Genomic DNA, 71,630 nt, shown 5'->3' with positions numbered 1-71,630 from the left:
TACATTTTTGTTGATTGAGTCCAATCAAAGCATTCGTGACGAAGAAGGGACATTGCGTGATTACCTGTTCCATGATTGCTGGCCTGACCCGACGTTATGGATTCGGTGCACGATATTGTTCTGGCATACTGATGTTCTTGAGAATAGCTTGGACACCGACTGCCCAAGAGACGATCGCAACCGTTCAGTGTGCATTAAATTGTTAAGGTACATGAATCTGCTTACGTGTAATTTTTTACGTGGCGAGTCAATATGTCTGTGTAGCGCAGTGGTTACATTTCATAGTACCAGGATTGCAGCAGAGGTGCGGGTTCGATCTCAGCTCTGTGCGTCAGTTTCTGGTCGGAATCGGCAGGGAGGCCGGGCGGTTAGGCAATGCAAATTTGGAGCAGTGAATTGCGAGTTCGAGACCGTAACAAGCTGTGAATGTTCTGCGATGTTAAGAATCGGCGACAGGCCTACGGCCTAATAAACGCTGAAACCGACATTGCATTGTATTATCATCTTCAACTTCAATTGTATTATCAATTTTAACTTTATTAATATTCGACTACGTTTGGTTTAATATTTACATATTATTCTAGATGGAGACCGATACGAGTCGAAACGGTCTGCAGCTTATTCCACTCGTCCGCCAGACGTTCGTGAAGGTTTTGAGGTTCCCGACTCGCTCGTAAAAGAAAAAAAGAGGTTAGAAACGATAACTGTTCCTCATTATAAGTATCTGTAAATGTGGTCTTAACTACTTTTATTACACAGTTACACGGAGATAATAAATTTCATACACCCAATGGTTTGAATTAGCTGTCATATATGTTTAGGAATGATATTTTATTCTCTTTTTCACCACGTTGAAATAATTTGTAAGAGTAAGCATTTTGTTTCCTTATAGCCAGTATAATAATTACGCAGGTTTCAGGAGCTCTGGTTGCACGCTGAGAGTGACGGTGCAGCGCTAGATCTGATCGGCGCGGTACTACAAGACGTTCCTCAAATAATCCTGCAGCTTTACTTGCTTGCGCTTTCGGTGCCTCTTCTGTCAGCGTCCGTCATGCAGTACAACAGATTCTTACAAGGATTCCGAATTGACTCTTGGCTCTTCGAGAAAATTTTCTCCGAAGTTATATCCACTAACTCGAGCAATCTCACTTCACTTATGGGCTATGATGTGGAATTTCACGTTGAAAATATTGTTGATGGTAATTTAGCTCTACCCGGTACTCAGTCCCAGCGTAATATCTATGAAGAAGCAGCCGGTAATTTTAATTACTCAGATTTAATGAGTTTGAATTACTCGTCCAGCGAATTTGCGAAAGCAGTTTTATTGAACAACTCAGAGGCATCTGTAGCGACGTTTGTTTTGAGGTTAACAGCACCCAAAGAACTCCTGCCAGATACTGAACAACATCTAGGTGAGTCTTCCGTTTATTTCATTAAAAATTTTCACCAGTGAGGATTTTCTTGCTTTTTAGTAACGAAACATTGCCTGCAATATAACGCAGAAAATACGTATTGTTATATCGTAATATGTCATTGCAATGTTTCGCATAAAATGTTAGTTTTCGAGGTCGTTTAAATTTTATTAATATAGTTCAATGGTCGACTACATTTTTGAGTTGTATTAAATGTTTGAACATTGTTATAAATTTTTATTTTCAGTTGCGCTGCAGTTACTTTGTCTGTGCGGCTCGCTGTGTGCCGTGTCGTGGTCAGCGACGTCGTGGGTGAGAGCCGTGAGGCTTGCCTCCCTCCGCCTCACCAGCCTCTCCCCCGCCTCACTTCTTATCCTCACGCTCGCTCACCTTACTGCCATCGTGCCACAGGTTTAATTTATCATGATTTCTTCATTCTTGATTTTCAAATTTGTCATCGTTGTAAAACGTTACCTGCTTATAACTGGAGGCAAGTCCTTTATTGTTGATTTATAAATCGCTAAGCCATTTATTGCACTGTGGTGTGATCGCTTTCAGGAACATTGTTTTAATTTATGCCTTGAATATGACCCATGAAATTCGATACAATTTGATAAAAGTTAATTTACTTTATAATATCAGAGTTTAGTTGACAAATCTTACTCAGGTGATGTGTTATGCGGCCCTGGCGACCACGTCACCGGAGCTGCTGCTGTTGGTATTGCTGCTGCTGTGGGCGCTTCACACGACCTGGATCCTGAGTCAGTTGGTTAAGTGGTCGCAGTCACGCAGACAACTGCTCGAGTGGTTCCCTCACGACATACGGACAGGTGATCAATTTATTCGCTCTTCATGTTAGGTTTCATGTACTTGTTCGCTCATTTAGGTTAACGAGCGAATGCTATTCCATTAATGTGGCCTTCCATTTTTTGTAAATATATTTTTCGAATTCTCTTCGTTTAATTTAGTTAGACTTCTTTTGTGACACACGGACAGCTGATATTTATCCGCGCAGTTGGGTTAACAATAGAATGAAGTCATATTGACTTGAGCATCCATTCTTTGTTTATGCTTCTTCAAATTCTGTTGATTTAGTTGAGTTACAGAGCTCCCCTTGTGTTAGTAATCAATTAATTGCGCAGGCTTGTGTCGACGTGCCGACGACGTGTGTCTGAGTGCTGCTCTGGCCCTAGTCTTCTTGCTGACATTCCTGGACGTCGCAGGCGACGAGTCTGGTGCGATGGCTGCAGCGCACGCGGCGCTGCGGCTTGCAGTTCAGCTCGCAGTAGCGTCTGCTTGGTGAGCTCAGATATAAGTAAAGAAGTTTTAAGCTTTGTGCAAATCGCTTATAAAATGAGGTTAAATATGGTAACACCCTGTAAGCATAAATAGTATCGTGCATATTATGCATGCATTAGAACTCAAGACGACAAGTTTATTCATTCTTTGTAATGTGCCAAATCGGCACCAATTCCCGGAATATTTTCATCAAGAATTTTTTTCTGTAACTACTAATTTTATCGATGAAGAACGCAACTTACACATATTTATTCAACTAAGTCTTGATGCCAAAATGTAATAAAGCAATGAATGCAATGTATGCAGGTACGTCTCGACAGGAGGTGTGCAGTGGGTGCAGCAGGGGCCGCTGTGGTTCGTGCTCACTGCAGGCGCTCTGCACGCCGCCCTCACAGCGGCCCACTACCACCTCACACGGTGGGCGCATGCGACCCACTTCCCTCCCAAGAAACGTAAAAGCTCATCTTTATAGCAATGAAAATCATGATAAAATGACCTTGACAACGTTAAATATACAATGTACAAACCAAAAGAAAGTTATGTGAAAAGCGAGTGTCATCTGACCCCGAGAGTCTTGTCCAGCTTTTAAAGAGAATAGTTAAAGTTTAAACAATTTGCTTGGAAATGCAAAAACATGCTTGAAGACATTATAATGTAAAAAAAATCATTGACCGCACTGAAAAAAAAATTCTGATACTTCTGATAAAGCGGCAGCAATGCAGCTCGCACTGAGCAATTGAAACTAGTCATTTAAGCGAACTTTGCACATTGAAGGCTTGTCCGCGCAATTGTTACAAATCAAATGATCTTGAAGTTGGAACAACTTGTTAAATAACTTTTGGCCACACTTCATATAGTATCGATAAATCTTATGTTGCAGAAACCTTGGACGACACGCGCTACGAGGACGAACTGAGAGGAGCAGGTGAAGAACAACCGCCCGAAACGAGTCGCACCGAAGTTGTTTGAAACTAGCACATTACGAGAGACAATTAGGAAACGCTTAGTAGCTCTTCTCCCAATACGGTAATATCATGAAAACATATTTTTTTGCGTTTCAAGCAGATCAAATCTGGAAGTATCATCCATGATTAAGCAAATTGAATTACATAATTATCTCGCATTATCTTGTCCATTGAAAATTTTAGAAATTGCAATATTGTGGATAAGGAACTAAATCATGTCTTGTAACGATATCAAAGTTGCAGAACCGTTGCCACGTCAATAAAGGGGGAATGAAACTAAAATTGGATTATTATTCCTATACTGGAAGAGAAATATAATCAATAACACAGTACATTACATCTCTTCAACGTCAACTTATAGAAGTACAAGAATACTGATAAACAGGAATGAAAACGTCAACTTATTGAATCGTCTGTCAGGAGTAAAAAACATGAAATGACGATCCGTTGCATTCGCATCCCGTTAACAAATGCCAGGTAACAGAAGTGAGCAATAACGGACTTGTACAATTTCTGTTGCTTTTGGTAATGGTTATAGTTACAGCGGAAGAAAGCGGTTCAATCATGGCTAATGCTGGACATTTTTCTTTGGGCAAATGTAATATTTTGCTCAGAAACTGAAGTTCAGCAATCGAAACTTAGACAATAGACAAAATCACAGGTTTCACGAAGCAAATCCAATAGCATACAAATGCTCCGCATCTACATGCCTGACTACTATGTTAGCACACTGCACAATGTACGGTGATTGTTTTCAGGATTTTATCACCTTGCAGTAGTAATAAATAGTTGTTTATCAACACAGTACGTTGATATACTTTGAAATTGCACGAAAAAAAGATTGCCTGTGTAACACAATGAACAGTTCCCGCATAATAATGCCCAAGCCAATTCGTTACCTTAGGGGATAAAATTCATCTCTTAAAAGTTAAAGAAGCCTTACGCTACAATGAAAGACTCTGGGTAATTCATCATAATTATAAAAACATTTAGTCCTTTTAAGTGATCACAAGAAACTCGTCGCAAGACATAACTCTGCACAACCCTACAAAAAACTGGAATCAATGAGCACAAAGGTTGATGTATCAAACGGCAGCAAGAAGTAGGACTTGCAGCTACGCGATTCATGAGAAGCGGAATCAACAGTTTTCTAGAAGTTATGAAATTGACGACGGTTTAATCACAGCAAGTGAAACACGAGAACAAATCAACGGCAAATTAATCGTGTTTGGTTCACAAACAAATTTTACATTCCAAAATGATCTTTCCACAATAAAGGCTTTCCAGGTGCATATCAACGTGGAATAACTGGAAACTTGGGGCGACATGATTTTAATACTGACAGATGATACCACTGGAGTTATTCAGTAACTGCGATGATTCTTACGACTCATCACCACTTGACAGTTGCTCATAGTCGTACATTTTTGAAGGAGAGTCACTCTCGGTATCAGCACTTGATTGCTTTACTAACTGAGCAAAAGTTCCTTGAGCTACGTTCATGCTAAAATCTCCTTCAGATGCGTGGATAGCTTTCGTTACTTTCCGTTTGCGAACATTTCGTTTCTTTTTTGTTGGCTCTGACGCATCTTCCATCGCACTATTTTCGGAAGAGGAAGGATCTGAGCTTGATATCGGGATATCAGATGAATTCGAGTCTGAAAATGAAGACGTTACATCAGAAGTGTCATCATTCCAGACATTGCTTTCAGTTTCGCCCGGGGAGTCACTACAAGATGCTACTGGTCATAAACGATATCTCCCAGTGATGGAAGAGATGCTGAAACGGCTTGTACTTTCATCAGCGCTGGAGTTGGATGCGAGGAAGCTGGAAATATTTATTTCAGAAGACGTGTCTGAGTCAACGTCCTCTCCCTCATCATTTCTTCTCAACGAGGGCGTGGATAATCCACGACCATGATTTACTGCTCTAAAATCATAAGGATTGTATGAGCCTTGCTTAGTTCGCAAAAGAGAGCAAGAAATGCGCGCGACGACTTCATATCTCACACATTCCATTGCCATTAGTTTAGAAAACTTACGAGGGATGCAGAGAATATCACATACACTCCTAGTCATTGCCATGTTGAGATGCCATTCTAGATTTCTGCAGGTGGCGCATAGTCTGCGCAATTCAAAACAACTTTGGCACGATATCACAGGTTCTGTTGCAGTGATAGCTTCTCCATTGACGATCATTCCGCTTCTGATGCCAACAGGGAAAACAATAGGCCCAACGAAGCGTAGAGCATAGCCATGCGTACGACGATACACAAGAGTCTTCGCGCTGACAAGACTTTTAAAAATGCGACGCATGCATAAAGACTGAAGGCTACCTCGATTGCCGAAAACGTGATACACGAGGTCACCACTCATTTCCCTTAGGTCTTCTTCCAGATAGCCAAACTGAGAAAGAGTGGCTATGTTCATGATTACTGGGAAGGCCGATCTAGTGCATCGTACAGGCAATTCTGCGAGAGGTCGAACCACAGCATCTAAGACATGTTCAATACTCGAGACGGCATCCAGTAAGTTAGGAGGATAAGTCACACTGTCATTTTTATTTTCTACGACAGTCCACTTCTTAACGTGGTCTTTCCAGTAAGAACTTTGAAGAAGAGGCATGATGAAAACGGGCTTCGGGCCTCGGAATGTCTGCTTGAAAGGCTTGTCCGCAGAAACTGCGCATTCAAATTCATCGTTCAGTCCTTTGATCAACAAAATTTTGGCTAACTGAACATGTCCCATAAAGATGCAACGCCAGACATACTCCGAGTGTCTCGCTTGCAAGTTTGAACGTCTCAGAATATTTTCCATTCGGGTTTTTTTGTTTTGGTCTACGCGCTGGTAAAGATCGAGGAACTTGTTCATTTGTTCGGTCAGGTTGACTGACAACTTGCCGGCCCGAGATAAAGCTTCGGCCAATTCAATATCACCACACCCCAACACGATGTCCAATACCATCAGGTCTTGGGCGATGGGCACATTTGACATAGTCATCATGTAGCAAACCACTTGGAATGCTTCAGATCTAAAACGCGAGTAGTCTTCTAGCGAGCATTTCATAACATGTCCGTTCAAATCATATGCACTGCGAACCAAATTTTCTCTAATATGTTCATCAATCCAGATTGAGGAGGAAAATGTAGTCTTGGTTAAATAGAATTCATTCAGAACAGTCGAGTTCTTTATTTCTTCAGCAGTGAGGGATAAGTCGAGATTTTCGCTAATCCACTTATAGCATTCATAACGCATCAACAGTTGCACAAAAGGAGCTTCAATGGATCGCAATTTCCGTTTATTGGAGGCTTCATTGACACGGTGATGACCGAATGAACCGAGTTCATCATTTTGATCAAACAGCTTTTTGAATTTCATCGGAGTAGGCTCTACTCCACATCTAAGTAGGGCCATAACAAGTTGAAGATGCAGTGTGTCAGTAGCAGTACAAGTCAGAAACAAGGGCCCTCCTCTAGTCATCTCTTTTTTAACTATGAGACTGAGCTGGGTTAGCGCGTTGATGTTAGATGCCTCATGCTCTGGCACATCTTTAAGCGCTGCAACTTTTATTTGAAGAAATTCGTTTAGACTACTCTCGTTGAAGTTTTCTCCATCGGTATCAGAACTTTCTTCTGTCGTTTTAGAACCAGAATTCAAGAAAACACACGGTTCTACAGCAGCTTCAGAATCCACAAGCGAGTCGATTGAGTTCACGCGCAAGTTGGGGTTTGTGAACTTAAGAAGAAACTGGATTTCTTTATCAAATTCGGCGCGAGTTAGAACCGCAGGAGTTTCTGAACTGACATGTCTTGAAGTACTTCCAGTATTCCACATTTCCTCTAAAGAAGCTCCATTTTGAGTCTCTAGATTAGTCCGATAATTTTCTGCAGCGTTAACAGGCGTTGCTAATCTTTCAGGAACCGCTCTTGCTTTTCCAGATTCTGTAGGATTCAATTTTGTTTCAGAAACCGAGTCAAAACACTCCAGTCTAACTACATTACTGGTTATTCTGTTTTTGTCTGGTTTCAAGGAACCAATAGATTTTTCACACTTTTGTAAGCGCACAGCAATTGGGGCTTGAGTTTCGACCTCATGAACTATGCTACAGTTTGCAACAGGGTAGCCTACAGGGCACTTGCATTCTAAGCATTCCGACTTCGTATCAAAGTTAAATTGGGGAATCAAATTTGGGTATCTTTCACGCGTTTCACGGCACTTTTCGAAAAACCTCATGCAAGTCTCTACAAGAGACAGAGGACGTGTTGTATTTTCTTCTGCAAAAACGGTTACATTTTCAGAATTCTCTTCAGTCCAAGCCCAAAAGCATTCAGGGTACACAAATTTCAAGATCCTCAAGACATCGGGGAACTTTTTCTTGCAAATGAGAAATTTCAACGGGTTTCTGTACATATCAACTTGTTCGTCATCCCCGTCGTCTCTAGGAGTTACGGGTACGTTGGTATTTGCCGTAGAACGATCCATTTCGAATCACGAGATCAAATTGCTTTAAAGAAAATCCAATACAAATGAAACTAATCCACTGCATATAAAGTATTGTCATAGAGAACAATTGAAATCTGACAAATCCTGAACCACGAAACCTGTGGAAGAAGCCAGTCACAATTTAAAGCAAAGAATATCAGGGTATTACGCTTGTTTCATGGTTACATGATTAACCGATCACACTTAAATTGTTTTGATTTAGAGGGGAAAGAAAAGCTCTTGAAAAGCTACAAATGCTGCGGTGAGTTTGTATGCTAATGCTTTGTAGTTGTATTCATCCAACTTGAGCAAAATACTAGCAAGTGCAACTTTTTTTTTGTTATACTCGGTTATTAATAACACATGCATAATGCGTATACCTATCCTATATTAAATTTCGATGAGAAGATTTAGAAATAATATAACAAATGGACGGAGTATGTCAATAATAATTTCTACAGCACATACAACAAAGGACTCGGGAACCCGAGGAGCGTCCAACTCCCCTGCTGTGAAGTAACTTCCAGCCCCTGAGGTATTCAAAACTCATTCATACTTTCTATGATCACAATTGTCTACATGAATTATGCATGCAATATATATGCATAATACTGATAATACATAGAATTATACATAGCGTCGCTATGCCCTGTATTGAACGATTCCCCCCAAAAGTTGATTCAGGGATAAAAATATAGCAGGACTCTACTAACTGCCGGTAGTGCCCGGTACTACCAAAAGAAGGAATGAATCATCAACAGGCATATATTTTAGTGTTTATTTAACTTTCATAGATAGTGAGTAGTGTAGATGTCAATATAATAACATTCTGAGAGTGAATCGTGGCACAAAAAGGTAATTATTAAACATATTTGCAGCGAATGGCAACAAAAAGGCGGCGACGTGGTAAACATTTTGGTGAGTTGCGTTCTGGTAATGTAAAACGTAGATATTTTATTGCTTTGTTATTAACAATAGTCGGCAAGAACGGATACGATATTATACATTCAGTTGGAACAATATTAAAAACAAGAAAAACTCCCAGCCACAAGTTTCAGGGTTGATTTGCGTAGGGAAAACCTGATGACGTCATAATTTTAGATGACGAAAATATCTATAACGTAAAAAAACAACAACAACAACAACAAAAATATAAAAAAATAATACCTGACCCGTTTGAACTTACGGAAGATAATTGTATTGAAATGGAGGATTTTACTTCAAAATCTAAATAATTATCAATCACAGCACATAAACATTGAACATAGAACAGAATAGAAGTGCAATATAAAATGGAAAATACGTCTCGCTGATGGAAGCCGCATTGGCATAATAATGATGATACAGCTTTGTTGACGCACTGACGCCATCATAAGATACAAGTTGTCGGTATGCAACAGGAACAATTGCCGACTTCATTAACTCGTAATAATAATAATGATCAGATAATTCGTGTACTTATATATCGAGTAACACGAACACGCACAAGAACCGTAGCAACAGGGCTACACGAACACTACGACTCACGCACACGAATGCTACTCGTAAAGAGAACAGTGACTTGACCCTCATATCGTATTTCTTCAATAAGAAATACCAAGGTGAAAAATAAAGATAATAAATATACGAATGTTGGAAAGAGGCTTGAATAGAATCAACAAATTCTAAAAATTAACTTATTATAATTGAAATAAATATTATATAATATAAAGTTTAATAGAGCAGGTCTGAAAATAAAATATATAACAAGAAAAGCTTTGATAGCAAATCAGCACAACTGTTCTCATCAATAACAAAATTAGACGAGACACTCATTAATATGTCATTTCTATTAGCAGACTAATAAGAGAAACATAATTATAATTTCTTCAATACTGTAAAGTAGAGAATTATCACAGAAATTGTACAATTCAGTTCAAACAAATAAGATAACCACCACCTGGTGACACACAGTACGGCTATAGGCACTATGATAACATAAACATATTTATTGCCTTCTTTGCAGAGCTTAGCTAAGAAATTCATGAAATATATACGAGATTTTACACGAAAATGGAACCAAATTCATATAAAATGAATTACCCAGCCGAATATTGGATTGTACAATTGCTTGCATAATAAATAATAGGATCATGAAATTATTATCCTAAAAAAAAATTTCCCGAACAAAATGTAGATAAGTCAGAGTGAAGAAACCGAAAGCTATACTCAGCGAAATGAGTATGACTGTCCAAATATCGATGCACTTAGGCTATTGTGTGGGTTACCCTGACCTTATTTAACCCAGCAGAAGGCGCATCGGTGCTACGTCCGCTATGAGAAAGTCTCATTATTGGGACAAAATGATGCAGTCGTTTTCCTGAGCGTATGCCTCACGTGAGGGACTGCTTGCATAGCACGGACACGGTGATACAGCCAACAAAATGTGTGATCAGAGTTAGTTTAGTCGCCGCAATTACTGGCGCTATAGATAACCTAGAAAAAAGGCAAGTTCCTGCAAAACATGAATTACAAACTCCCAAAATGAGCAAAAAAAAAAAAAATAATAATAAATAAAATACTAAAAATGAGCTGCTTTGCGCGACTATCCATCCTTGATATCGGTATCTCATAGGGAGACCAGCTACTTTGTTATTGTATCAGTAAATAGAGGTAAAATGCGACTAGAACTATTTCAACTAGATGATGAACACTAAAGTTTGAACGGCGAGCCAAAATAACAAGGCTCGTGGGAACATTCACAACACGTAATGAAACAACAAGATCATGCAATTAAGACAATTTCCCCTTCCTAAATGAAGGCAGCAAGCTATCACTATGGTTGAGACCATGTCGTTACTCAGACTAGATTACAGACAGAAACACTGCCACTTGGACTAGATTACAGACAAAAAGTGACTACTTAAATAAAGTCTTAACGACTAGTATACCTCAACACTCCTATGTCGAAAGATCGCTGTTACATCGTCTAAAAGGTATCTTTAATTCAAGCTTTACTACAGTTTAGTCAATTAATAAATCATTTCGAAATTCTCCGCCTAAAATGGAATCCAATTTTATTTAGTCATTATTGCAGAATGGAAAATAGCTGCAATGTCAACGTTTAAATTTTTTATTTATGCTTACACGGTATCGGGCAATTTTAAAACGTCAAGCTGTCAACTGAAGTGTTAAGGAATATATGTAATAAAGACGAATTAGGGACCAAAATAAATGTCACGTTTTTCTGTTCCCTATATAGTAATAAAAACAGAGTATAGATATTTTATGCATCTTGCAATTGGTAACATAAAACTAACATTGACATGGCAATGCGGCAAAATTTCATTTTTTTTGTGCGGCTTTATCGATAACTTCTAAATAAGGATGATTTCTCGAGAACAATTAACAGGATTGCATTCATGAACACGCCTAAAACAATGGAATGATAAGACCATCACAACAAATACACTATTAAACTAAAAACTTAAAAGCAAAGAAAACTCCACAAAAATTCATAATATCTTTAAAGAAAACGTTTGTGAGTTCAGCTCCATCGTCAGTTCGAAAATTCTAGAAGACAGATGAAACAGTAATTAGTACAAGTCAAGATTACATCAAAAAACCTAAGCTGCAAAACCAACCTATCTACAATTTCAAGCGGGTAAGAGCTATAAGCTAAATTCAAACTAGGCCTCTATTTAAAAATATACAAAGATTCTAAAACGCGCAAATCAGAAACACCGGAACTGGAAGCTAAAACTTTGAAGTCACTGTCAGAAACTGGAACATCACACTGCTCGGCGTGAGCCCGCACAGCCGAATGAGGTGGGCGCGACAATAAGTTACCAGTTCTGTAACTCCTGCCCCTATGTTCTGCGACCCTAGAATAAAGATTGCGAGACGTCATCCCGACGTACGCAGATGCAAATCGTGCACAACTATATTTATAAACTAGGGACTCTCGCATATGCATAGGGAGAGTATCTTTGTACCTAAAAAAAGAACCGATTTAAAATGGTTGACCAATATAAGACGAAGATTAACATTTGTGAAAAACAGAAAACAAAAGTTTTAGCTCCCTTGACATAGTTTCGGATGCAGGGCCGAAATATGGAAAATTCTTTAAAGATATTATGAATTTTTGTGGAGTTTTCTTTGCTTTTATATTTTTAGTGAATTTGCGATTCTAGCAAACGAGTGACATTATTACTTATTATTAAACTAATAGTAATACACAGAGTGTGGAGTGTAACAAGTGCACACATAATCAACTTCTAAACGTGACACACTGAACAACTAAAATAGTCGAATCCTCACTTAACATAAATAAAGTTAATTGAGACTGTTTGTAACAAACAATGATTAATCATCAACAATTACCAGACTTAGGTGGTACAAAATCTACAGGCATCTCCTATGATAAGCGATTTAAAAATATCAGGAAAGAAAGGAAGGGAGGAAAATTCTATGATAAAAAAAGGCAAACTCGCCACTTAATAACGTATATAAAATGTTCGTACATTAAAGCAGTTACATTTTTAGAATTCGTATAGGTCTGAATTGATCATAATTGGCAATAAAAACATTGAAGAATTATAATATATTTCTTTCAACTGTGCAAAGAAACCATTAACATTATTTTTCGTGAAAAATTGCTGTGTTTATCAAGAAGCACAATCTTTTTGCTCCTTGAAGCACAAAAATAATAATTATTTTATTTAAATAATAATTATTATTTTTAATAATTATCAATTATTACCCTTGAAGGCAATAATTGAAGCACAATTATTACCTAAATTGCGTACCTACAGCTGCTGTCATTTGAACAAACATGCATCATAAAGTGACAACACATTATTGCAGCTCTGTCGCTTAACGACAATAAAAAGTGACCCGAAATGAACATTGAACTTGTATAATAGACAAAAATTCGTTTATGTTCAAAAGGCTTATTAAAATTGCATAGGAATGTTAAAGTAATTCATAAAACTAATGCAAAACTTTTAGGCTGAACATGGAATTTTGTTGTTGCCGATACAAAGTCGCTATATTGTTCAATATTCTTGATAAACCTTCGAAGGAAAACGTACTTAAGAACCGTATCATTTCAGGGCATAAATTAATATTCATTCTGTCATTAATGGGTTAAGAACCGTATCATTTCAGGGCATAAATTAATATTCATTCAGGTAAATGAGCTTGTTTTAGTCGATACTCCCACATGGAAAAAATCACGACACTGAACGTGATACGCAGGTTTCTCAACAAGCAACACTTCAACACAAGTGCACTTCATGACTGACTCAGACAAACGTTTGTGGAATCATTTTTGCAAGAGTAAGGCCAAAGCAGCGTTCCAGGTAAAAATGCCTTCATTTCGCAGTAAAAATTACCATAGAAAACATGGCCCGCCGAAATAAGAAGAAATATGGAAGACTTTAGAGCTTTAGGTAGATTAAAGGCTTCACTTCCTCGTGTTATTAAAAGACATTGGGTATGTACCGTAATTAAAACATATGACGCTTTGATAATGATGTCTGCAAGTTGTTTTTAATGGTTGCATCTGAAATTGGTATCTTCTAATTAAAATTTGTATTTATTCATTCAAAAGTATTTATTTGCAGCCCTCACAATTATATTTTCAAAATACTAATAAATTATTGAGTTAATGGAAGCAATTACAATAAAAATGTCTTTTATTATACTATTGCCAACAAATGACTAGTATTTCATCAGAGTAATCACCACCAATTTAATTTGCTATAAAATTTGCACGTTAATTTCAACAGAAGAATAAAACTCATTTTTTTCAGTGTCAAGCATATAGCAACAATGTAAAGAACGCCAATGTTTCTTCGCAAGGCAGAATTTTTAAGGAAAGGAAGCATGGCTTCGAATTTACATAATGATGAGGAATTTTTTAAGCTCACAAAATGCAATCGATTCACCTGCCACCGTAGCTTCCAGAAGGCGGCATGGAATAATATGAGCTGCCATCACTGGTATTAGGCATCCGTAATCCACTCTCATTCATGAACTGCTGGATGAGATCACCACTGCTGCTCATAAAGTGACCCTGGGAAATGCTATCACCCTCGCGTAAATTCGCCATTGGCCCCAAGTACCCAGCAATGGGCACAGAAAAGTTGCCCTGTTGCAAGCCAGGCGCAAAAAAATTGTTAGATAGCATGGAGGAACCATCAGAAGAAATGCCACTAAAGCCGTTCATTGACACGTCAGGATTCCCCGTTCCAATGCTGGCACTAGCCATGGACAGAGAACTGCTCATATTTAATCCAGGATTATTCACAGACATAGAGACAGAACTCGTGCTCAGCCGAGAGTTATTGATACCGAAACCAGGGTTCACAGCTAGATCATTATTTTTCATAACATTAACAAAATGGTTTGTGCGAGAATCAGTGCCCCCCGCAGAAAAAGTTGTTTGGGTACAAGATGCGCCAGTGCTAGTAAACGGTACATTAAAGCCTGACATTGTGAGTACAGATGGCGAGGATTCATCCACTTGCTTGGAACTGGGATATTCTGCACCATTATTTGCTGAATATACGGATTTAATATCCATTGCTTCTTCACGGTCGCGATTAGCAACCATTGATGAGTAAGTAATACCTGTGCCAGGAATATAAGAATTGTTATTGCCATTTGCTCCTGAGGAATCTGTCGACGTTAGACTCAAAAACCTGATACTAGGTGCAGAGCTGAGACTTGTCGAGACAAGTGTAGGTTTATCAATGGTACTCCAGCCAAGCACTGAAGTTGCCTCAGTGCTCGCTGTAGACCTAGAATCAAATCTGGAACCTGTAGAAACTCCAATTGTCTTGTTGCCTGACGCATAACGCAACGAGGTTTCAGGATGAGACACAGCCAGGGTATTGCTCATTGAAATACTGGTGCCATCAGTTGTATTGAAACGATACGGCGACAGCGAGGCAGCAATGGTGGCCGAAATGCTAGTTGAAGACCCAGTTCCAGACAAACTTGAAGCAGAGATTACATTTCGATGGCCTGGAGTCTGCCCGCATTCCGTAATATTAGAAGTTCCAGATAGATTGGAGTCAACATCAGAATGTTGATTGAAGTTTGAGTGACCAGGAGAGAGACCAGTCAGGTTCGAATAATTCTTAGAGGGATGAGACCTGGTAGGTGAACCTTCAGTAGTTGTAGTAGTTCGAGAGCCTGTAGTAGTTTGAGAGCCTGCAGTTTCTGGAGCTTTAACTGGCATAGTATTTGTGCCACTAACAACAGAAAATGCACTGTCGCCATGCATTTTTGGGGCTATGTTAATTCCAGGACCTGATGAAGCAATGCCAGCCAGATGGGATAGTGATGTGGCATTACAGCTCATTGGGAGGGAAGAAACTGACGGACCACTTTCAATAAGATTTGTCGCACTCAAACCATCAGTCATGAGGACGGGAGAGACTGTAAGACCACTGAAAGATGGCACACCAACACCAAGCCCAGAGATGGTAGTACTCACGGTAGTAGTGGTGGACGTCACTGTACTTACAACTGCTGAAGTAGAGCACGTCTGAAGGTGTGGATACAGCACAGTCAGCAGAAAATGGGCAACGTCATAGTTGCTCCAATAGGAGGTGTGTGAAGTGAGGGCGCTTAGGTAGCTGCTCTCCATGCTGCCTTCGCGTAGGACATGGTCGATTCGTTGTCCTTGTGACAACTGACAGCTCTCAGATGATGCCATTGCAGACGCGTTGAAATGTACAGTCTCTGAAACACTGCCACTCGGTGGTGCCGTAGAAGAGCTTCCTTGCTCGTTAGATTTCTTGTTGCCTTTCATCAGACCCCACAAATTCCAGCTGCTTGAGCCCCCTGGAAAATTCAAATGAATTAGTTACACACCAAATAGGGAACAAGCAACGTAATTTGATTCACGATTGACTTTTAAAGGTTCATACTTGAAAAAAATCCTTACATAGGCTTTTTTTTTCAGGCGTGTTTTACCATAAAACTTATCATAAATTGAGGTAATGGGAACGTTTCCGAACGTAAAAAAATTCCATGAAAGCACTTCAGTGTAGCTGAAAAGACATTGTTCTATATGAACTTGAATAATGTAATCAAGAGTTTAATTGGGATATTATATGTAAGGATCAATTGATTAAGATTTTTCCGATTACAAATAATTGCATCAGACGCCAGCAGTCCCAGCACTAATATTTTTACGGACAACACTAATAATAAGTAGTGTAAATGTTACTGCAGCTAATATCAAGAAAACTTGTATGGAACACCTTTGACGGGCGTAGTGGGCTGCGACGAGCTAGGGGTGCTCGACACGTCTTTAGTGTCAGAGCTTCCGTCCTTGGATGAGGCGGCAGAGGCTGCAGGCTCCAGAGGCATTTGACTGTAAGGCAGCTTGTCTGCTGCGCTGTGGCAGTGCAGTGTCACTGGAGCCACGCTTGCAAACGCTGGCACAATCAACGGCTCAAGTCTGCAAAACGTTAATGAATTACACGTAACTATAAAAGTTCACGCTCATAAAAAATACACCAAGGTGGAAAATAATGATTACAACATTACAAAATGATTTTGATATAATGTAAAAAAGCAAGTCCTTGTGTTTACCAGCGGGACTTGCTCACAGGTCTAGATGTGGCTAAGGTATTCATATCCGAATGTATAAATTGAATTATTTTATCGGTAGGAAAAGCATCCACTTGACACACAAATGTAATGCTCAAGTAGTATGCAACATAAAGAAAGAAAATGAATATCAATGTGACAACGGGAACGATTCAAGCAATTGCTCCCAAATATTCCAAAAAAGAAAATAAACCTGTAAGCAACAGGATCGGAAGGATGGAATATGTTGAGGATCCTCTTGAAGCAATCTCTGCCGAGCAGGGGCGGAGCACCGGTGTCCTTGCGCCAGCGCAGGGCAAGAAACACTGCCAGTGGTGAACCCAGGCAGAAAAAGTTCTCTATCTGTATGGTGATAACAATTAACATTTAAACCTTCTACGTAACTACAAAATTCAAGCGAGAATACGTGAACACTAGATTTGTTCCAATTAAATCATGACAAGTCATCCAGATAAGCAAGTTGTTAGATTATAGCTGGTTATTGCCAAAGACGGTACAGAAGAATGTAAAGGTTTTTAAATATTTTAAATAGACCAATATTTAGAGAGAAACATGAAGAAAAAGGGATTGAAACCTAAGAATTTTATTCAATACATTTTCACAGCAAAACTTCTTCAAAATTATTAATTGTTAGCAATATAAGTAGTATTGACAGAAAAGAGTCAAGTATGGAATGCATAGATGAGCAGAACATGAATGATCCAAAGATGAAAAAAAGAGTAAATAGGTACGTAGTACGGTACTTAAACTTGAGTAATAGAACCTTGAAGTTGAGGTTTGGTTGTTGTGAGTGTCGGAGCTGTTGATGTAGGAGCTGCTGGACTGCAGACTGCATTTGCACGCCGTTGCTGCTGTCTGTGCTGCGCTGTTGCTGCGAGAGTAGCACTCCGTTCTGCACAGGTTAGTGTCAAGACATTTTCAACACAGATGAAGACAACTAACATTAAGAAGTAAAGAACGTCAACAAATAAGAGCTTAAGATTGTTCTGATGCAGTAAATATGGATTACAGGCATTTCTGCACACACATAAAAGAAAACTAAAGTTAAAAAAAACATCAATATCTGAAAATTACACAATCCTTTAACTAGTTTTAATACACATAACTAATAATTGATAGTCAATTGAGCTAACCATTGCCTGGAGGAAGTTTGTGGAGAGCTGGGGTGTAGGCGACCAGCCCGTAACTATGTCATACGTGATGACGCAGCCAAGAGAGTGAGAGACAACCGACACCTTGCCACCGTTTGCTTCAAAGTAAGGGTTGCGCTCAGTGAAGAGCGAGTACAATCGGTTCAGCTCAGATGACAACACGGTAACAATCTGAACAATGGGGAACATAAGGTTAATATCTGCTGGGACAATATGGCAACAATCTGAGCCATGGGGAACACAAAGTTAATATCTTAGTCAGGTTTAGTAGGTGCCGGAGCAATAGGTTCTCACTGTCGCTCAAGAATAAAACATGACAAGGGAATCAAACTACCTTTGCTGGAAGAGAATAATTATTAGCTTTTAGCTTATATTTGGTCAAAATTGAGGATTACCTCAAGTAATAGTACAAAATTCCGATGAACCTCATATGAATCAATTCCTTACCATGTATTTAAAACCATAAAGTAAACATATAGCATTCTTACACTTTCTAAAACCTAACCCTGAACTGATTTAGTTGCCATTGAAGACCAAATAACCCAGTTACTGAAATGTAAGAAGCAATAGTAGCATAAACTTACCTCTTCTCTGTACTGAGGGCTATTGTAGTACATTATGTCCATGAATGAAGCATTGAGCATCTGCCTGATATTTATGATCTTGTGGGGAGTGATGGAGTCAATAAGGCCATTGTCCAAAGTCAGTTGAGAGCGCCACTCGACAGGGAAGAACTCCACTGTAGTCTGCTGGTCAAGAATCTCACTGCCAGCCTGGGCATTTGTCTGTTCCTTCAGGTAGCGCAACTTGAGGGTGTTCACGTTGTCTCGAAGGCTGAGTGGAAGACAAGCTCATTGGTAAACAACAATCACTCAATTTAAAACTAAATTTAACTTAAGGAAAATAAATTAGAAATTGGACTTTCTACTGATTTTCTAAACCTAATTCAAAGTTTTGATGTATCTATATATACCTATATTGGTATAGTTCGGCAGAAGATGTTTTTTTATGCAAATTTGCTTGAAGACAGAGCATGCTTTTTATTAATAATCTTCTTATTTGTTTTCTCAATAAGTCGAACAAAAATTCTAGCTAGCGCCGGGAGATCAAAGAGCAGGTTACAATTGTTATCAAGATTGTTTCAGAATTATTTTCACAGTTCCATATTTTTGTGTTGTATCATGTTTATGTGCATCATGCAGGTACTTATTCCAACAGGAATTTTAGTATTCAATGCTTTCTATAACTCGAAAATTAATGTTGTTACATTTGTTCAATAGATTAAAATAACTTCCTAAAACCTGCATTTTGCTCACCCAACGTCTTCTGAAGTACTGTTTATTTGTGTTTATTCTTGTTTATTGGTATTGTTTGACTCTGAAAATTTAAATAAATGAATTCTATGGCCATTAACAGCCCTAGTTTTGACAAGCTAATTCTGCCATCTAATACTAATATGCCTACACACAAAAAATATGAAAAAAAGTTTAGAACAGGAATGAACTTTTCTTGCATTGTCATCTAATGTCAGCACAACTAATTTCATCATCACACAATTTCCTCTGTACAATGACTATTTTCTCTTGAGTAACAATGCATGAAAGATATTCAAAAACAGCTATATACCTTGTACTGTTTCTGATAATCCTGCCAGTATCCATCTTCTGGCCAATGCCATGTATGACGAACACAAGATGAGTGATGTCAGGCAGCTTGTCGCTGGCACACGCATCAAGGCTGTAGCCACGATGCACCTTGTATCCAGCTGACAATGATGCAAACAATTAGGCATATTAATAAGTAATGATGCCAGAATTTTGTTCAACTGTCAAAGAAAATGAATATACTCATGAAATTTTATTTTAATGGAATGCAGAAGATTTAATTATTCTATGATAAAATGATGTTAAACCATTGAAGTTAGTTGCAAATATGGGTGAATTAATTTTTTCTGATACAAACTTTTCTGGAAGCCAAGCTTCTTGCCCACAGAACGCATGAGTCGGGCGGGAGTGGCATCAAGGGACAAATAAACTTCAGAAGCACTGAACCACTCCACAGAGCCCCCAGGTACAGACAACCGGTGAACCGCTGTAGAAAAAGTCATAAGAGAATTAGAATTAGGTCAATTTGAGAAAGCATTATCCTGTCAGTGTTAAAAATGTAAGGCAAGGAAAAATAATGAAAAAATTAGTCAATGGCTCAAGTGAGCCGATTGATTTTAGGAGCTCACTTTTTATATTAGTGTTACATGTAGGGCATGGATATTTACTCATCGAGTCCCAAGAACATGAATGTAGGGGTCCTGTGCAAACCCTTCAATATTGTAGGTACAGAAATAGATTAGAATGAATGAATATGATGAAAATTTATTTCGCATAGAAACAGGAATATTTAGGAATCAGACACAGAGCACATGCGGCCATTTATATACCACTCATTACGCAGCAGAGCTGCTCACAGAGATTGCAATCAAACTTTTGATTGTTTGTTAGGTTTTCAGTGTTTCAGAAGATATTCCTACAACAACCATTGCTTATTCTGTTCAAAAATTACATGAACAGTCAGGTTAAGCTAAAATGTTTTCTTATAAGGAAAACCTTAGCTGTGGTCAGCAAACCAGCTAATAGTAATTTGAAAAAAAATTCAGTCACAACCATTCACAAAAGACAAAAAATTTCAAGGCAAAAGAGATGCACCATAATAATCACTCAGTAGGAAATACCAGTACTCGAAAATTTTGGGGTAATTTTGCACCTATGTCTGCAGCCATGTTGCTTACCTTGTTTTTGTGAGTCTGCTACACCAGGAACATTGAGAGGCTGTCCTCTGAAGTGAGTTAAATGTTCTTCTTCAAGTTTCTCAGCCAACTCTTCATCCAATGGAGCCCAAGCTCCTTCATAGAACCAGATGCCTCTACAAACTGCAAACACTTCACCTGTTAAAATATTTAATTGAGATTTAAAATTCACACTATTTGATGGATTCACACAAGGATAAAAACATAAAATGTTGAACATTTAAATTTCTGGCAAGTTAACATTGCAATTTCTGGCAAGTCAACATTGAAATTTCTGGCAAGTTCAGAAATTAAAAAAACAAACAGCTATATAGATATTAGCTTAGGCTCAAGTTCTTCTAACTACAGGAATCTTCTTATAGATAATATGGAAAAATTATGACTATAGCAACTATAGATTGCAGCAACTAAGGTTCCAAATTAAAATGTATTAAAGAAAGCAAGATTCCACACAGTAACATCTGCTTCTATATACGTTTATTTCGTTAGAACGATTACCGGTAATTCATCTGTATAATGTTTATTAAATTCAATGATCATTAAAAAATTGCAAAAGAAGTTAGTCAGGTTGTAGCACTGGACATTTTACAGTAGTACACTTCAACAATCCAGATTAATAACAGTTAAGGTGAAGGGGGAATGGCAACTTGGCAAGCAACATATCTACCATTCAAATTGCAACTAGATCTTCCCTGCAATTTTTGAAGCTGCAAGATTCTCCCTAGATGAATTATATCCAATCTAATTGTTAGTAAAACTGAATGATCAGGCAGCACAATTCCAGATGTATCAAAAATTGGTAACTCTGGAGTTTGGAGCTGTGAGATTTCATTCATAAATAGAAAAGTTTTAATCTAGAAGGGGGGGGATAAAGTTGGGACTTACATATTAGTAGTTAATAATTTAGCATGCACATGAGGCTTAAAAACTTAGGTAAATAATGTCTTAGCATAATTGCCACAGTGCCACTTGCCATATATTGACCAACTCAAAATTTAATAATGTATGTTTACTTAAAAGTCTCATCTTCTTTGGTCTCACCAGGTTTGGTTAACCTTGAATTGAACAAACAGAATATATGAAATCATGCTACAATAATGAGGATAAGGCAATGAAATAAAGTGAGCAACCCAAAAAAAAAAAAAGTTAAATACCTTTCCAGTAGATGCTTTGACCTTTTTTAATCTTCACATTTACTTCATACAAGCCTCCACGTACAGTAACTGTTCCATCTTCTCCAAGATCAAATGGTCGTTCATCAGCTTCATTAGTTCCTGTCGAGCCATTTTCAACAGAAATATCTGAAGATGCTATCTTTTGAGTACTGGCTAGTCCATTCTGCAGCAAATCTCTGAACTTCCATTCAATACGCAAGGAGTCGTATCCAATAAAAGGGATCCACTTTTTGTCCGTCTCTGCTTTGTAGAACCATCGATATTCTTCAGGGCCTAGATCCTCAACAAATTCTTTGAAATAAGGCAAAATATGGCTACCAAATGATCCCAAACTGTTTGGGCCAGGATCCAACAAGTTATCCAATGAAGAACTTGCTGAATTAATTTTGGTATCATAGGAATCAATTTGGCATGAAGAAAAATCATGATTAGGCCTACTTTCAACAGTAGACATAAAATTCTTAGAGCCCAAAATTTGAGAATTTGCAGCTTTAGAATCATATTCCAATTTAAAAGGCTTGGAAGATTGATATTCTTTCTTCTTGAATAGAAATAGTGAAGGATTGTGAAGGTTGGTATCACTAGATGTGTTCTCAGAAGAAACTTGAGGATGTAGATGAATTTGAGATTCTTCCAGGGCCAGGCTCTTCAAAGATTTTTCCTTCACATTAATAGAAGACTCATGGCTTCCTACAACAGTCGTTTGCAGTGAACTGAGTGAGGTATGAGAACTTATATCTCTGTGAGAAACAAAAGCAATGTTGCCAGATGTAGGAAGATGGTTCTGATTTCCAGCCATTCTAATAGTTGAAGCACAAGATGGAGCTGGAGATGGCACCATTTCTGATCTATTATCATGTGAATGCAAAGATAGCTCATCATGGAAGTCAAAATCTCCTAGATCATGAAAATAATCAAGTGATTTATCAAATGAATGCGATGTCCTGTGTAGTGGCAAAGACAAAGGATTCCTAGCAGCAGATAGCACGTGTAGCTGATGTGGGTCATTATCATACGTAGAAAAACGCGAGCTGGGAGACAAAGAAGTGGACATACCTAAATGATCTCTGTAGTAAGCAGAATATGAATCCATTTCAGGATACGGAGACGAGGCAAGAATTCCACGACATTGCAACTTAAGATTCGAGATACGGTTTGACAATGATTCCAAACGAACATCATCGGACTCAGCAAGCGGAGAATCTAAATAATGAAAATCAGCATTATTGGAATGGTTCAAGCTTGACTTAGATTTATAATGTCTCGACTCTGATGAAACTCTCGGTCTCGAGTGTGAGGATGATTTGCGACTGCGAGGCGATCGATTCTCCTTCGTAGGAGAAAAACTTCTTGAATGAACTCGATATTCACGCACCTCAATAGCATGTTGAGGAGTGTTGTTCAAACTCCCACTTTCATCGGCTAAACCATACGAGTACGGCGTTTTAGACGAATGACTGTTCGAGTCGGCCATGATAACAACATCGAGTTCGTCTCACGCTCGATCAACCTTGTAAAATAGATAAGAGATCAAGGTACCAGAACTCTTTGCCACGGCAGAAACGCTCTACTTGATCACGGAGACTTTCAGCACGAAATTTTTGAGTGTATTTTTAAAAATTTTGTGAATGTTCATACTCAATGCAATTTATATCTATGAATAACTTTTATTATTTTTAAACAGCGATTGCAAATGGGAAAATTCTCTTCTGCTCCCTCAATAAATCATAGGATGAATTAATGATGTGGGCAGGGTGGCCCAGTGGTTAAAGTTCAGAGTACCATGATTGACGCAGAGAGGCGCGGGTTCGATCCCAGCTCTGGGCGCAAGTTTCTGGTCAGAATCGGCGAGGAGGCCGGGCGGTTAATTAAGCACAGCAGAATTGTAGCATTGAGTTGCGAGTTCGAGATCGCAAAATGCTTTGAATGTTCTGCGATGTAAAGAATCGGCGACAGGCCTACGGCCTAATAAACGCTGAAACCGCTATTATTATTATTATTATTATTATTATTATATGTGTGCATCTGCACAGATTGCTTAATTTTGCTAAGTTGAGAAAAACTAGCAAAGTTCGTCAAAAATGTGATCCGGGTTGAGTAATAAAAATGCCTGCTTACTGCTCTTTGAAATGTATCAAATTTAACTATACTACATACACATACTACATATGATATTACATCGATACTGCCAATTTAAATAATAATGGGGCCATATAATTCAAGGCGTATTAACCTAAATAATTCAATGTCTCTTTGCGAAATGGATTAAGTATGTATATTTTTATACCTTGAATACATGATCATTATCAATGAATAAAATATTTAAATATGCATCCAATTATCTAGCATGAGTGAAGTTTTGCCACAAGCTGAGTTGAGGATGACAGTTACATGGGTGTAAGTAAAATGAGGAAAACATTTGACATGTACTTATTATTAATTTTTGATACATTAATAAGCAAATTTATTCTGCAGTTATTTATGATTTATGACCGACGAGCGAAAGATTACGTTGTTTTTCTGGTGGTTTTAAGTAGTATTATACAAACCACAAATGCCCATTTGCAAATATATCATCGATATCATACTTTTAACTTTTCAGATATATTCGAAAGTATCTCATACTTTATTTCCAGTATTCCTTCGGGTATTACGTTTCATAACTTGGCTGCGAACGATGAAATCTGCGATGAGAAATTGTTGGACTGATGAAAATAATTTCAGGGTTTATATTATAAATCATGGCTTTAAGTATTTATAAACTCATCCTACATCTAACTGCCGATCGACATCATCGGAAACTCTCGAACTACGCGAAGATCTGCGAATGATTCTGATCATTCATTAATAATATTTATTGAAAACCCGCGATGAAGTAAAGCCACGGTAGGTGATGCTCGATATAACAAAGAATTTCTGGACAAGCATCGCTTTCAGCCGTGCAATATCGATCCTTCAATAATAACCTACATTTTTGCCACCTCGTTCATATGAGGGAATAAATGGGTTGTGTACAATGGTTAACTCATACACAAGCAATAGCTTTTACTACAGTTCGTATACGAAAATATAAGAAATAACTTCAACAAATACATCATTACCGCCTTACAATATGATTTAAGTAGTTCAGCATCATTCTTCTCCCGTACCTTCAAGTCAAAACCAAAAATTCGCATTTAGGGGGCGCAACCGTGGTCCACAAATTTTACTCTTAAAAAGCCAAAGAGCGAACTCTCAGCCTACAATATCTTTACTCAGCCTCAGAGACAGAAGCGGCAGTCTACGCTGGAACACCGTAATTCGCACCAGTGAGACACTGCTTGAAGATGAAAGCGCCGTAAGTCTTCAGCCAAAACTTCAGCATGCTCGCTCATAAGCACGCAGTTTTGCATCCGGCCTCACCCACTATGGCTCTACATCTTCTGGCCTAACCTATTCACGCTGCTCTGACTCACAACCTTCTTGCAGAGCAGCGTCACAACCTTCTCACTTGCCTCTCCTCTCTAACGTCCAGTAGCCAACAAGGTTAGGTTAGGTCCGTTTTGAGTGGTGAAATATGGCAACGTGTGGAGATTCGGCCAGATGCATTATGGCCATGCATAGCCTGCTATTCCCTCAACCGTTCTTACCCACGGACAGGAATGAAGTTGGGCGCAGCTGGACTCCGGGGGTACGCAGATGTGCACCACCAAATTTGTGCACCAATCAGCCTTGAAAGGAACGCCTTGCATATTTCCGGATGGCCACCACTCAGGCGTGGATTAAACCATCCGTCGGTAACTAGCCGGTGACATCATCTTACTTTAAATATTAGGAGCTTTACGCCACCACATTCTGAAGCGAATAGCCCAGAGAGTAATGGTTGTCCACTACTGAACGTTGCATCGAATCGTCACTTCATACCCTGACTTTAGCTCGAACTGTAACTTGCGGACAACGGACTACGACCAACCAGCCCAGGTCGCCAGTGGAACTGCATGCATCCTGCCGTGCACCACCAGACCGTCACTTTTAGCTCACGACATTGGGGTTAGGTTTCAGAAAGCATAGTTCTGTTACAAAATCTATCGTCCTTCGACGAGCGACTTCCACAGCTTCGCTAAATTACGTAACTTTTAGCTCACAGCATCTGAGGTTAGGTTTCAGATAGCATAGTTCTGTTCCAAAATTTATCGTCGTTGACGACGCTGGGCCATACGACGTCAGGCTTATTTTCCTGTGGGCTGATTGGTCTAATTCAATGGATGTGATCTGTCTGGTGGCGTGTGGCTGATAATGTTACAGTCATGAAGTGTTGTAGGCTATGTTCTTCAGGGAAGGGATCATGATAGTCCATTCGAAGCAAGGCAGTGGTGGTCTCCGACAGGCGTCCCGACTCCGGCATGCGCCTCCGCATTTACATCCTAGCCGCTAGGATAACTCGCGAGCACGCTTCTCTACCAGCGGAAATGCCATAATACGAAAAATATTGGTTCCGTCCCTGCAAGCCAGTAGATGAACGTTCATATTGTAAATTTTCAGTATGGCTTATATTTTCACTTTTTCTTGAAGGTGCACTTGAGCATCAACGTTCTTTTTCATTTCACACAATTAATTGACCAGAGATCTTGTGGGGAAAAATGATTGCTTTGCTTTAGAACTTTATTGGCCACAATTTTTTTTCCTAATTTAATCTCAATTGATCGTGTTGCATGAAATCCACGCCAAGCACTAATTTGTAAATATAACTAATTGTACCTTTCAGAAAAAAATTAAAACCTATAAATCGAAATGCGGCTCACGAAGGTAGATGGGATATATACAAGTAATGCCAGAAATCAATTTGGAGGCGAGAAAGAAGCATCACTCATGCTTTACGTCAGCCCGACGGACGTTGATGAGTCAAAGACTCATTTATTAATACTGCCTCTGGCTTGGCATCGAATATGGCACGATGCTTTCATAAACGCAGTGACGGTTTGTTTGGAGAGGTTACAAGATCAAGGGTGTTTCCTGACTGAAGTGAGAACTGGTTTTGTCAACGAGGTAACACATTGGTCACGCACGGAATTCGAGGCTAAATCTCATGCGGCGGAAATTCTACAAGTAAAAAGAATTCTAGGGAATCACGTCACCAATAAAGTGAAAATAAAATATAATGTGTACACAGATGTTAACGATTTGCCGGCGAATTAATAACAATGAAGCAAACTCAGAGAGTATCATGAAGAAAACAGTACGAATTTGAGAATAATGTATAAAAGAAACACACTAGTTACCATGGAGATTTTCCTGAAATCAATAAAACGATACTCACAATTTTGTTGGGCATACAAAAACTAAAAATTTACGCAACATAAATGTACGAACAACTAAAAATTAGGCGACATACTTTGATCATATGGTTAATTTGAATTAAAAGACCTGTCAACAGTTTAGTTTTTTATAATTAATCCACATTTGATTAGCTTAATATTTATTGTACAAAATAAGTTAAAACTGATCAACTCTTTAGGGGAAAAGCTAACAAGTTTGAATTATCTTAATCCCAAATTTATGGTGATGTAGTAAATATTAAACAATCTTCCAAGTTAAACAAATATGACAGTTGATATCGAATAAATTGAGCTATAAAGGGAAAATTGCTAACATTGATTCAATAGGATTTGATACTAAATTTTACAACCCAAGCCCTTCCGCTATTTGAAACTATTGTTTAAGATTCAATTATCTTGACAGTTTAAATACATTCATTGCTGTCATCAAGGGCAGTAGCACCTTTTCTTGCAGGAATAATACCTAAAAATGCATTTTTCCAACTTTTTCCTTCAGTTACAGCTAATAAAATTTGAAATACATGATCAATTGTCAAAACTTGCCTAGTTTTCATTTTCATGAATTCATTGATAGGGAGTCTTGCATGATTAACTTCATTCTCACAGGCTAATCGGTGACATAGACCTTTGTGGTTGTTATGATCAACAAGGCCTCCTATAACATAGATTTTGTTTTCATCTAGTTCATTTACAACGTTCTCTGAATCACTACTTAAATAAACAACATCTTTTTTAAAAAATAAATCAAGGTAACTTTCTTCCTTAAAATGTATATCCCAGTTTTTAAATCCATTATTCCTTTCCATTATTTGAGCACTTGGACCGTGAAATGAAGTTACATAAAGCTGTGCTGGGTTTTTAGCTCTTCTGTTGCTGCTGTAGCATCTGTGCAGCTGCTTGACTGATTTGCACAGATCTTTTTCATTCATATAACCATCATATGACATGTCAATAACAATGCGTTGCTTGCAGTTGCTATTGGCCATAGTACAAAGCTTCAGTAACTTTCTAGAAGGCCCCAGCTCTATACCTGCCTCACGCTTGGCTTTCCTTTTCAATTTTAATCTTTCTCTCTCTTTTTGCTTTCTTTCTTCCTTAGTAGCAAGCCATTTTTGCTTTTTTTCTAATTTTTTCTTTTGCCGCTTTGAAATACCAAGAGCTATTTTCACAGGTGGCTCTTCTGTTCCTTGATGAATATCTTCCCCACAACTATTACTGGTGCAGATTGAAGGTACTGTAGAATCAAAAGGAGCTTCAAGGTTGCTCATTTTTCTTGGTTTAGGCCTAGCCTCATCAGAAACACAACCTGTAAATAAAAAAAATAATTATCAGGAGATGCGAATAAGTAGAAAAAAATTAAGATTCAGGAGCCACACCAAAACTCACTAAGTGAATGTAAGTACTTACACACTTTTTCTTGTCTATGATTGGTGGAATTTGTTTGAAAGTATGGCCCCTGATTTGTTACATAAAGGTGGCACAAGATATTGACAATTATATTTTAATTAGAAGCTCATGATAAACTAATATATGGGCAAAAATGAACTGAAAGAATGCATGAAACTTAAACATTAGTTTAGAGTACTTGTGAAGCTATAGAGTCTAGTCTAACCCCTTTGTGGGCAAGCATAGAAAAATAGACATTCACATTTCTGCAAGCAGCAAGCTGTGTAAAAAAAGTACAAAGAATTTTTAATTTTTTATTCATCTCTAATTTTCACAATTTTTGAAACGAAGAGTAAATAGCAGGAAGAATTAAATAAATGTAGTTGCTACAATAAAATTTAGAATGTAATTCAAATGTGAGCATGCAAATCCAGTTGCAAGGTTGTTATCCAAATTGCCATTGGCACTCACTCATTGCAACTATATGAAAATATTTTCTCAAATGGTCCCAGCCAATTTTGAATAAATGGTTGGCGCATACCTTTTTCAACTTCCTCAGCTGCAATTTATCCCTTCAATATAAAAAATTTGAATGAATAAATTGAAAATATGTTTAAGAATTCGTAATATTTTTTTGTACTAGCCTCAAACTTAGGATTTTCTGCATATTTTTATATTGAGGCATACTGAAGACAACAAATTGTTAGTAGGAATAATAAGTGAAGGTAAATTGATCAAGTTAACATGCAAATGACAGTGGAAGAAGTATTAAAATAACTTGCAATGTTGCAATAATAATAATAAGAAATACACATTCAACTAACAGCTAACTAATAACATAGGGAGTTGACATTAATAGATGCTATGAACAATAACTTGCTTACTCTCGGGCAAGGAATTTCCTTGCCTGAGCAAATATCCTTGCCTGCACCTATCTACTTGAGTCTTGACAAGCCGCGTCTAAATTTTTCAAGCCTTGGCTTCATGGATTTGCCAGCCATGATTCCATTTCTTTGAGACGTGATTCCATCTCTTTAAGCAGTGAATTACATAGCTTGGCCATAAAAAGTCATTTACAAAATTACAAGCTGCAAACTGATTTACAAAGTTCACCCTAAAAATAGTCAAACATCAAAACTATCACTTGTCTTCAATCAAGTGGCAACTGAACACGTGATATTTATTTATGATAATGCAGTCTGACCACTCTGATGTGATCACGTGAGTCACATGATCACATCAGAGTGGTGGTTGAAGATGGATGTGACCGCAGCTATGTGATGTTCAAGGAAATGTTTTGGATTTACTTCTTGTCATTAAGTTCTGCCCAGGGTGCAGAGGGTGGATGCCGCATTGCCAATATATGGGTTTTTAAGCCCTTAGCATCACCAGGTAATTTTAAAATGTGTTGCTGGGTAATTTTTAATGAAAAGCCATTTATGCTGAGTAATGAAAAACTATTTACAAGCCACAAACTTATTTACAAGGTTGCATGCACATGTTACCCCAAATAACTAATTTTACCCTAAAAACAGTCCAATTGTACAGCAAGTGTCAACTGAACATGTGATAATGCAGTCTGACTGCTCTAATGTGACCGTAACTACGTAATCATAAACTTGACGTTTACATTTTTTGGCGGTAACTCATCGCAACTGATTTCCAGACAAGCTTCACTGCATATTGATCCATCCAACATACCAGAAACCTTACTTTTTTTAAATAGTTGGCTGAAGACTGACAAATATATTAAATGCACAAATTTCAATCTAAATGTGTCAGCAAGATCTTCTGATGGCGTAAATTTTGCTACTGAAGCGTTGCCAAAGATCTTGCAATATTCATCCACTCTCTGCACAGTGGAGTTCTGCAGGACATTTTAGAAGGAGCCTTGAATTACTGCAGATTGTGCCATCATTGCGGAAGTTGAAGATTTTATAAATGATCTGTTTGTGAAGTGCAAACTGCAATGTTTTCAATCACACAAAAATACCTGGCATTTGAGCCACACGATTCTACACCTACATTTAAATTTTTGATATTAGAGCCATGATACCATCAACCGGGGCTACTTAGGGCAGTTTTGAGCATTTTTTTGTTAATAACTGTTAATAACTTCTTACGTTGAAACATTTCATAAACAAGTTTAAGCTCATTTTATAGCTCTTTGCGAGGGCTATGGAATGGCATTGTCAAAAAAGTTTCATATGCTATTCCTAAGGTGCCAGAAGCAAAAAAAGAATGTCCCGAGTAGCCCCGTCGAACGGGGCTACTCGGACACTTGCAATAAAACTTCATTGTAAAATATTTGAAGCATGCAGAGTGTACTCATCCATTACTAACAGTACTCTTAAGTCCTCCTCTTTCATTGTAGATGATGTAGAGATAGAACAAATGACATTTTCAGTGATTTTTACTTGTTTTTCCTTTATTGATGATATTACCATAAACATTAATTACCATCAACTGGGGTGGACTTCCCTGGCGTTTTTGATTTTGTTTTGCAAACAAAAATGGGGTCGTAAACACCAGGGTCGTAAACAAGGTCATAAACGCCAGAGTGACTTTGGCCATCGTTTATGACCCGGCTTTTGTTTGCAAAACAAAATCAAAAACGGGGCCGAAGTCACCCAAGTTGACAGTACCCTATTGATGTGATATTACCATATCCATGAACATGCCATTGAGCATTTACAACAACCTTGTCCACTGCAAGCTTCATATCAGCAGCCTTATAGCATTTTTTCTGTATCTGTAAGCTCACAGGACGGCTTGTAATTTCACACCATTTTAATTGGGTTGAGTGAATTTACTATAAAAAAATATAACTCAGTACTCACTGCAGTGAGTGACAGCGCGCATTTTCTTGTCGACGAAAACTTGAGGTCACAGAGGAACGGACAGACGGACATGGCAAGCACAATAGTGCTCGTTTATGCGCCATGCGCTTGTTAATGCGCCATTTTAATTGGGTTAAGTGAATTTACTATAAAAAAAAGATTGTGAAAAACATACCTGAAACAGAAAGGAATGTTTTAGTGACAACCATCATATATTTTGGAGAAATAAATCATAGTTTAGGTCTTTTCATTCCATGATGCCCGGTGCACAATTATATATATAGCATTCTATGTAGTACAATTTTGTGACAACCAATGATGCACTAATTTTATGACAAGTGAATTTTTTTTTGCCGAGTGAGGTAAGAGTAAGCAATATTCTTTGTTTTTAATCCATTTTTTCTTAACTGGAGCTTTTACTCTACTGAGGTTCTACTGTAAATGCGTTTTTGGGGGTGTCCTGAATAGCCCCAGGGGGGTGTCCTGAGTACTAGCCCCACCGTGCGGAAATATCCCCCATTTATTTTTGGAATGAGATAGGACATTTGCGTCAATTACTTTTTCAAGCCAACACCTGGGTGCGTCTTTTATGTAAGTAAAATTTTTTCATACGGCGAATATTTTTTTGGCTACAGACCTTAGCAGAAGTAACTTTTCAAAATAGCGTTTTCCCCATTTTTTTCAGGAATTTTTCAAAGCTAGTAAATGTAGTATTTTTCGACTTCCTTTATACTACATAGATAGGAAAAATGTTGACGTTAACGCCACTATATTTAGTTTTGCAATATTCCAATTAGTTTTGCTACTATAACAGTTTTACGCCATATCGGAGGACTGTCCCGAGTAGCCCCGCCCGTCCCGGGTAGCCCCGCCCATCCCAAGTAGCCCCACCCGTCCCAAGTAGCCCTGGTTGACGGTATGTCAGAAACTGCAGGGCTGGATTTGGAAAATTTCCAGCCCTGCAGGCTGCAGTTTCTCCCATGTTATGATCCAATCATCCAAACAACAATGCCAGACTTGCAAAATTATATGCAAATAATGCAGAACAGATTAAAACTTGGCATTCTTAGGTACCTAGTGATAGTTTGTTGAAATTTACATTTACTTTACAAATTATAATTTCCATTTCAGGAATCAGGAGTTTTCAGGACTACAGAGTAAAAGAAATTTCATAAAAATTTACATTAGCTATAGCCTAGGTAATTAGGAAGGCTTATTCAAGGCTATTAGGCTAGGAGTTAGGACCTCTTAGAATATGATAAAGGGTTTCAAAATTTCTCAAGTATGAAGAAATAATTAGCTAAAATCTGTGACACCGTGACACATTCCACTCAATCTGCTAGGCTTTTCTACGTTGAAGTAAGTTCTATAGTCATGTTCTACCAAGTACCAAGCAGCGAGCATCGATCATAATCAGTGAGTGAGCACAGAGCAATGACGCCAAACGCAAATGAGCATCATCACTCATCAGTCATCAGGCAGTCACTGCCAGACGTGCCAGTCACAGTCAGGGGATGCATGCCAGAGGCCAGCATTGCACAAGACCAGCATATTTTTCATCCTCCTTTCCGTGCATAAGCCTGCTAAAGGGCAGAGTAGACTAAAGGATTATATGTTGAAAGCCAAAGGTACAAATCCCCTTCATGGAAATGAACCAGCAAGCTAATGAGAAGTAAGCCACCAATACAATCACTCTACGCTGTATTTAAAACCGCCCAACAGCTCTATCCCATGCCGTCTAACCTCCTCACGATTTTCGGTAAGATACTTCCTACGCCATAGCGCTGTTGATACACAAGCAGCACTCCAGCCCGTCTGTTTGTTGCAGCTGTTTTTCCACAGCATAACTCTACCTTCACGCTTACCCCATCTCCCCGCTTTTTTTTCACCGACTGCCCGACAGCTTTTCTTAGTTTCTGCTCACTTGACTGCATTACGCTATAAAAAGAGGATCTATACGAGTTGTAACCTAACCTAACCTAATTCGGGTGAGCATCAAAGGTATGCGAGAAAGGCCTCCAGTTAGCCATGCGATAATGGTGGAGAGTTGGGGAGCCTACAACACTTACCCCAAGTCCCCAATGGGGACTTGGGGTAAGTGTGGGGGGAAGAAGATGCTGGGGGATAGTAAGGCAGGGAAACAGTGAACCGGGGTTAACATCTTGTGGAGTAAGTAAGGTGATGACCGATTACTGTTTGGTACAGTTCACATTTGCGGCAATGCAGTGTGGTCAGCGGACTCTTAGGATAACAGCATGTGTAAGAAGTGATGGTATGGGTTATAAAGCATTGGAGAACAACGTATTGACTGTTAACTATGTGGAGTAGCAGCTTGTTCAAGCCAGTCAATATTACCCCATCAGGGCTGCCATTAGGTAGTCACATTTCCCTCATTATGGGGCGGCGCCCCCCATTTGCAAACTATGACACTTTCCTCAAGTTTGTCATTTGCATAGTTTGTCTAGAAGACCATGGTCAGGAAGATGTGCCAGGTGCCCGGGAATTTATTTTGTCATTTTAATGACCTGCGCACTGCGCGGTGCGCCGTACTACGTTGGTAAAAAAATGCGCCGTACTTTAGAAAGCTAAAATAGTTCTACTATTTTAGTCGACAATACACGCAAGTATATTGACTACGCGAGTCGAACTGAGTACTGACAATAATAAAATGTAAGACATGTCCGGGTTACTTCTGACTCTTCCGGTTGTCCGCCTTGTCGGATACGGAACGTACGGTAATCGTCAACTGCGGCTGTTATACATACGAAATGTAAACAGACGGTGTTCAGTGTTGCCATATGACTTTGGAGAAAATTTCTTCTACAATAAAGATGGCCGGGATTGCGCGAACACGTGCACGAAGATAATCAATTTTCATTACATTGCGCCAACTGTGCACAGCAATAACTTAAAAAAAGTGAAAATGCGTGGGAAAATTCACCGAAAACATACATCATCCTGAGTGTGGCAGTAGAAGAGTTCTACAACAATGCACCAAAACCTGGAGTTATTTGGACTTATTTTACCAAAAAATATAATTGATTTTACCACCCGGTCTAAGTTACCCCAGGAGCTGGGGTAACAAAGACCATCACTTTTTTTGAGATTACATAAAGTCTTAGAAAGACTATGAGAGGCAGGAGCCAGCAATTTATGGTGAGTGAAGCTAGAGTATACTATAGACCTGTATTTTGCATGTTTCAATTCAAATTCAAGTTTAATTCAGCTAGTAAAAAAATTGCATCATTTATAAAAAAGAAAGTGGTCTAAGTTACCCCATTTTACGGTAGGTCAATTGACTACAGCTGCTTAGGTGCCAGGATGACAATATCTATAGCATTTAGATGGTTGATCAACTTGATGTTGGCTCCAGGGCTGATTTGAGCGTTAATTTGCTGGTCTACGGCTGCGCACCCACAGTCAGGAGTCAGCCTGTCAGGCAGGAGGCAGGCTATTTCACGGTCTCACACATGTAAAATGCAGCCGACACAAGGAGATGCTTTAGGTCTAGGAGTCGCATTCGCACATCACATACCTATTGGCTATTGTGTGTTCACACTTTGTGATCTTCGGCTGTGCTTCCGAACAAAACATGTGGCGGATAAAAATTCCATCAAATATCACGGAAAATTGAGATATTCCGTAATTTTGAAAGCTGAAGGAGTATATATATGGATCGTAACTATCACTGGTGAACAAAAACCACAACATTTCTATTGTGTTAAATTAAGGCTCTTGATTCGTGACGTTTCAGATCTTCTCATTTTCGGCTATGGGACGCACTATAGACCCCTACATAGCCCTTGCCCACAATTCAATATCTATTTATAACGCCATGCCCCGGCTCTCCCCCTTCGCAGCCAGCAGAAGGCTTTTCTCGTTGCCGATCAGTAATGCGCCTGGCGCGATGGAGGGACCTAACATAACCTAACCTGGCGCACAACTGATCAGCAATTGAAGAATGCCTTATGGCTGCGAAGGGGGAGAGCCGGGGCATGGCGTTATAGGGACGGCGGTTTGCGCTTCTGCCCGTGGAGTGCGGCGGGATTACGCCAGTCCTGCAAATAGCAGAGCAGGTTTCTGCGGCGTGGTCAGCAGAAACCGGCGTGGTCTGCGGCCAGTAAGGCTTACGGCGTGTGTAAGAAGTGATAGTATGGGGTAAAATTCTGTGGAGTAGGACCTGTTGACAATTGACTATATGATTCAGCAGGCTGTGGAGTGAGGTAGGTGTTGCTTAAAGTTGGTGTGGGGAGATGACTCAGTTACCTACAGCTTCTTGGGTGTGAGCTGAGTTTAGTTATTGCATTATAGGGTAGGCGTTGGCGCTAGGGCTTGTTTACGAGCTAAATTTGTGGTGTAGGGCTGCGCTCCCTGGTGGTGCACGGCAGGATGCATGAAGTTCCACTGGCGACCTGGGCTGGTTGGTTGCAGTCCGTTGTCCGCAAGTTACAGTTCGAGCTAAAGTCGGGATATGAAGTGATGATTCGATGCAACGTTCAGTGGTGCATAACCATTACTCTCTGGGCTATTCGCTTCAGAATATGGTGGCGTAAAGCTCCTAATATTTAAAGCAAGATGATGTCACGGGCTGGTTACCGACGGATGGCTTAATCCGCGGCTGATTGGTGGTCATCCGGAAATATGCTAGGCGTTCCTTTCAAGGTGCACAAATTTGGTGGTGCACGGCTGCGTACCCTTAGATGCTTGTGTAGCCATAAGTTGAACCTCTATAACCTACCAGTAGATGCGGTAATGCTTATTGCATGGTGACAATTGAGTATAGTCTTGTCTGAAATAATAGAAGCGAGTAAATGCTCACTCATTAACATAGCATAGGAAAGTGATGTCGGCGCTGAAGAATAGGCCTGATGCGGCACGTCTCGGACAAATTTACAGCCGGACCCGCGGCCGGTCTCGCTTCTTGTACTTTTCGTGACGTCCACAGGAGATCCAAACACAGGTCCTTCGATCAGATTTTTCCACGTCTTTAATATCGCCTTCATTCGTGAGTTATATGACCGGACTCTGTACCTGAAATATCTCCCAAAGTACTGAACGTAGCTCGATGAAACTTGGTACACATATTCATTATGGCCTAACGGTGATGTCAAGCTCGGGACAATTTGTTAAATATCGCCTTAATTCGTGAGTTATATGACAAAACGTGCCGAAATTTGCACTGTACCAGAGATTTCTTCTAAAATACTGAACAGATTTGAACGAAACTTTTTTGAATTTTGCCTTCGTTGGCGAGTATTTTTCTCTTTTCCCTCATGCGTGATTTAAACAGCAAAATTGCCAGTGTATCAGAGATTTCTTCTACAATCCTGAACAGATTTGAACGCAACTTTGCATATAGAAACCTAACCTTCCAACGGTGATGTTTAGCTCGCGACAATTTTTTCGATTTTGCCTTCGTTTGCGAGTTATACGGCTTTACGTGTATGGCTCTTTGTCAATGCAAGTTCAAAAATCGGTCAGAGAAATGCCGGTCGTTTCTCTGTATATCCGTATAACTCGCAAACGAAGGCAAAATCGAAAAAAATTGTCACGAGCTAAACATCACCGTTGGGAGGTTAGGTTTCTATATGCAAAGTTTCTCTCGAATCTGTTCAGTATTTTAGAAGAAATCTCTGGTACACTGCGAATTTAGGCACTATTTTGCTGTTTAAATCACGAATGAGGGAGAAGAGAAAAATACTCGCCAACGAAGGCAAAACGTAAAAAAAATTCACGAGCTAAAAAAACATCACCGTTTAGTATTCAGAAATTCATATTCAAAATTTCATTTAGATCTGTTCAGTACTCGGGAAGAAATGGCCGGTACACTGCAAATTTCGGCACGTTTTGTCTTATAACTCACGAATGAAGGCGATATTAAAATAAATTATTGTCACGAGCTTGACATCACCGTAAGGCTATAATGAATATGTGTATCAAGTTTCATCGAGCTACGTTCATTACTTTGGGAGATATTCCAGGTACACTGAATTTGGACACCGGCCGTAAATTTGTCCGAAACGTGATTTTTCCCAAGCCGACGATTGTTGGAAGTAGCTATCTACTAGATTAATATCGAGTTCGATATAGTGCACGGCATTTCAAGTCTGAACATATATTCTCCATAGCTTCGTCTAGTTTGTTCTTGAACGAGTTTAACTCGGAGCGTCAACGATGAAACGTTACATTTACATACATACGTAGGAAGGTATAAGAAATTGACATCCATCCATGTGTTAAGGCACTTAACGTCGTTGTGGATATAACGGCATGGAAGAGGTTGCGATCGAAAAACGCCACCACATGTAGACCGCTACTGGTGACATGCAAGATACAGCCCGGTCGGATATGTGCTTAAGACTGCGAAAAAACGAAGTGAACTCCCAGAGTTTAATTCAGTCTTTGTTATGAAGGATGATCTCCAAGAAGGATGCTTTCGAAAGAAATGGCAGGAGAGAATCAGGCGGAAAAGTGCGGAAACTCAGGTCAACCACTCTCACGATGTCAAGACAACACCGGCCGCACGGAAGACATGTAAGAAGTCACGTCCACAGATAGGTCTGTAAATAATGTAAGAAGTAAAAGCATGCATCAAAGTGCAAGTGCGCAAAAAGTTTTAAAATGTTTTTTTTTTTCACAAACTCGGATTCCGTTTTGAAAAAAAGTGAACTGCTAATTAATTGTGATCGCAAACGAGTGCATAAACATTATTGGTATTACAGAAACACTCCCTAAAAATCACGGGAGGAAAATTGTACCTGTTGAATTTCATTTGTCAGGTTTTGATTGATTTCAATAACATGAATGAAGAGCAGTGCAGTAGAGGTGTAGCTCTGTGGGTTAGAACCTCTTATGGGGCCCATCAAGTTAGCTGCAGAGCTAGAGCTAAAATCAGCTAGAGAATCAGTGTGGTGTGAACTTTCTCTCGAAGGCAAAGATAGCCTTCTCATGAGTTTTAGAGGATTAGGTTTTCTTAACTGTGATTGAAAATGAATGAGATTTTAGCCGTCCCTCTTCCTTAATTGATTGATGCAATGGTATCTCGAGTAGGGTGGAGTGAAGAATCTCAAGTTTCCGTTATTTATTGAAGAGAGTCGGGATGAAGAAAGAATCCGCCGATCAACACCTGTATCAGTGACGGTCGTTAGAATTGACACGACATGAACACAATGGAATAATATCAAAAATACAAGTCATTCGATTATGACAGCTGCACAGAAATATTAATTGCATTAAAAGAATTGAGTTTTGGTGAAGAACTTAGCGTCTTACCCCCTTAGCTTAGCTGATGTTCACCCCACGATGTCGTTCAGAAAGAGAAAATGACTAACTTATGCACGATTGGCAAATGGTTCTCCACTGGCGTTCCAAAGAAATTTCACAATATTTTCTGGTACGATTTAGCATAAAATAATTTCGACATTTACTAAACTTCATCATTCAGTAATTACACGAGTGTTATTCGTGCTCAAAATTTGATGATTAACTGACTGTATATTTTTATAATGGTTTAATAATGAAATTGATGAAATCCGAAATATGCAATCGAGATCAAGATAATTAAGTAAGATATTGTTATAGAGGTCGATAATCACGAGTTTGAAGGTTTAATAAAATTAACTATGACATTCAAGAGAAATACTAGTGAAAATCACTACAGAGTCATGCATAGAACACCAAACAGTTCCTCTGATAACGATAAGTAATAAACGGTCTTATACCGGGCACGACTTTCCTTAGGTCACACATGTTGATCGTTGGTGATTTCAATCATCCAGAGCTAGACTGGACAGAAGGATCCTCTCCAAGTGATGGAAATCACCCAGCATCCTTGTTCATGGAGTCTTTGAGAGACTCCTACCTAGTCCAGCAAGTTACCAAGCCAACCCATTATAGGAGTAAACAGGCTCCCAATATTCTAGATTTGGTGTTTAATAGAGATGAATCAATATAAGATGAGCTTCGTCACGAGGCTCCATTGGGCAAAAGCCATCACCAATCACTGTTTTTCAGTAGTAAGTGCTGTACAGAAAAGACGCCTCGGAAGCGTGAGCGTTTGAATCTTGCGAAAAGCGACTATGATAAACTCCGAGAAGCAGTGAATGCAGTGAATATTTCGAACTGTATTTGCACGTTTCAATTTAAGTTTAATTTAGCTAGTAAAAAAATGGCATCATTTAAAAAAAAGTAGTCTAAGTTACCCCATTTTACGGTATTTAAGGACATGAATGTGGCTGAGTCATGGTCATTTCTCAAGGACACGGTTATGTCGGCAGTTGATGCGTGTGTACCAAAAATTGAGCTCAGTGGAGCCAAAAAACTCAGTGGACGAACAGTATAGTTCTAGCTAAGCTGAAAACCAAGAAGGCAGCCTACCAGCGTTATTTACAGACTCGGAGCGATGCTGACTATAACCTACACACAAGAGCTTGAAATCAAGCTTAATAAAGCTATCACACTGCAGTAAAAACCTTCGAAAAAAATATTGCCAAAATTGCCAAAAAAAGAACCCGAAGGCCTTCTTTTTGTACGCTAGTTCGAAGTGCAAGATAAAGGACAGTATTTTTTATTTGAAAGTAGATCAACGAAAGATCTCTTATGAGGGCAAGGCTAACGTTCTTAATTAGTTTTTTAGTAGGGTATGCACTGAAGAGGACTTGAACAGTATTCCAGCTGTTGAGGCGCACCCAGTCGGCTCTAAATTAACGAGTTTTGATATACAAAAAGAAGAGGTTCTCAATCGCCTAATCGCTCTAAATGCAACCATGCAAGTCGTGTGGACCGGACGGCTTCCACCCTAGATTACTGAACGAGTTAGCAACTGTCCTAGGCAACAGGTACTAGGGCAACAGGCCTTGGGCCTATTTCTTTAGAGCCGACACTTCTATTCTAAAATTTCTACGGCGCTGAGTAGCGTTGCCAATTATTGATATATGATGCGGAGTTATGATTAATATATTTATTTTCTTTGACGTCCTTTTTTCCAAAAACTGTGAACGAAGAATCTTGCCAGCTAACTGGAAAGAAGCTAAGTGACACCATTGTTCCAAAAAAGAGACAAAAGCTGCCCGGGCAACTATCGCCCTGTCAGTTTGATAAGTGTCATTTACACGGTAATGGAATCTGTTTGGCGGGATCGATTGATTATTTGACTGTAAATAATCTCCTATCAGACTGTCAACATGGCTTTATTGCCGGTAGATCCTGCACCACTAACCTCTTGTATACTCTAAATGAATGGACCCGCCTGCTGAAAGAAAGGGAGCCAGTAGATGCAGTGATCCTCGATTTTGCCAAGGCATTTGACAGTGTCTCGCATGAGCGGCTGTTGCGTAAATTGAAGTCTTTGGGAATCGAGAGTAATGTACTCTAATGGATCAGAGATTTTTTAGTAGAGAGACGACAACGTGTCAGTATTAATGGGTCCGTATCAGACTGGGCTTCAGTGCGCAGCGGCGTGCCACAAGGAAGCGTTATCGGGCCTGTTTCATTCGTTGTGTTTATAAACGATCTGCCAGAAGATGTGTCTAGTGTGTGATTGATGTATGCTGACGACACAAAAGTTTATAATACAGTGAAGAATACGTCGCAAAAAGTACAGTTGCAAGGTGATCTTGACAGGTTGGCTGACTGGGTTAATAAGTGGCAACTGCGTTTTAACGCTGACAAATATAATGGAATCCACCTTGACAATAATAATGAACAGCAAGATTACAATATAAGAGGACATGGTTGCAACGACAGAGTGATGATGTCGAAGTAGACAATGGAAAAAGATTTAGGAGTTAATGTCAACAATGAGTTGAAATTTTCTAAGCATATTGAAGCTCAAGTTAATAAAGCCAATAAACGACTTGGACTGATCAGACGCTCCTACGAGTACATAGATGCTGAAGCGATGAAACTGTTATTTGTCGCTGTCGTGCGTCTGAACCTAGAATTTGGAAACGCCGTGTTGTCTCCTAAACTAGAAAATGACAAAAATTTAGTCGAGAGCGTTCGAAGTCGTGCAACAAAGATAATTTTGGGATTAAAAGGAAAGCCTTATGAAGAAAGGTTAAAGATTATGAAGCTCCCAAGCCTCGGTTATCGACGTTTGCGTGGTGAAGTATTACAAGTATACCTACGGTTTATACAAGGTCCCAGAAGGATTAATATAATTTGAAACAAGAACCAACACCAGGCGCCACAGCTATAAACTAAAAAAACTGTGTTATAACACATCCATGCGACAGCACTTCTTCTCGCTTCGAGTCACCGATATGTGGAACAGCCTCCCTGATAGCATCGTTGATGAACGTCTTCAAAAACAGACATAGAGTGCTAGACGAAGCTATGCCTATGCAGGAACACATGTTCAATCTTGAAATGCCTAGCACCTTATGGGTCATGCAATAAGTCCAACAGCTCAATCAATCGTCAGTTATCGAAAGATCGGGTTCAAAAGGCCGGATCCCTTGCGGAATCAGGTCACGAAAAGTACAAGAATCGGAAACAGGCCATAGGCCTATTTCTTCAGAGCCGACACTTCTATTCTATTCTAAAATCTCTACGGAGCTGAGCATTGTTCATATGATGCCAATTATTGATATAGATTAATAAACTCATTTTAATTATATGATGTACTTGAAAGTATTTTTTACAATGCAAACATATGAAAATTAAGAACTTAACGTTAGAACGTTACTATTAGCTGAATTTGCGGAATTCGATCCACCACAGCGTTCCAGTGATCACTCATACTCCGCTTCAGCTCTCAACTATCACCCAATGCTTCGGGCATGAGTGCTGGCAAGTAACTGTCCAAATAGAAAGTATGAAATGATCGCGGAATGACAGTTAAGATCTTGTACAGTCTTCCTGGCGTGGGATTCCTATGGTCTAAATTAGTTCATCTCTGATAAAATGTTGCATTCTTCCACTGTAAGTCGCAGTGTTGCCAATTTTTTCAATTGCTTTCGAGCTAAAATCTGGCATTTTTAAGCAAAAACATTTGAAATATTTAAATTTTGGAGCTAAAAAGCTCATTTTACCTACGTTTTTCCCCGCTATAGCAAAAACTTTTCGCTGGGGTTGTTAAAAATACGCTAGATTTAGCTTGAAAGTAGCTGAATTGTCTACACTGGTGGGGCCGTCTTGGCAGGGCTGTGATCGTGTCTATTTGTTCCCCGACTGTACACAAGCTTTACTCTTCGTAAATGACCGTTACATTGAATGTCACTTGCTAAAAACCGTTTCTATAGCATTTCATCTGCGCAGCTGTATTTAAACGGTAAGAGGTTGTCTGAGATGCATAATTAACGTTGGACATAACGGGTTGTTGTGTGGAGATAGTTGTTCTTGAAAATAAATACTGGACTTTTTGAATCTGATCATACTCATGGACGCCGGGTGCGATCGTGAATGGCTCATGGATTGTATTTAGAGGTACGTTGACGGGCAAAATTGCTCTGTCAACGTATACGTCCTGCCGTATTCGATCGTGTATGCGTGTGAACAATGCGCGTGTGAACTAAGTAGTGTGCGTGTGAACTATAGGATAACATAATCTATTTCTTAACATAATCTATTTCTTAACATTCGGCGAAAGGTTCATTGACGGACACCGTACGTGCTGCACCCCAACACCGTCTTGTGAGAGGTGAAGGTCACTGTGTCTGTCAAGTCTTCCATGGTTTTCATTGGGAAGTATAAATCTATTCTCGTTTACGACAGTTAATCCCAACTACTCTTACTCAGGATGAAAGAAAAATCGAAGCAATGAATTTACTGTTTATTATTTGTCGTAATCTCCTCGTGGTCTTCAACACCATACCATCACATGTCAAATCAGTTTCTGTTTTTATTTTTTCTACTTATTTATACATAGTTTTAATATCTCTGGTTTGTTAAAAACGGATGTTCAACACGATTGACAACTGTAAACATCATTACGAAAGAAATATATCTACTACTCAAAATTACTCCAAACTGCCCAAAACAAACTGCTCCACACACGGCAGTTGTTCGTACTAATTATGTGACAAAGTGCAGCAATACACTTTGCTGTGCTGGCTGCTGGTTAACATGACCAACAAACTCGAGTTTGTGACAACAAACTATTATTATCCTCCACAAGTAGTCCTTCTTCTGCACATGCCTGACATACCACAGACTCGAACAACAAATCAAACAATTGTAACGGGCACCTGGAGGCAGACTTCGTCGTGCACTTCTCCATCGTGCACAAGACGGAAGGTGGCAAGTGTCGTAATCTAAGAAAGATTTGAGGCATTTATTAACGTTAATCATGCGGATAAGAAGCAATGTCGTTAGCGGCAATGGATGGATAAGTTCCCATATTATTATATATGCGTACAATTGATAACGAATTCACTAATGTATAATATTATTAATTAATATTATTAATAATATCATCGCGAGCCGTCACTCGCGACGGCTCATCAATAACTATTTAGACTTTTCATATGTTTATTGCAAGATTTATAATTAATATGTTGATGAGTATTGATTTCTCAGTGGCGCATACCGCAAGATATGATAATAAAAATTAAACTCACCGGAGGATATTCAGGCAGAACTTCTACAGGGTAAGTCCAATTTGCCACAGAGCCAGCAGTGACAGGGCAACCGTCCAGAAGGTACGCACAAGCGTTCTTATCAAAGCCCGGCCACGGTTCCTCAAACCCACCAATGGTTGCCGTCACTTCCGCGGTCAACGTATCGACGTCGTGGTCTGAACAATAGAGGCTTCGATCACACATGAGGCAAGTAAGAACAGCTCGATATTGAACGCTGAAAAACAGAAGACCGTCGCAAGGTTAAATTTTTTACCTGTTGAGTATTTGATTATTTATCATGATGCATCCAACATCTTCCCAAGAAAAAGTCATAATTATTACTATTCATAATTTTAAAGGGCATACGAAGAGTCCCTTATGCTAAGTTCTCTAACAAAGTAATGAGAATTAGGAATGTATTCTATGCCGGGCAGGTTTTCCTGCCAACATTACCGACAGTGAAGAGGATGGTAACAGGAAAGGTGTCGCCTCTGGTGACGACGCAAGGAGGAATGTCGCAACTCTCCACCTCAAGAGCCACGGTCAACGCTTCCGAACCTAAAAACGTTATAAACCCTATAAGTGCCCAGCTTAAGTCGAATTCACGTAACAATATTATGTTCTTTCTTGTCTCTCTCTCGCAAACACCTATACATAAAGGTTAAAAAACATTGGAATTCGTTTTAAAGTTAGATTCTACGAAAGCACTTTTCTGGAAGAGTTTTCTCAATTCGCATATGTACGAGGATATGTTTCAAATGCGCTACGCTGTTCTAGTATTGTAAACTCAAATCTGTTCCAGAACTACTGTTGGTAGCAGAATATGTCTGATTTCGGAGGTCCTAATTGATTATTTTAATGATTAATATCAACTCACCGCAATCCTGGAACTCTGTTGCCAGCACAGCATGGGCGAGGGCCACCAGCAGTAGAGCCAATGTCGACTTCATCTTGTATGAGATTGGCGAGAATCTGAAAGTTAAAACGTAAATTAGTTAATCACCTGGTAAATCGAAATCAAAATTCGAACTTTATCGCAGAAAGCGCATAGCTCTGCAAGCCTGAGAAATGAAAGACCTTTCACCGGAGTATCAACCAGCAAACGGTACTATATATGAGTTCATCTATATAGCTGCATGACCTTCTTTTCCAGTAGTCGCTGTTCGAGGCAACGATGCGCAATCGAGTCTGGGCAACGGCGAGTTGTTTGAGCTTATATTCATGCATATGCGGAAGCATGTGCCTTTTATTCACACGCCTCATATCTTTATCATCACGCTAGACATAAATTTCTGATGGATAACGGTCAAGGCCTCGGTGAAAATTCCGAACTTCCGAAAGCGTCGACGTTAGTTGTGAAATTGCAACACAAATTAAACTCTTATCGTTACTACCATTTAGCGAGCAAGTTGCCACATGTGTTCACTTAAAATCTCCTACTAAAAAGACCAACCAAGGCCTCCAGTTTGTGTTTGAGGCTACGTTATAAAGCCTCTGCCAATCTCCAATAATTTAACCTGCCATGTCTAAAGATTGGTCACACCCTGCCATGCATAAAAAACTTAGATACGAGCATATGAATGAAAATTTTGATTCAGAGAATGATATTTACGTTCTTTCCATATTTTTTAAGAAGACACAAAAAGCAATATCTTTCCAATTGAGTTAGAAAGTTACTCTTTGCATTCGAAAGGTTAATTTGAGTTCTCTTACATTTTTTCTGAATGAGGAATGACCGTATTTAATAAAACTTCAGCTGCGAATAATTCCTTCAATACGTCAAATTTTAGAAAGTTAGTTTAGTGGCCAAATGTTCGTTGGCGCTTCAGCTATTTAGCTATCTCGAACCGAAAGTCAACATCATCAACAAGGTGGAAGGTCTCAGTTATCAAAAGTTTCTTAGATCAAAAACTGTTCATTCCCTACAAGGGGGCGGAAGGTCTTAATTGTCCAGCCCGCTGAATCTGGCTCGTAAGAAGCTGCGTTAGCATCTCAAAGAGACGAAATGACAAGGAGGGACAGGTGAAAAGCAATAGAACCTAATACACTTGAACAAAAGGTCGCTTACACCGGACGTCGGTCGCCCGCACGAGAGAGACAGAGAAGGGAAATGTAAAAAATTCTACCTACATTATAACTTAACCCCACAACTGAGACCTGCAGTCAGACACCGCGAGCTCAGCGGTGGGGCGCTCAGGATCAATTTCCCTAAGAAGCGCGAAATCCCATAGGACTTCTGACAAGCACAGACGCACGTCAGAAGTCTCCCAAATTTTAGAAAATGCACATCAGTAAATGCAGCCATACATATATTCTATGATTGTTCATACTTTCTTGTACTGGTTTCAGAAACTTTAATTTTTAGATAAATTTCATGCTGGCTCGTGTAAAATGCAAACAGAATGCTTACAGATTTTATGCTCGTTAGAATGGGATTAATTTTTATCAATTATTGCACTCATGTTAATAACAAATAGGCAATGTATTGCAGGCGTTATCTTCCATTGTTTACTGAGGGTTTAAATTAAATTTATTGGTCAAATAATAAGGAAAGTACTACGCACTTTCCATTAACAATCAGATAGTTCTGTAGGTTATAAACTTATAACGGTGCAAACCTCAAGTTTCAAATCAAGTTTCAGCCCCAGCCGGAAACCCTTTAGTTTTTACAACACTTCTCTTAAACTTCACTTCTTGTTGTTTGTTTCTCTGTCTGCTACAAATCTTGTAATCAATATTTAACACACTTCTTCCTGTCCTATCGATCTAAAATTTTCCACACTTGCGTAAAGTCGGACGCATGAATCTATTGACAGGCTAAATAATTTTGAAAAATTTAATATATTTTGATTTTTAAAAACAAAACTCAAAAATCAATTATTTGATAATAAAATTAGAAATTCATTGTACATGTGTAACATCTGAGGCACTGAATTCTTTAGAAGTGTTGTTTTTAAAAAGTAAATTTTAAACGCGTAATATTATTATTTCAGGGCTATTTTTATAATTAGAGTAATTTTCCTTCATGTGAAACTAACCTTTAACTTTGATAAAGATCTCTGCTTATCAATGATAAAGATCTCTTTGGATATTCGACCTGCAGCCCTGACACGCGGTTCCGGCGTGAGAATCACCAGCTGCGAGATACGTTGTCTCGGTTACACCATTATTTCAACTCATGCACTAATTTGAGTGATATTAAATAGTTAAGCCAGAAAAAATGCCCGTTGAGAATCCAAAATTCGCAAAATTGTTTTAATAGTGACCACAGTGAGATTTGTTATTTTTCGTTTAAATCGAAGCAATTTTTTTTAACAAAACGTGTTTAAAAAAAATCAGTTATTAGTGCTCATTGACTTTGAATAGATGTACATAAAGAATAATATTAGTGTAGGTTAAGAGAAGCTGTTCTTTAATACAAGTTTGAGTGAAGACCAGAGACGATTGTCTTAATGTTTATTGACGATTTTCTTAATGTTTTTTTACGGCTTAAAAGCGAAACTTTAGACAAATCCGGCGATTTGTCAGGACGTCGAGTACTCTCGGAGTAATTTAAATTTCGATTCTGAGTTGTATCTAAGATACCATTTGTATGTACTTAAGTCATTTCTAAATTTCAATTTTATAAGCACCAAAAATAACTCCCTACCTACTTGATAATGGATATGGCATATTCAGAACGTCGTAAATTCTGATGAAATGTCTCCCGGAAACCTTATATTTGAACTTTCCAATCCCACTAAAAGCCACATTTGCCAAATAGAAGAAAACAACAAGAAAATCGTCCATAATATATACTCTCTGATCATTAATGAATCTTGCATTAAAGACTAATACTTGTACATAGGGACTAATGAGTTTAAATTGGAAATTGAAAAAATATATGTTTGAAAATTGCGTAATTTCATATTATTCAATTTTGCGCGCTAAAATAATTTTACGCGTCACTGATGTTTTGTCTGTTTTTTTTTAATTTTGAGTTAAGTAAAAGGGTTCAGAATTATCGAGCCTAGTCTATTTAGCGCTGCCGAATTAAATGGGAACAGAGATGAAAACGTTTAAAGACTAAACTTTCATTTATTATTAATAATGTTTGTACACCAAAAAATGTTAAAAGTCGCTTCTTGCACTTTGAATTGATAGTTTTGCTTGTTAAAACCATAATGTCCATAAACCGGTTTCACTATAGGCATCTTACCGTCTCAATTTTTTTTATTAAATACCCAATGTGCTTGAAAAACAAATTCTAGGAATTTGAGAAAAATGGGCTGGCAATCTTGAGCAGCGTTCAACAAACGTTTGAGTAATACAATGAATTTTATATTTTAGAATTTTCTACAAATAATGCACTGTATTCGTTTTTTTGCAACTTACGGAAATCCTTCCACAAAAAAGTTTATTTCATGTCAAATAAATTGCTTTTGTTACCTTATTTTAATTCGAAAGCCCTTTGTGATTCTCGATCACCCTAACCTTCAACTGAGTGAACTTGGCTGACAAATTTGATGAAACTTCTCGTATGAATTTTTAAAGGATGTTTTCTAAATTTTATTGTGGGACTCTTCCATAAATTTTTGTGACATTATAAACATTAGTCAAATGCTTTCAAATTTCAAGATTGCGTTCGGAAGACCTCGTGCGGCTCGAGTAAGGAGGAGTCTTAAATAAGTGTCAACAGAAATAAACGACGAGAACTGCAATAAGATTTGTGTCATAATACATAGGAAATCAGTTATTAGTCCACGTGTCAGGCAATTACATTGAAATAATAATCCGTAACTTTTTATAGAATTTATACTGCATGGCAGAAAATATTGCAGTAGGAGATAGTTATCAGTGCTGAAGATCGTTATCGCTGACACTTTATCTAGTAATCAGTCTTCGTGGGAAGTTCTCCTGAGAAGGTGAAGGCTGCAGCAGAATTGTCATATGCCCAGAAACTGTCTGATATCTATAATATATTCTAAACGATCATGCTTTGACTTTTAAACTTTAATATTCTCTTGTCATGATATCTTTTGACATGACACTATAATGATTCACACTGAACATAATCAAATTTATTCAACGCATTTTTAGAACAATGCTTAAAGAGATGAAAATATTAATGGTAGTTGATATAGCGTCTGCGAACTTTTTTCTGTCTGAACTTTTTTGTACATGCATATCAGAATTAGGTTGCAGCTTACACCCTCTCAGGGGTAACCTTCCCACGAAGACTGATTAACAAATGAGGCGTCAGCACTAACGATCTTGACGATATTCTCATCACTGATAAAGATCTCCTACAGTAACATTCTATAATGCCAGATAGATTTCAATGAATACTTGTTTTAACCTGTTACGAGGATTATTGTTTCAATGTGATTGCCTGACATCTAAAATACTAACTGATTTCCTGTATATTATGACACCCCCTATTATATTGCAGTATAATTCACTATGTTGGCACTAAGTTAAGACACCATACGAGGTATTCCGAACTCAATCGCGAAATTTAAAACCATTTCGACAGAAATCTACAATGCCAGGAAAATTGATGACAGCGTCACACAATGAAATTTAGAAAACAACGCATAAAAAATTCGTTTGAGCAGTTTGATCAATTTTCACAGTACATTTGAGGATTGAAAGATAGTATAAGCGAGAATCTCGAAGGCCATTCAAACAAAAATAGGGAAACAACGGAATTAATTTGATTTGAAATATACTTTTTATTAAAGAATGTCCATAAATTTCCAATACAGTTCATTAGTTGATGAAAATTTGAAGCAAGATTGAAGATAAAACATATAATATTCATTAGTTAACTCAAACGTTTGTTGAACGCTGCCCGAGATTGTCAGCTGTTATCTCTGAAATATCACATCCAAAAAACGAATTTCAAGAACTAAATTTCTCAAGTTCATCGGGTTTCGAATTCAAGAAGATCAAACTGAGACAGTAAGCGCGAATAGTTCAATGGGTTTAAAGATATTATGGTAAAAAAAAACAGAAATTTCTATTCAAATGGAAGAACACAGTTAATTAGCTTGCATATTTTAACAATTTTTGGTTTACAAATCATTTTATTAATAAATGAAAGTTAATTTTTTAAGTTAAATTAAGAAGTTAAGTTAAATTATAACGCTTTCTTATCGATTTTTAATTAATTCAGCAGCGCTGTAGACTAAACAAAACATCAGTGGCGTATGTAATTTTTAAGAAGGCGACATTACATAATATGAAATTATATAATTTTCAGGTAGTATTTTTAAAATCAAATTAAAACTGATTAGTCTCTTTCTATGTACAGCTTGGGATCAGCTTGACAAAATTGAAGGTCAGGGAGAGTTGATTGGATTTTCAAGATCTATGAACAATAATTACTGATATATTGTTAAAAAAAGTTTTCTTCAACACGCGAAAAAATAACAGATCCAATACGGGTCATTAGTAAAACAATTTTGGAGTTAGCGACGTTTATTAGGTTGCTTTTCTGGCTTTTTTTTTCTCTTATAAAATAAATTAGCGCACGAGTTGAAATAATATGCTGTAACCAAGACAAAATATCGAGCAGCTGGCGATGCTCACGGTGGAATTAACCGCGTGTGAGGCTGTAGGTCGAATATCTGAATAGATCTTTATCATCGATAAACAAACAACTTTATCAAAGTTTTAGATTCAAGGTAATTCCCGTAATTATTAAAATAACACTGAAATGTTATTTCAACTGATGAAATGATCGTTAATAGAATGAGTGTTAATAAAATGATTGTTACTGAAATAATTGTTAATAAAATGATTGTTAATGAAATAATTGTTAATAAAATGATTGTTATAGAAATAATTGTTAATGGAATGATTGTTAATGAAATGATTGTTAATGAAATGATTGTTAATGAAATAATTGTTAATGAAATAATTGTTAATAAAATGATTGTTATAGAAATAATTGTTAATGGAATGATTGTTAATGAAATGATTGTTACTGAAATGATTGTTAATGAAATAATTGTTGATGAAATGATTGTTATCAAAATGATTGGTAATGAAATGATTGTTGATGAAATGATTGTTACTGAAATGATTGTTAATGAAATAATTGTTACTGAAATGATTGTTACTGAAATGATTGTTACTGAAATGATTGTTACTGAAATGATTGATAATGAAATGATTGTTAATGAAATGATTGTTAATGAAATGATTGTTACTGAAATGATTGTTAATGAAATGATTGTTAATGAAATGATTGTTAATGAAATGATTGTTAATGAAATGATTGTTAATGAAATGATTGTTACTGAAATGATTGTTAATGAAATGATTGTTAATGAAATGATTGTTACTGAAATGATTGTTACTGAAATGATTGTTAATGAAATGATTGTTAATGAAATGACTGTTAATGAAATGATTGTTAATGAAATGATTGTTAACAAAATGATTGTTAATGAAATGATTGATAATGAAATGATTGTTAATGAAATGAATTTTAATGAAATGAATGTTAATGAAATGAGTGTTAATGAAATGATTGATAATGAAATGATTGTTAATGAAATGAATTTTAATGAAATGAATGTTAATGAAATGAGTGTTAATGAAATGATTGTTAATGAAATAATTGTTGATGAAATGACTGGTATTAAAATGATTGTTGATGAAATGATTGCTAATGAAATGATTGTTAATAAAATGATTGTTAATAAAATAATTGTTGATGAAATGACTGGTATTAAAATGATTGGTAATGAAATGATTGTTGGTGAAATGACTGTAATGAAATGATTGTGAACTGGTTAATAATGAAATTATTGTAAATGATATGATTGCTGATGGAAAGCGAGTAGTGTTTGAAACCTATTATATTGACACTGAATTTGTCGGAGTTCCTCAGATGCCAAAGAACACGAACAAATGCAATCCATTAACCATTTGTTTTTTACTCGTTATAATTTATAATGAATAAGCAATAAACAAGTAACTATTAAGAATAGCTAATAGTTTTTCCCTTCAAACAATATTCACCCATAATTGCTTTTAATAGTGCCGATAAGTGTTTGCCGTACAATTTTCTTACTTACAGGAACATTTTCAGGATTTTAGAAGTATAACCGAGGCAATTACCGTTATCTACAGAAATTTATTTCAGGCGTGACGATAAAGAAATGAGGCGTGTGAATAAAAAGCACATGCTTCCGCATATGCAGGAATATAAGCTCAATTAACCAACTCATCACTGCCCAGACTCAATTGCACATCGTTGCCTCGAACAGCGACTACTGGAAAAGAAGGTAATGCAGCTATATAGATGAACTCATATATGTATAGTACCGTTTACTAGTTGATATTCCGGTGAAAGGTCTTTCATGTCTCAGGCTTACAGAGCTATGTGTTTTCTGTGATGAAGTTCGAATTTTGTTTTGATTTACCAGGCGATCCAATAATTTAATTTTCAACTTTCAGATTCTCGCCAATCTCATACAAGATGAAGTCGACATTGGCTCTACTGCTGGTGGCTCTCGCCCATGCTGTGCTGGCAACAGAGTTCCAGGATTGCGGTGAGTTGATATTAATCATTAAAATAATCAGTTAGGACCTCCGAAATCAGACATATTCTGCTACGTGCTACCAACAGTAGTTCTGGAACAGATTTGAGTTAACAATACTAGAATAGCGTAGCGCATTTGAAACATATACTCGTACATATGCGAATTGAGAAAACTCTTCCAGGAAAGTGCTTTCGTAGAATCTAACTTTAAACGAATTCAAATGTTTTGAACCTTTATGCATAGGTGTTTGCGAGAGAGAGACAAGAAAGAACAGAATATTGTTACGTGAATTCGACTTAAGCTGAGCACTTCTAGGGTTTATAACGTTTTTAGGTTCGGAAGCGTTGACCGTGGCACTTGAGGTGGAGAGTTGCGACATTCCTCCTTGCATCGTCAAAAGAGGCGACACGCTCAGCGCCACCATCCTCTTCACTGCTGGTAATGATGGCAGGAAGACCAATTCAAAAAATATTCCTAATTCTTATTATTTTGCTAGGAAACGTAGCTTAAGTAGACGCATTTGTAGGTCTACTTAAATAAAAAATTGCCATGGCATGCATCATGATAGATAATATAATACGCAACAGCTCTCATCTATTTTGCAACGTGCAATATTGTGCTGTTCTTACTTGCCTCATGTGTGATCAAAGTCTCTATCGTTCAGACCACGACGTCGAAACGATGACCGCGGCTGTAACGGCCAACATCGGTGGCATCGAAGTGCCGTGGCCCGGCTTCGATGACAACGCTTGTGCGTACCTTCTGGACGGTTGCCCTGTCGCTGGAGGTTCTCTGGCAAATTGGACTTATCCTGTCGAAGTTCTGCCTGAATATCCTCCGGTGAGTCATATTTTTATTGTTATTATATCTTGACGTATGCGCCGCTATGAACACAATACTTGTCAATATTCAAATCGAGGTTTGCTCTAACTCTAATTTGTAACTCACTGAGTATTACGAAAATTGTAATACGGAGAGACGTCGCAGAAAGATCATAACAAAGAAGATAAACTTCACATATCCGAGATATCGAAGAAACGCGAAAATCTCGGTTAATTCCTGAATATCATATTTGGAAGCAGCAAGAGATCTTCATAACTAACCTGGCCATGCAAAGTCAATACCATTAGTCATCTATAAAATCATACTCTTAACTTATCAAAGTCTAAGTCTTTATAAATGAGCCCTAGCAGTTTCCATGTGATAATGCAGTTTAAACTATCTTCTAATGGTGCTGTCGACATTGCTTCTTCTCTACGTGGTTAAACTTAATAAATAATTTAAATTTTTCTTAGATTACGACACTTGCCACCTTCCGTCTCCTGCACGACGGAGATGTGCACGACGAAGTCTGCCTCCAGGTGCCCGTCACAATTGTGTGATTTGTCGTTCTAGTGAGTGGTATGTCAGGCATGTGCATGAGAAGGACTAATAATGAAGGATAGTAATATTTTTTTTGTCACAAACTTTGTTGGTGATGTTAACCTGCGGCCAGCACAGCCAAGGGTATATTACTGCACTTTGTCATATTATTGAGTATTTGGAGCCGTAAATGCTGCGAATTTGTTGGCTTGTCACGTGCGGCAATCGATCATGTTGCATATCCGTTTTTAGCGGACCCGAAGACCTTTAAAACGCTTATAAATACGTAGAAAAATTAAAACAGGAACTGATTCCATATATGATCGTATGGAATGATATATACGGTGTGGTGGACAACGAAGAAATAGCGAAACATAATATACAGTTCATTCACAACTTCTCTTTTTCTTTTTCCTTGGGATCGATATTAACAGTCGCGCTAAACAACTCCAACAACAGGAGTTAAAGGTGGATACGATAAAATATGATGATGGTGATGGGAGTGTTAAATGAAATCTATTATGCGAATGTACACGCCCGATGTATGCGTGATGATCGCCTTGTTCTTAGGTAGCAATTAATAATAATTAATCTTCAGCAGTCCCTTTTTCTCCGTCCATGATTAATTTCAGCTTTGAAATTCAACACACGAAATTCTCGAAGCCATATGTTCAGTAACATATTGAGCAATATATGGGGACTTTCCTGGGAACAACAGCTGACACATTCCTTCCACTTCCTATATGGGTTGATCCCCAGCAAAAATACTGGCCTATGAGATACCACAAAACAATACTGGCAACGAGAAATCATTTTTATGAAAGGTTTAATATTGTTTCACATAGGAATTCGTTGAGACCATCTGAATGGAAGTTGAAGAGAACAATGCTTTGGATAAGGATTCCAGTTAGTGTTATTCCAGCATCATGACGCCATACCAGAACGTTTATATACTGTAAATTGAAGAAAAAGCTGTTAGTTTTTGCGTTCATTCGCAAATGAAATGCAAAGAAGAACATTCTAAAAAAAATTTGAAACGGGCTTCAGGTATGCGATTTATGAGCAAACTTAACTAAAAGTTTAATAGTTCCAAAATTCTAATATGATTTTTTTAGTAAAATTTAGTTTTTCGAAGTAGAAATGTTATTTGAGGGACTGTTGTGATGGTGCTACCGGATCTCACGTCTTTGCACAGTGACTCGAGAAAAATATCAACATTCTCCTAATGTATCTATATACTGCCAATCGCTCTCTATGTTTCAATGAAATATTCAGACAATCACAGAGTTTGAATACAAATATACAGGAGCTACGATCAACCCGCTAATGGTATTGACTCTGCATGGCCAGGTTAGTTATGAAGATCTCTTGCTGCTTCCAAGTGTGATTTTCAGGAATTTACCGAGATTTTTGCGTTTCTTCGAAATCTCAGATATATGAAGTTTATCTTCTTTGTTATGATCTTTTTGCGACGTCTCTCCGCATTAAAGTTTTCGTAATGCCCAGTGAGTTACAAATTAGAGTTGGAGCAAACCTCGATTTGAATATTTAGAAATAATAATTTCGAGATAATGACTATTATATTACCTCTTTGAATTAAGAATAATGAAAGTAGTTACAAATTTTGTACCCAGAAAATGAAATAGATATGTCTTTAATAGCTTAACTGCGAAAATATATTTGATAATAGACGAATGTATTGAAAACAATATTTATATTACTGAAAGTGAGAGCCCAACAATCATTTGAATTCTAGTTCACTAATGTATATAATTAAATAAATAAATAAAGATTCTCCCAAGGGCCTTCGAAAGAATCCCAATTTTTCAATTTCGATAATGCACGCGGTCACAGCACCTTGCGATGCTTCATATCCGTCATTTCTGCGAGCTGTCTTAAATTTTCTAGCGGGAAGTTCGCTTTAAAATATCGCATTTGATTTCCGCTAAGCTGTACACGACAAGAGATTGCCGTTCGGTGTTCAAAGCGGATGGAACATTTTTGTGTCGGCACCAGATATTCTTCTGCTTGCCTTCGCATACAAAAGGAATTGATAGTAATTGAGAACTCAGCCTACGCATTTTGATTACTTCTGCTTTTTCGAATACTTTTTTTTATGAGATAATTCTATTCCTTCCGAGGCATGACAAAACATAACAGATACACACCAGCATAGGTTAAAATATAATAAATAAATATAATTAAAGTAAAAGAATTAGCGGAAGCAAAATTTTTCCCAACATTGCAAATATGTTCATGCATGATTGGTCAAATAATTTTACAGCTTGATAATTTTTATTGAAAAGTCAGGTCGCACAGAAAACTTTTGTCTGGTAATCTCTTCCTTTTAGAATGAATATCTTCTAGAATCTAGAGCTTTGAAATATTTTTAATTTTTCCAGCTTTGTCATATTTATACGCATGCATGTGGTTACGACGCACGTCTCTCCACAAAGAACCTGTTGTGCTACGGATTGCTTTAATGCAGTCTATCATTAATATGGCGCATCCGCCGGGGCAAGCTCGACAATTGCGTAGAGCGATGCTTCATCAACATGAGAGCTTCTGTCTCCTGACAAAACAGCCGCTCAGATTCAGACGAGATAAGAAGAGCCTTCGTCTCGCCAAAACCTGTCAAAAAATGCGAGTGCAGCTCCTCCATATACGAGTAAAAAGGACCGCCATTTTCTTGAATCGCATTTGCTTCTCCACGGCAAGAAGATCCGAGGATTTGAAAATGCATTCTTCCACGCCGGGACTTTAGGCCAGGAAACTTGCGGCATTAGATGTGTTTTACGTTTAAATAAAATCCTCAATTTCTTAATTTTTTTCTAATATGGTTTAGAAAATCCTAGAAATGTTTACTTATTTTGGCATTGTCTGTGTCTTTTGAGCCGGATACAAGAACTTAAGCAATGTAAGCAATATTATTTTATATTGCCAGCAATGTGTTGCCAATGCTCTAAAAGTTGAGGTTCCAACAGCTGTCACTCCGATAGGCTTCGCAATCTCCTGCAAAGACTTCACCAAGCCTGGAATGTTAAGAGAATACACTTTTAATCTGATCCGCAGCTTTTTATTTCTCATACACTCATGAATTTAAGTTAATTACAACGAATTTGTTTTCATTTAGATGATCGCCTGTTTCAGTTAACTATTTATATATGCTCATAATACGAGCATACGAGTGCCATGCACGAATGCTTGTTGCCACATATCCGTTTATGTATAAGTAAATAATTATGCTAAAATAATTGCTCACATCGTAAACTAATTTCCTTGAGAAGTATTTGGAAGACCTGCACCTTTAAGAACTATACGAGTGCCATGCACGAATGCTTGTTGCCACATATCCGTTTATGTATAAGTAAATAATTATGCTAAAATAATTGCTCACATCGTAAACTAATTCCCTTGAGAAGTATTTGGAAGACCTGCACCTTTAAGAACTTAAAGGTGCAGGTGTTCAAAATTATTCAAATCAGGAAAGTGATGTTTAAGAATTTTTTGCTCGTGAAAATTTTTATTTGGCAACAAAATCTATTGCGTGAAGCGTTATAAACTTTGGAAATAAGACTAAATAAAGCATGGTATGTAATATTATATGCGATTTTATAAAAACTGCCTATAAATTTGAAAGATGTCCTCAAACTAAACCCTTTATTGACGAGGAGCACGAATCGAGAAGCCCGACATCATTTAGTGATGGCAACAACATTCCTATAAAGTGGCATTTGAAATTTGGTAATAGACAAATACATAAATGTATAGCCAATTATAATAGACAAATACATAAATGTATAGCCAATTATAATAGACAAATACATAAATGTATAGCCAATTATAATAGACAAATACATAAATGTATAACTTTGTATGTGCTCTTCTTAAGTGCAGGGCAGACTTTTGATCTAGAATTCAGCCAGCCAACCGATGCGGAATTCAAACAAGATGGACGGGAACCTTGACACAGACTTCCGTGAAGGAAATATCCTCGTTCAGCATCTTGAACGTCACGATCGTGCTAATCTGCAAATATTAAACATGAGATAGCATTTGGCATCAGATTGCAGTAGATTTAATTCTTAGTGTTCGTAGGTATTGATGAGTCGTTGGTTACTGCCGTTATTGCCAAGAGACATAATTTGTAGAATTTTGAATTGTCTTAACAGTAAAAATACAAAAATTCGAATATTCCTTCAATTTGGTCTAACTTTACTGCAAATATCTTTGATTTACCTGGATAGTAAACAATTCAATCACACAATATTTCCTATCAATTAAAATATATTCGTGGCTCTCTAAATTTATTGTAAAGATTGAATAATACTCACGGCAGGATAGGCTTCAAGGACCTAAACTTCATACCCCCAGCAGAGTGGCAATACTCACGGCAGGATAGGCTTTAAGGACCTCCACTTCATACCCCCAGTGGAGTGTCAATACTCACGGCAGGATAGGCTTTAAGGACCTCCACTTCATACCCCCCAGTGGAGTGTCAATACTCACGGCAGGATAGGCTTTAAGGACCTCCACTTCATACCCCCAGTGGAGTTGTGTTGATGCCGTGAAGGGACATTTGCTCGAAGATAAATGCCGACAAGCGTCCGTGTCGAAACCTGGCCACGGCACATCGACTGGGCCAATCAGGGCCGTGATGCTGGCAGTGAGGCGGGTGCCATCATTCTCTGTATAGGGTATGTTGTTCAATGTCTGTTTTTATAGACTGATTTCTCATACTGAACCTTTGAAAAACTGCTTTCATTTCTATGTTAATTTGAATTTCACGGCTTCTACAAAAAATTAATCACAAAATTTTAAACAGTCGAAAGTTGCTTGTTAAAGAACTATTAAACTATTACACATGAATGTATGAAATCTTTAACGAACTCGGGTAGAAGTCAAGCGTCACGTTGAAGGAGTCGCCACGTTGGAAAATGCAAGGCGGGACATCGCAGTTAGGGATACCCAGCACTACGTTCGAGGCGGCAGACCCTGTTCAATATTGTATAATTGGTGGGTGATCGAATATGTTTTATGTTTTCTAATTAATTAATACGTGGAAAAGAAAGAAAATTCAGGACTATGCATCGAAGTTATCGAATTTTGATACATAAATGTCAGTATAGTGTCAATGGTGTTAATGACACATCAGGTGTCACTGAACATAAACCGCACCTAACTGGCCACTCATCAATAAAAGCTGCTTAATACTGGCCAGAACTACGGTTTTTAGGGTCGATTTACTAATAATAACAACGAAGTTATATTATTAGTGTAAGTCTATAAAATAGAGCGTTTATATTGATAGTCGGCGACATAAGAACTGTGGCGTACTTAAGTGACGTTGACCTCAGGGCCTATACTTTCAAAAAAAGTTAAGAGATCGTAAGCTCATCTGCCAATCATTGACGGCCTCTCAAGCAATATCCATCAATCATAGACAAGATATAGTGCGTAAGTACTTACGTTCACTTAGCGAGTTTTGAAAGTATGTGTTCGAGGCGGCAGACCCTGTTCAATATTGTATAATTGGTGAGCGATCGAACATGTTTTATGTTTTCTAATTAATTAATACGTGGAAAAAAAGAAAATTCAGGACTATGCATCGAAGTTATTGAATTTTGATACATAAATGTCAGTATAGTGTCAATGGTGTTAATGACACATCAGGTGTCACTGAACATAAACCGAACCTAACTGGCCACTCATCAATAAAACTGCTTAATAGTGGCCAGTACTACGATTTTTAGGATCGATTAACAAATAATAACAACGAAGATAGAATATTAGGGTTAGTATATCAAATAGAGCGTTTATATTGATGGTCGGCGACATGAGTACTGTGGCATACTTAAGTGACATTGACCTCGGGATAGTAGTTTGTATTCTAGTAACGGCAGTCGTTTCTAACCCCCACTTGAGATACCTGAAATTCCCGCATTAAGGCTTTCAGGTACACTCTGTTCTAAAGGTATTCTTGAAATGTTCATCCTGATAAAAAAAATTTGTAAACAATAAAAGCAGCTCGATTATTATTGATAAATAGTTATTGTTAAAACCATTACTGAGCGATGAATTACTCACCACAATCCTGGTATTCGGTGGCGGCTGCGCAGCTCAATGCGAAAAGGAAGATTACAATGCGCATACTGGCTACACTCTGATATGTCTGATTAAATAAAAACGAACGTTGCTTTTGATGAAACCGATTATTCGATGGATTGGTGGGTAATAATAGTCTGATAGAAATATAAAATCCATGTTTAAGACAAAGAATGTATTTCATAATTTGCTGGGAAATAAGTGACCTCAAATATTGCAAGGACTGGTTCCCACGCAGTTCAAAAATATTTGGAATGCTTCCTAACATTAAGTTCATTTTACTGCTCACAAGCAATCAATATTGTGCTACTAATAAATGAAATCACATGTATTCGCTAAAATTGATGTTGCTTTGAAACCAAACTTCACAAACAGGACTCGGTTAAAACTTGTTAGTATTTCAGCATGCATCTGTTAAATGTTACAATGGCTGTGAGCCGAAGCCTATATAGATAGGGGTAATATTTAATTACGGCATCACAACACTCACGATCACGCCAAAAGTTTGAGGAAAAGTTTGACATCACTTAGGTGCGTGCTCAAGGTTTAAAGCAAATGCTACATTACATCATTCATGCTCATGCTCAAGTTTTAAAATAAATGCTGCATTACACCACTCATGCTTACGCTCCAAAACGAACATAAATGCTGCATTACACCACTCATGCTCACGCTCGAAAACGAACATAAGTGCCACATTACACCACTCATGCTCACGCTCGAAAACGAGCATAAATGCCACATTACCCCACTCATGCTCACGCTCGAAAACGAACATAAGTGCCACATTACACCACTCATGCTCACGCTCGAAAACGAACATAAGTGCTGCATTACACCAACATGCTCACGCTCGAGGATTTGAACCCGGACACTCGCCTCTTCAAAGTCCTAAAATCTGAACCTCGAAGTAGGATTACTCTTTTATAGACATTATCTGCCCGACACCTGCGTCCGGGAAAAATCTGGCCACATTTGCTTAAAAATTAAAAAATAAGCAATGAATAAAATGTGTGAATATCTAAACTTTTATCAAGGGCCACGCAGCTCGAGCTTGTGAACAGGACTGCCATGTGCCACCTGGAGCGTTTGAAAAACCCACGTCGTCCTATTGATAGCATGAAAAAATTTCTTATTTCCGTGTTATGGTGAGAGTTTAAATAAATTTAATGTAGCCCTTATGGTATGTTTTGCCATGGGTTAATCATTTTTATTATCATAAGATCGTATTTTTAGCGCATTTTATCATTTATGAAAAAAATGCACTATTGTGCTCGTCATGTCCATCTGTCTGTCCGTCCGTGACTTCACGTTTCCGTCGACGAGAAAATGCGCTCTCTGTCACTAACTGCAGTGAGTAATGAGTTATTTTTTATTTAATGATAGCTGTATCTTGAAATTACGAAGAAGTACGACTTCTTTCATTACATTTTTGAAATTAAATACATTACCCAGTAGTACCATAGATATTATTGGTAATGATTGGAACTGTGTTTATTGTTTCTATACGTAGTGATCTATTTTACCTCGTTGTATCTTACGTTATAAATGGAAACTTTAAAAGTTAGTTGGAGGTGAATTTCGGCTTCAAACTAACAACTAAAGTGTGACATGAGCTTCAATTTCTGATGAAAAAATGTGACATTTCCCAAAATCTTATGACATCCTAATCCACGGTCAAGCTGGTGCGCCGTCTTGTTTAACGTGAATTTGTAGTTATGAAAAAAATTGAGCTTCCCTAGTATATGAGACTTTCCGTAGTGTCAAGATCTCCAATTGCGATTTTTGATTAAATCGTTGAGTATGGCGTGACCCTCCAGGGTTGCCAGATTACCTGAAAACGGCCAAGTCCACGGACTAAAAGGCTTATAATTCAATATTTACCGGTAAATTCGTAGGTTCCGGTGCAAAAATTAAGTTTTCACTTTTGTAATACTTTTTAAAAATATAATAAGGAAGAATCGACATCATAATTTTTTGCCGGACAACGCAAAAATAAAATAAAATAAATTGCGGACTTTGTCCGGAAAGAAGACCCTACAACCCACCGGCTGGTCGTGCTGCACTAAACGTGTTAAAGAAATAGAGAGAGTGCTTCACAAAAATTTCACAAAATAAGAGAACTAAAGTCAGATTTTTAATGTAAAGAATAGCTGAGACAAAAAAGACAATAATTTTCAATGTATTAATAAAATTTCAGCTTTCACCTGACGGCGTTCGTACGTCTTTCATGTTTATTATCACCACGTTACTTTGACTGACAATATAAACTGTCAAATGTTAATTGATATAAGAAATTTTTGATTCGCGTAAGAGAAATTGAAATTACTCACTCTGATTATTAATCACAGCAAAGCTTTAGCAAATTTGATAAGATTTTAAAGGAGGATTCGATATTTGAAATAAACTCATGGTGCTCTTTAGCAGTTCAGTTTTAATGTTTGTTGGATAAGATACCACAATTAAGGAATACGATCTAACGCGAATCGTATTAAATACCAGTTGACAACAACCAGTTAACGATAGCAAGTACCAGTTAATGATAGCAAGTACCAGTTAATGATAGCAAGTACCAGTTAATGATAGCAAGTATCAGTTAATGATAGCAAGTACCAGTTAATGATAGCAAGTACCAGCTAATGATAGCAAGTACCAGCTAATGATAGCAAGTACCAGCTAATGATAGCAAGTACCAGCTAATGAATGAGTCGCATCGGCTGCTTGTATAACAGAGCCTATGGCGTAAATGTGATGTTCAGCACAAGAATACGTCGTCTCGGCGACACCCCATTAACGTGGGCTGATTAACGTTCTCTCAAGCAGCTGCAAACACGAAGACTAATTAAAAAAATCGTGGAGACAATGTGAAAAGATTGAGACGTGAAAAGCAAAATAGTGGAAGAGGAGGCCGCACCGAATCTTAATGAACATTAATTCACGAATATTAGTTTTCAGGCACGTTGAAGGAAAGCTTAGAATTGCAATTTATAACCAATGCTGAAATCTTCATAAGAAGTGTAGAAAGATATGAAAAGACATGTATATATGCATAAAAATATTGTTGATAAAAAAATATATGTGTTGCACGAGTACTTCGTTGCAGAAGGATGAAGTTTTAACTATAGCTTATGCAGGCAATAAATTCTTCAGGCTCGATGTTATAATTCAACTTCAACCGCAGTAAACGATGCTATAGTTAATAGTATAGCGTAAGTAACAGATGTATAAGCCGCATACGATACCTTAAGCATGTTTGCTATTCAGCTACGATGGTTAGTGGCTATACAATTGGCTATACAATTATTTCAACAATAATGGAATCCTATGGGAAAACATGGAATCCAATGTTTGTTTACCGTTGGTTAAGATTTGAGCAGTTTAGTAAAAAATATATTAGGCTTTTCTCTCTGTATTCCGTAAAAACGACTAAATATTGTACACAACGTGTCAAAAATTTTCCCAATTGCAGATGTCCTTGTTGCCCTCTACCAGCCGCTTCACCGCCGTCCGACTAGAGCCGGTGTCAGGTCCGCACGCGCAGAATGCAATCCACGTCAGAGCGTCCGGACTTTTTGATACGCGCGAGTGAATTTTTTTCTTTTCATAATTGGTTTCAAGAATTGTGGTGTCAGAAGCACCTCTCAGCCTGATGCCTGTTAAAGCTGTGGGCGCGATGCGTGAAAGGGTATGAGCAATGACCATTAAATTGAGAGAATTCCCAACTAGAAGAGTTGCCCAAAGTGAGCTGAATTGTTTCCAACTGATTGCTTTGATCAATTTGGAAGAGGTGCGTGCGTGTCGAAATGTTGAACTTTTCTCGTTTAGTCTTATTTACAAACGCCGAAAAACCAAAGTAAATTTGCAACCGAATATCTCTGATTTGCATCATTTGGTGTAAAATATTCTATCTCTGGGGATCATGAATTTGAACAAGATTAGTTTTATTCAGTTCAATAAAGCTGGGATCATCAACTAATAAGTTTTATTTTTATGGCACGGGTCGAAAATATTCATAAAAGAATTCAGCCCCTCCTATTCATATGAGCGAATATAATTTTAATTTCGAAATATGGACAGAAGATGTGCAAATAAGAGCAAACAAACGCAAAATGCAAATTAATGCAAACAAATATTTAAATTTACCGTCGTATGAAGTATTTTAATTTGCAACTCTTAACGAGAAATCATCAAAATTTAATTTCTGTGTGGAACAAGGATTGTGGGCATGAATTTAGTCGAAAAAAAAAACTAAATAATTTAACGGAAAATTAACTGTTAATTTTAATTATAAATTTTCCAATTGTTTCTCATTCATATGTAGTTCCTTTGACCACAACTACTAAAACGCTGAATTTAAGCAATTTTCTACAATTTACAACATCCTGGGCAGCACTTACCGAATGAATACATAAAAGCAGTCATATCTCTTACGATTTCGTGACGATTTTGATCGTTTGAAGGTACAAACGGCATCGAACGATCGTTTGATCATTTAAAGGTATAAGCAGCATCGACTGATCGTTTGATCGTTTTAAGGTACAAGCGGCATCGGCTGATCATTTGATCGTTTGAAGGTACAAGCGGCATCGACTGATCGTTTGAAGGTACAAGGGGGATCGACTGATCGTTTGAAGGTAAAAGCGGCATCGACTGATCATTTGATCGTTTGAAGGTACAAGCAGCATCGACTGATCATTTGATCGTTTGAAGGTACAAGCGGCATCGACTGATCATTTGATCGTTTGAAGGTACAAGCAGCATCGACTGATCATTTGATCGTTTGAAGGTACAAGCGGCATCGACTGATCGTTTGAAGGTACAAGCAGCATCGACTGATCGTTTGATCGTTTGAAGGTACAAGCAGCATCTTGCCAAAAATTCGAAGGTTTTTATTTCGTCCCGGCCGCTGCCGTGCTCGGTCAAACGGAGTAGTTTTTCATGAGCCTAATTCCAGGCCTGGCAACTTTTGTTGACAAACGTCAACAACTTTTGAACATTCTAATGGCTGTTATTGAGAGCAAAGAAACGTTAGTTATGTCTTATGGGCAATCGATGTGTGTGTGTGTGTGTGTGTGTAGTGTCGAGGCCTCTACCGTAGGCCTGCCCAATGCTGATCATATGGGCATTAAATCACATCGCTTCGCATGCGTTGAATTGAGCTTATAGTCAATGAAGGTGATGAAGTGGGAATTTATAACGCATAGCTTTTATTATGTTATAGCACGATTTGAAAATAAACTTTTGTCATGCAGAAGGCTCGAGAATGAATATTTGCAATGTCAAATTTGCGAATCTTTTATTTCGAAAACATTTATTATCAGTGGAATGGAATGTGGAATCAGTGGAATCAGTATTTGGAATGATTATTCATGATTCAGTCATGACGTGATTCAGCATGAAAAAGTTTATAGATAGATGGGTTAAATTTGCAACTATTTTATGCCAAATACAGGATTCATGATTCGTTTTCTAACTGAAGCAATAATTCATGCGACAATCTTGAGTAAGTCAGCATAAAAATATTAAAGAAAAGCAATTTATCCCCATCTCGCTGTCCCTAACCCATAACTTTATAAGCATAGTTTTTAAACTGCAGCAATTATGTGAGGGACGATATTTCTTGCATTGTTTGCACCACAAACCATTAAACAAGACCAGCAATTGCGGAGAACAAGTTCAGTGCTCCCACTAACGAGGGACTCGACAGCAGGCGGGCGATCCAACCCCTGCACGACGATCTTCACAATCGTCGATATGAAGCCGTCCTGAGTCAGCAAGATGCTGCCCATAGATAAACTCGGTGCTTTAAGAGCTGCTGGCGGTTCTTAGATCGGCAGCTCGCTGAAAATAGATTTTAATTTTCTTGATTTCCTTCGAAGTTTTAAAGATCCCTAGCGGATTTGTGTGAGAAATATCGTCGTCGCGCAAATCGATGATGACGAATAACTGTCTAGTAAATTCTTGTAGATGACTCAATAAGCTGAAGGTTTGAGAGGGAAAGCAAAATCCTTGTACGTAATTGAAATTTTTCTGTAAATATTAAATATGCCGACCAAATTTCAGTTGAAGAACTACAAAAATCTAGAATGCTCCAGGATTCTATTTGACAAAACTCCATGAACAAAGCAGAATTCCTAAGATTTAAATCCAGTCTTTCATCACAAAGGAATGATAAGTGACCAAACCATAATCGTTACCTGCTTCTCCTCGATATGAAGTTACTTGAACAAGTGCTCGAGCTCAATTGAAATATCAAATTTATTTTAGGAGCGTAAGAGGCTCACTCCAGTTGATCCACGGAACAAATTTCTGATCTCGCTGCAAGAATCTTATCCTATTATAGTTTATGTACGTTTCGTTTATATTTTCAATACTTAATTGCTTGGACTATTACTACGATTACAACACGTAACTCTAAACTTGGTATTTTAATTAAGTAATAAATTTCCTTCCTACAAGTCTCTCAAATAGCTAGTAACACTCAATGTGAAAAAATTCAAGGCAAAAAATTAATCAACTGATCAAGGTATATGAGGAGTTAGAGACGCTCCCAAAATTTCTCACGTCGACATTCATTTTTACAGGATAATATTCATACATAGCCCCTAGTCAAGTCGATATTCGGAAAATGTTGCGATAAAAATGCCTCTCTAACAATCCGACATGTATGACATTTTTAGGGACCAGCTTATTAAGTACAAGAATCCATCAGGCTAATGACAAGGCTTGTTCATATTGCTCATAACTAGGATTGTCCATCTAGCTGCTAGATGGACATGCCTAGTTATGATCAATGACAAGCCTATTCATGAGCTAGATTCTAGCTCATGACTCGCAAGCAACAATATTTAGACCAGCCTCCGCAGTATCACTCCCGACACCATCAGGTTTCAGGGGCGACGTGTTGAAGGACCCGGTAAGAACTTTGGCCTGGATTTTCACCTTCTCATAAGTGCATAACTTGCATGGGGAGAGCCACTCGTCAAACACAAACATTCTTATGAGCATTCGTCAAGTTTGCCTCATCAGACGAGTTGGGTTTCTCTTTGCCGAGTGAGGAAACCCGTGAGTGCTTTGATGCGAGGTCGGTTCGTGTTGAAGCGTTGCCGCCCCGTAATTCTTGCTTTTTAAGAACTCTTCCTTTGAAGAGTTGGAGAGAGTTGAATGGCATTATTTAGCGCCTCATCTTAGCTGTAGTTAGGATGGTTAGCTGTGAGGTGCATTATGACACCTAATTATGACACGATAACGACAATTAGGAAGTTAGTTGAAAAATTCGTAACGTTGTAACTATGATGTGCAATGTAAATCAGGCACCAAAAGGTTTTATTTGCTGTAAGAAATATTATTAATATTTATTGTGTGAGTGAAACTTTGTATTCCAAATAATTAGAAATTTTTCTGCTGGACCAATGTGTCTGAAAATAGATTGGTTTATTCAATGAGCTTCTGAAATAATTTTTCATACTCTTGGTTGGAGAGAAGTCTGAGCAAAACATTCGACTTAGAAACAAAAAGGTTATATACGAATTTAAATTTATTTGCTTTAACATTAATGATGCTTCTAAACTTTGTACGTTTTTCATTAGATGGGCTGTCATTAGAGCCGCCTACATTTTTAGCTTATAAATATACTTTTATAAAATAGACGTACGTACGTTGCTTGGCTAGGAATTTTGTAAACAAACTTGGAAATTGAGACGCAGAACTCTTGCCGTTCTTTTCTTTGCGCAACAAAAGAAAATTTCGAGTAACAATGGTGCAACGAAAGCTGTTCAGGTGGACAAGCAAATGCGTGCTGGATGACAAGCAACGTTTGTTGACGAGAAATCCACACTTAGAAATTGTATGAGTCCTCCAAGGAAAGAGAATAGGACACATTTGAGAACTGAAAAAGTTCCCAAACTGTTCCTATCCATATTCCATTTTGCTAATCCTATTCCCATCCTTAAACAGTTCACATCCTTATTCCATTTTGCTAATTCTATTCCCATCCTTAAACAGTTCACATCCTTATTCCATTTTGCTAATACTATTCCCATCCTTAAACTGTTCCCATCTTTATTCCATTTTGCTAATACTATTCCCATCCTTAAACTGTTCCCATCTTTATTCCATTTTGCTAATACTACTCCCATCCTTAAACTGTTCCCATCTTTATTCCATTTTGCTAATACTATTCCTATCCATAAACTGTTCACATCCTTATTCCATTTTGCTAATCCTATTCCCATTCCCCAACTGTTCCCATCCTTATTCCATTTTGCTAATACTATTCCCATCCTTAAACTGTTCCCATCTTTATTCTATTTTGCTAATCCTAATCGCTGATCAGAAATAATAAGATAATAAATTATTATTGAGACCTGCAGTACGATTGAGGCCAAATATATTCCATAACCAGTTTATCTTCCCGTATATATTGAACTATATAAATGAATGCGTAGCACCAATAACAAAAGTTACGTTTTTTCCTTGCCAATACATAAAGTATTTTTACTTTATTTAACTGAAACTAAGTCCTAAATTTTGTTTAATATTATAGAAGGGTAGAGCAGTAGACTCAAACTTCATTTTATTACAAATATTGCTTGCGTAAACTTTGACCTTGTATCAGTAGTATATTAACCGGTAGTAGATCGCTGTTATTGTGCTCATCTCAGTCATATCTTCTCGTCGTTTCCTGTAAATTATATCAGTAAATAAACACCATATTTTTTTCAGATAATCTGTAATACAGAAAAAAACTGTAACTGAAACAGGAAATGAACCGCGATTCACTCAACAAAAATTGGCACTGATTCCAGAGATAGCCCTCGGAAAAGGTTCCTCTAGTTCCTCATTAATTTAAGGCACAGACTTGGGCCGACAGTAAAAGTTGGTGGAGCATCCAAGGAACGTTTGAGTGTCTCACAGGGCCGGTTTACTGCAGTGTCTACCGGGCAATGAAACTGTCTCACGAGCTGTTTACGGTCGCCCGGGCGGCCGTAACCTGCTGCTCTCAGCATTATGACCAATTAAGCTACAGTAAAAAGAAATGCATTACTAATCCAGTTTTACACTTACACAAGGAAAACTTTGGGATTGGTAGTAAGTGATGATTGATTTTCAGAATGAAGAGTGTCACTTGAAATCAAACATAGAGTTTTGATATTTTTAATTATTATTAAAGAAACGTTCAGATTTTTACAATTTAAACCCAAGAATGATGCTCACAGCTTCTAAAATTGCAGGTAAAATCATGAAGTTCAAATAAAGAACTATTTAGAGCCTCCATCTTTAAAACGACCTTGCTACCAAGGATTAATTCATTGTTTTCAATCCTATTAATTGATTCTAGGAGATCAATTATAATTATAAATAAGGTCGTCATGCGTATTTTCAAAATCAGGTCATTATTAATAAAAATGAATGGATAAGAACAACGCTTTGATATGCCACTGTTTTCTCTCACAAATGATCTGAAAAGTTGACAGAGTTACGTCAGTTCGAGCGTCCGTTCTTTTCAGTTTGTGGAAAGTTCTTTTACGGCAAAGTTTTCCAGAAAAGTTGTCTCATATTGGATCGGATTTTCCTACAGGACTTCGATTTGGTCGAGTTTTCATTGAAGACTTAGATTTGTCGGGTGGTTAGGTATCGAAGTCTTGGACAATAAAAGCTTTGTTTTCGATTGTTACAATTAGGAGCTTCGATACGATGTTTTTTCATGCGAGCAACCTTGAAGTGTGAGACTCTAGAGTGATTTGCAGGCATTATTAAACCAAAGTTTACTATTTTTTTCAACATGTAAATTAAAGTCTACTTACGGGTAATTTTCGAACGAAAAGTTTGTGTGGACTTTCAGATTATCATCATTAGAGATCACCAGCGAGAAAAAATACTCAAGTTTCCCATTCGCAGCACGTCACGAAAGTTAGCTCTTCTTCATGGCATGTCTAATGGGAGAAGTAAAAGTTCGATTTAAGAAGGTCAGGAACATTATTGCGAACATCTCATTAATTAACTTAATCCTACATAGGAAACTTACCAGAAATGAAAATTGCATTTATTAGTTTTATCCTAGCATATTTCCTGCGATTTTCTAATATCTTGTGCTGAAATCGAAGCTGTGCATTCTCTTTCAGCTACGACTTTAGGCAATAATAATTAACTTTCTTCAAAATCAATCGATCATAACCCTTATTTTTGTTGTTCTTTGATAAGTGTACACGAAAATTGTTTCTAGAAAAGACATTCCGTTATATTTATTAAATATTTATTTAGTAATGTTTCGGCATTCCGTTAAATGTGTCATCTTATTGACAAATATCACATTTTGCACACAAAAAAGATAACCACTAATTCCTTAGATCAATTTATACTCCATAAGTTCATATTAGGATTGAATCGATCAGAAAAATTTTTCTTTCGTTTACAATTTTGCTGCACATTTCGTTAGGGCCTGAAGCGCTCTTTGCAATTTCGTGCGCTCTGAGATCAACGAACTTCTACTAGTGTTACTCTTCACAAAATTGTGCTAAGGGCTCATTCTATTTGGGTCTGTTGGATACTAATTAGCCTTGCTGTCCAATTGCCGGCATCATGGAGTTATTGAAATAATCTGATTACCTTTGCTTTGGGACAAACTGAGTAATTAAAAGCATGAAGTACCACTGATAAAGCCTGATTTAGCGTGCGTGATTAAGCGATGTGACACGCTATGCTGGTCCTGGACAGAAAAAATGCATTATTTGGAAGAGGATTTTTGACAGCTTGGAGATCGACTTGGTACACTACAGTGGCTGCAATCATTTCAGGAATGCCGCTTTAGTCGTATGTAAATTATACAATTAACTGATATCTACACAAATGCACAGTGGCCATAGTAATTTCAGCTTTGTTTTTTCGAAAAACAAGTGGATAATTTTCAGTTTAATTTTGGATAATTTTGCTTTCTTTTCAAGAACCGCTATCGATTTCACAATGAAAATTATTGTGCATATATATTAGTAAATTCTACAGATTTGATGATAGATACAAAATTCTAAATCTATTTCTTCAAAAGTTACAATTAGTAAATTCTGCAGATTTGATGATAGATTCAAAATTCTAAGTCTATTTCTTCAAAAGTTACACGAAAATAACCGAAATGTGTTTTTTAATATAGTAATAAGTAATATATAAGTAATAACTATAAGTAATAAGTAATAACTATCGCAAGAGATGTAGGATCTCCACCAAACCCGAGAAACGAGTAAATTTCTCAGCTGAGCAGTGGCTGTACTAATTCTAGGTTTGAGAAATCTGATATTTGAAAATTAGGTTATTATAGTGCAAGCTTTAAAATAGAATAATTAATGCCGATTTTGTAGCGATAATCCCAACCGTTATATAGTTTTCTATATATTACAATGTCTAACTTCTCTACAGTCATTCAGGACATATCAAAATGAAATGAAATTAGAAACGCGACCACCAGATATCGGTTTTATACCATAGCCCATTTTGTTGTGTTTTTTTTTTTCATTTTCGTCTAAATTTTTGTGCAAGTTTTGTTCACTATTTTTGTAACATTCTTGCTGGAGAAATTCCATTTCATGCAAAGAAGTCGGCGGTATACAGAAAGCATGCAGGATCGATGCATTACACATG

At 37.8% G+C, this 71,630-nt stretch overlaps 6 protein-coding genes across 9 annotated transcripts in view; 2 read left to right on the top strand and 4 right to left on the bottom strand.

The window, feature by feature from the left end:
- Positions 1 to 3,940, top strand: part of LOC108671544 — a 7,649-nt gene extending 3,709 nt beyond the window's left edge. The window contains exons 6-12 of the mRNA XM_018159101.2: positions 585 to 690; positions 913 to 1,412; positions 1,660 to 1,823; positions 2,080 to 2,242; positions 2,555 to 2,711; positions 3,018 to 3,163; positions 3,592 to 3,940. Coding sequence (XP_018014590.1) covers positions 585 to 690; positions 913 to 1,412; positions 1,660 to 1,823; positions 2,080 to 2,242; positions 2,555 to 2,711; positions 3,018 to 3,163; positions 3,592 to 3,680 — 1,325 coding nt within the window. The 3' untranslated portion in view covers positions 3,681 to 3,940. The remainder of the gene's footprint in view (positions 1 to 584; positions 691 to 912; positions 1,413 to 1,659; positions 1,824 to 2,079; positions 2,243 to 2,554; positions 2,712 to 3,017; positions 3,164 to 3,591) is intronic.
- A 9,855-nt stretch (positions 3,941 to 13,795) lies between these two features.
- LOC108671547 lies at positions 13,796 to 23,383 on the bottom strand. The gene is made up of 10 exons (XM_018159104.2): positions 21,874 to 23,383; positions 20,702 to 20,857; positions 19,882 to 20,010; positions 19,546 to 19,684; positions 18,504 to 18,753; positions 17,902 to 18,090; positions 17,532 to 17,660; positions 16,962 to 17,110; positions 16,417 to 16,616; positions 13,796 to 15,994 (listed from the first exon to the last, which is right to left on the bottom strand). Exons 1-10 carry the CDS (start codon positions 23,366 to 23,368, stop codon positions 14,085 to 14,087), a joined length of 4,746 nt encoding a protein of 1,581 aa, XP_018014593.2. The 5' UTR covers positions 23,369 to 23,383; the 3' UTR covers positions 13,796 to 14,084.
- Positions 23,384 to 27,148: 3,765 nt separating this feature from the next.
- LOC108671537 (tRNA methyltransferase 10 homolog A) lies at positions 27,149 to 38,754 on the bottom strand. Of its 4 annotated transcripts, none has more exons than XM_047883432.1 (2): positions 38,708 to 38,754; positions 27,149 to 28,515 (listed from the first exon to the last, which is right to left on the bottom strand). In XM_047883432.1, exon 2 carries the CDS (start codon positions 28,475 to 28,477, stop codon positions 27,614 to 27,616), a length of 864 nt encoding a protein of 287 aa, XP_047739388.1. In that variant the 5' UTR covers positions 28,478 to 28,515; positions 38,708 to 38,754; the 3' UTR covers positions 27,149 to 27,613. The 4 variants fall into 4 exon arrangements, with proteins under 4 accessions (XP_047739388.1, XP_047739386.1, XP_018014581.2 ...); XM_047883430.1 differs by lacking the exon at positions 38,708 to 38,754 and adding an exon at positions 34,971 to 35,112; XM_018159092.2 differs by lacking the exon at positions 38,708 to 38,754 and adding an exon at positions 31,436 to 31,459.
- Positions 38,755 to 43,194: 4,440 nt separating this feature from the next.
- LOC108671539 (mite group 2 allergen-like Ixo r 2) lies at positions 43,195 to 45,222 on the bottom strand. Its single transcript, XM_018159094.2, has 5 exons — positions 45,137 to 45,222; positions 44,873 to 44,967; positions 44,449 to 44,553; positions 43,996 to 44,171; positions 43,195 to 43,689 (listed from the first exon to the last, which is right to left on the bottom strand). Exons 1-5 carry the CDS (start codon positions 45,220 to 45,222, stop codon positions 43,603 to 43,605), a joined length of 549 nt encoding a protein of 182 aa, XP_018014583.1. The 3' UTR covers positions 43,195 to 43,602.
- A 6,992-nt stretch (positions 45,223 to 52,214) lies between these two features.
- Positions 52,215 to 54,290, top strand: LOC108671542 (mite group 2 allergen-like Ixo r 2). The gene is made up of 5 exons (XM_018159097.1): positions 52,215 to 52,274; positions 52,447 to 52,541; positions 52,866 to 52,970; positions 53,197 to 53,372; positions 53,828 to 54,290. Exons 2-5 carry the CDS (start codon positions 52,469 to 52,471, stop codon positions 53,912 to 53,914), a joined length of 441 nt encoding a protein of 146 aa, XP_018014586.1. The 5' UTR covers positions 52,215 to 52,274; positions 52,447 to 52,468; the 3' UTR covers positions 53,915 to 54,290.
- A 2,926-nt stretch (positions 54,291 to 57,216) lies between these two features.
- LOC108671538 (NPC intracellular cholesterol transporter 2-like) lies at positions 57,217 to 60,225 on the bottom strand. The gene is made up of 4 exons (XM_047883433.1): positions 59,982 to 60,225; positions 58,785 to 58,889; positions 58,404 to 58,582; positions 57,217 to 57,923 (listed from the first exon to the last, which is right to left on the bottom strand). Exons 1-4 carry the CDS (start codon positions 60,181 to 60,183, stop codon positions 57,837 to 57,839), a joined length of 573 nt encoding a protein of 190 aa, XP_047739389.1. The 5' UTR covers positions 60,184 to 60,225; the 3' UTR covers positions 57,217 to 57,836.
- Between the last annotated feature and the right edge of the window lie 11,405 nt (positions 60,226 to 71,630).

The sequence above is a fragment of the Hyalella azteca genome, unplaced genomic scaffold (genome assembly GCF_000764305.2).
Source record: "Hyalella azteca isolate HAZT.00-mixed unplaced genomic scaffold, Hazt_2.0.2 contig12860, whole genome shotgun sequence".
NCBI classification, from domain to species: Eukaryota; Metazoa; Arthropoda; class Malacostraca; order Amphipoda; family Hyalellidae; genus Hyalella; species Hyalella azteca.
This window is presented reverse-complemented; position numbering and strand designations above follow the sequence as displayed.

Coding starts and splice junctions, on each gene's coding strand:
- LOC108671547 (XM_018159104.2), bottom strand. CDS start 23,368: ATGGCCGACTCGAACAGTCATTCGTCTAAAACGCCGTACTCGTATGGT. Junction 18,091..18,503: donor GCCCTCAGTACAGAGAAGAG/GTAAGTTTATGC, acceptor CCCATTGTTCAG/ATTGTTACCGTGTTGTCATC. Junction 16,617..16,961: donor TCCGATCCTGTTGCTTACAG/GTTTATTTTCTT, acceptor AACGTTTTGCAG/ACTTGAGCCGTTGATTGTGC.
- LOC108671537 (XM_018159092.2), bottom strand. CDS start 31,457: ATGCGCGCTGTCACTCACTGCA. Junction 28,516..31,435: donor GCGCGCTGTCACTCACTGCA/GTGAGTACTGAG, acceptor TTTTATTTACAG/GTTGTGTTTCTGATGAGGCT.
- LOC108671539 (XM_018159094.2), bottom strand. CDS start 45,222: ATGCATGAATATAAGCTCAAACAACTCGCCGTTGCCCAGACTCGATTG. Junction 44,172..44,448: donor TACCATCCTCTTCACTGTCG/GTAATGTTGGCA, acceptor TCTATTGTTCAG/ACCACGACGTCGATACGTTG. Junction 43,690..43,995: donor TTCTGCCTGAATATCCTCCG/GTGAGTTTAATT, acceptor AATCTTTCTTAG/ATTACGACACTTGCCACCTT.
- LOC108671542 (XM_018159097.1), top strand. CDS start 52,469: ATGAAGTCGACATTGGCTCTACTGCTGGTGGCTCTCGCCCATGCTGTG. Junction 52,542..52,865: donor AACAGAGTTCCAGGATTGCG/GTGAGTTGATAT, acceptor TAACGTTTTTAG/GTTCGGAAGCGTTGACCGTG. Junction 52,971..53,196: donor CACCATCCTCTTCACTGCTG/GTAATGATGGCA, acceptor TCTATCGTTCAG/ACCACGACGTCGAAACGATG.
- LOC108671538 (XM_047883433.1), bottom strand. CDS start 60,183: ATGAAATACATTCTTTGTCTTAAACATGGATTTTATATTTCTATCAGA. Junction 58,583..58,784: donor GACGCTTGACTTCTACCCGA/GTTCGTTAAAGA, acceptor TACCCTATACAG/AGAATGATGGCACCCGCCTC. Junction 57,924..58,403: donor TCCTTAAAGCCTATCCTGCC/GTGAGTATTGAC, acceptor TAATATTTGCAG/ATTAGCACGATCGTGACGTT.